The 72,089-nt window shown below is 33.2% G+C and overlaps 3 protein-coding genes and 2 long non-coding RNA genes across 22 annotated transcripts; 4 read left to right on the top strand and 1 right to left on the bottom strand.

Moving 5' to 3' along the window:
• The first annotated feature begins 4,687 nt into the window (after window positions 1–4,687).
• Window positions 4,688–5,101, top strand: LOC108201189 (zinc finger protein GAI-ASSOCIATED FACTOR 1-like). Its single transcript, XM_017369483.2, has one exon. The coding sequence runs from the start codon at window positions 4,688–4,690 to the stop codon at window positions 5,099–5,101; it is 414 nt and encodes a 137-aa protein (XP_017224972.2).
• Window positions 5,102–17,834: 12,733 nt separating this feature from the next.
• On the bottom strand, window positions 17,835–20,435 carry LOC108200891 (uncharacterized). The gene is made up of 4 exons (XR_010287328.1): window positions 20,154–20,435; window positions 19,345–19,535; window positions 18,722–18,851; window positions 17,835–18,244 (listed from the first exon to the last, which is right to left on the bottom strand). It is a non-coding gene; the product is annotated as an uncharacterized LOC108200891 (long non-coding RNA).
• Window positions 20,436–37,716: 17,281 nt separating this feature from the next.
• LOC108201190 (zinc finger protein GAI-ASSOCIATED FACTOR 1-like) lies at window positions 37,717–38,511 on the top strand. Its single transcript, XM_017369485.1, has 2 exons — window positions 37,717–37,855; window positions 38,114–38,511. Exons 1-2 carry the CDS (start codon window positions 37,717–37,719, stop codon window positions 38,509–38,511), a joined length of 537 nt encoding a protein of 178 aa, XP_017224974.1.
• Window positions 38,512–43,890: 5,379 nt separating this feature from the next.
• On the top strand, window positions 43,891–45,752 carry LOC108201934 (uncharacterized). Of its 4 annotated transcripts, none has more exons than XR_001802969.2 (5): window positions 43,891–44,241; window positions 44,338–44,378; window positions 44,538–44,631; window positions 44,740–44,931; window positions 45,538–45,752. It is a non-coding gene; the product is annotated as an uncharacterized LOC108201934 (long non-coding RNA). The 4 variants fall into 4 exon arrangements; XR_010287352.1 differs by having other exon boundaries at window positions 43,893–44,017; window positions 44,129–44,378; XR_001802968.2 differs by having other exon boundaries at window positions 43,891–44,378.
• A 9,111-nt stretch (window positions 45,753–54,863) lies between these two features.
• LOC135149216 (pyrophosphate-energized vacuolar membrane proton pump 1-like) lies at window positions 54,864–60,032 on the top strand. Of its 15 annotated transcripts, XR_010287481.1 has the most exons (4): window positions 54,869–55,242; window positions 55,945–56,041; window positions 56,149–56,261; window positions 56,489–58,957. XR_010287481.1 is itself a non-coding variant. In XM_064084227.1 (3 exons), the coding sequence occupies exons 1-3, from the start codon at window positions 55,788–55,790 to the stop codon at window positions 59,739–59,741; spliced, it is 576 nt and encodes a 191-aa protein (XP_063940297.1). In that variant the 5' UTR covers window positions 54,864–55,787; the 3' UTR covers window positions 59,742–60,032. The 15 variants fall into 15 exon arrangements, 8 of the variants coding, with proteins under 8 accessions (XP_063940297.1, XP_063940295.1, XP_063940296.1 ...); XM_064084227.1 differs by adding an exon at window positions 59,684–60,032 and having other exon boundaries at window positions 54,864–56,261; window positions 56,501–56,544; XM_064084225.1 differs by adding an exon at window positions 59,684–60,032 and having other exon boundaries at window positions 54,864–56,261; window positions 56,501–56,554.
• The last annotated feature ends 12,057 nt before the right edge of the window (window positions 60,033–72,089 follow it).

Here is a 72,089-nt window from a genome sequence, read left to right as displayed (position 1 = left end):
GCTTGTGCTTATAAAGAGCCCAAGTATTCTCTGTCTAACCGATTCGGGATGTTAAATTTATAACATCCGAAGCCAACAACTAGATACATAACGGACCCAACAACCCACCACGGGTTGGCCCAAAAGTGCTCGCAATGGTATACATTAGTTATTTGCTTGCTTATAAAGGGCCCAAATACTCTCCCAAATACTCTTTGTCTAACCGATGCGAGATGTTACAATCGTTTCTTGCATTCTTGGTTGATTTATATCTTCTAGTTATATTCTTGGATAAATGACTACTTGCTGCTTAATTGTGAAGTATGGAAGGAGCAAATAATAGAGAAATAGTTTAGAGTAGTGCATTTGACCCCTTCTACAAGTACTCCTTATTAACAAGTAGTATCACACTAGGTTGATTTAATTCTCAAAAAAAATTATCTATAATCATGTTGGAAACAAGGATGATAATTCGATGATTTCTACAGTGAAGAGGAATGAGTACAAACACTAACAAGTGAAGATGCTGCATTCTCGGAGGATACATACTCGAACATCTTGATAGGATTCATGATGGTCATTATGTTCCATAAAAGAAGTTGTTGCTTCAAGATCAAATGGAAAGGTGATTAAAGAACATGTAGCTGGTAAGCAAAATGCAAAGTGGTCCAAATATGACAAGAATAATATTTTGAAAGATGCTAAGGTGCAGAACATATTGTTTAATAGTCATGACTCTGTTCACACCAATGATGATCTCATTAGAAAATCTGCCAAACAAATGCGGGACAAGCTTCAGGATCACGGCAAAGGCCCCAAGCCAGTGAAGAAGAACATGAGATCTCTTCTTTTACAGGAGTAGGAGAATTTTGAAGCTAAATCTTGAGAGATTCTCACTAAGATTTATGACAGGTTTACAAAACTCGTTAATGATATGATCATGCATGTTATATATTGTGAAAATAAGGATTTGAAAATTAAATTCATGAGGGCTCCACCAGATATGCAAGGTGAAAAATCAACAGCATTAAGAGAAGCTAATTATCTTGATAAAATTTCATTAGAGGCTTTAAATGGGAAACTCTAATCTATGGTACTTGATCCTGAGAAAATGTAAAGTGTTAAGAAGTTGATATCTTAAAAATCGCACCCTAAATGGACTGTTATCAGATAAAAATAGGTATGTTGATCAACCGAGGTGCACATCGATCTGTTTGGTTATTTAAGGGTCATAATGGACTACCCATTGTTAAAATCGATCTCGCATAATTGATAACCTTCAGGAAGGAGTGGTCATTTAAACACTTGAAGGTGAATTAGAGTTGATGGTATATTGGAGCTAGTGACTGTGGTCATTTAATAATTTTTTGTTGCACCCTTGACCGAAATCTGAGAGTGAGTTGGACTTTTTGATAATTGGTTCAATTCCTTCGGAGATAATAAGTATAGAAAAACATTCATGTATCGGAGCATAAAATTGAATAAAATATAATTTAGTCATTTAAATTTTTTATAATATTTTTAAACATCTGACAACCTGCATATTATATTCTAAAACATAAACTTCGTAGAACAATTACTTTTATAAATCGTAGGACACTATTATCTACAATATAACTCATAAGCAGAACAATAATCTTAATACTTGTTGAAGTTGAAAGATATTAACGATTAATTAATAATTATGTTTAAAACTACTTATAAATAATAAATTATATATAAATGTGAATAATCAAATTTATTATTTATAATTAAACTAAAAAATTATGACTGATACTCGTATCCTCCAATATTTTTCTGTACTCCATAGAACTTGAACCTTCTTCAATTTATGTGGGTATAATGAAATATATGTAAAAACCCGAGTCTGAGAGCTGTCCGAGTGAAAACGGGGCCTTACTTTGATCTAAAGGGTCACAGGTTTGAATCTCACCAGCTCCCGGGCGTTCACCCAAGTTGAAGAGACAGAGGGGACCTCACCAGCTCCCGGGCGTTCACCCAAGTTGAAGAGACAGAGGAGTTCCTATATCCCCGTATCGCAGGGAAGTTACCTTCGCCTTTTGAAGAAAAACAAAGCACATGCCCATCATTATTTATAAATTACGAGAGACTAATATCAAGAATTTAACAAACACTACAATAAACTCGGGTTTTTACAACGGATTTTTAACGCTAGATTCGTCATAGATTCGTCATAAATAGTAGTTATTACGACAAAAAATTTCCGCCGCTTTTTTCCGTGTCTTAAGTTCAAAAATTGATCGCCTGTATAAATTTCGTCACAAATTGCGTCATAAGTTAATATACGGTGGGTCGTGGTCCACCTCAAAGTTGTGACGGAAAAAATGTCAACTTTAAGTGTGGGTCCCATCAAGCAAATTTTTTGTCTGAACGTACGACAAAAATCTTCCGTCGTAAAATAGTTATCTTGCGACATAAATAGCGTTGTACTTTAGGAGTGGGTCCTAGCTAGGAATTTTCTTTGTGGACTTATGACAGAAAATGTTTGTCATAAATGATTTTCCTTACGACGGAGGTAATGTCATAATTTAAGTGTGGGTCCCAACTCCCAAATAGCAATTTTCCATCTGGATTTATTACTAGAAAATGGTTATCATAAATGGTTTATGTTGCGACAAAAATAACGTCGTAATTTAATGGTGGGTACAAACTAGCGAATTTCTTCTGAACTTATGACAGAACAATTTCATCATAATAAGTAGTTTATTGCTACGGATTTCAGAGTTATTTTTCATTAATAATTCTGTCGTAGGTTCCGAAAGAAATTCGCTAGTTTGTACCACCCTTAAATTTGCTAGTTCAGAAAGAAATTTGTTGGTTTGTACCCACCATGTTATTTCCTAGTTTCCCGCCATGCAATTAAACTTCTTAAATTCCAAAATGTAAGCATATTCGTAAACACCCAACGATATATTCATACATTCATACCGGAAATGCCAAAATTTAAATATTTGTTACAAAATTTTGTCCATGTCTCTATGCCAGGCTACAAAAGCTTCACCGATTCTTACATTTAATATAAAAGTTTAACCCTTGATCACAAGACCATCTTTTTATCTAATATTACAAAAATAGTATTCATGCAACACTTTCACAATATCTGTTTGCTCGGTTCAAACACCTTTTTAAGTGAAGACGGTTTATCAAGTATTAAAAAAAAGGTTGTTGCAAACAAGGCAAACAATGGTAGTTATAGACCGCCATCACATGATATTGATGTTTGTGTGCACAACCAATCCAAAGAAATTGGAGGAACGTGACAATGTTAGCGAGAACATGATTATTATTTTTTTAAAAAAACACAACTTAAATTACGATTCGTTGTGCTTTAAATCGTTAATTACATGTAGAAATTTATTTTCATTTTTTCACTCATAAATTATAGTCTAATTTTTCAATTTTATATACTAATATTGGTATTGCATCGAGATGTTTACAATATCAAATTTATTTTATTCTATTCATTAGTATAATTTTTATAGGCCGCCATAAAATTATTTTATTCTACAAATATTAATATCGAATCATTAAAATAATTTTTATAAGCCCCCGCAACGCGCGGCTTCTCAACTAGTTTCTTAACAATAGTGTACCTCATACATATACAACAACCACACCAATCAAAATATACTAAATATATAAAATTCGGCATGTGTGATGGGCACACACTAGACAAACCCTTTGATAAATGTAGAAATCTGTGAATATTGACCATAACATTTTTTCAGATGAAAAATTGAAAAATATTTAATATTAATTTTAAGAATATCTTTTCCATAGCTTTAAGTAATTTATCTGATTAAAATACTAATAACTGTTTTATAAAAATTCATTTAAATTTTAGTTGAAAATTGATGAGAAATAATGAATACACGAGTGGACAAAAATGATCAAGAACAAACTAAAATCTGGCGCATTCAATAGATATCTTTTGATTAGTTTAAGATATCTTATGTAGGAGTTTCAAAATTAATAATAAGATATCTCAATTGATGATTTGAATGACTGATTTGATAATATCTAGGATTAATTTAATAGATTCGATATGTATAGAATTGTTTATATATAATGTCAAAAGTAATGGTAAAAGTTTATGTACCTAGACCTTTTATAATATAAAATACAATATCTCTCATTCATTACAATAATAGTAGCGGTTTGAGATTTTTTCTTAATGATATCTGGCCTAATGCATTTATGACTTATTGTATATATAATGACACCTTCATGCCATTACTCAGACACACAAAAACTCATTCATCCCAAACAATATCTTCACCTAAAACTCAAAAAATGTAGCATTCATCCTTCTCCTCCTCCATGAAAGACACACATCCTTTTCCCCCCACTTCCATTGATAAGACTAGGCCCAATTCCTCATCATCTCCCATGATTAATGCACCGCCCATAAACAATGAACACCTGATTATGACTTCTTTTGGGACTGCAGATGCTGCTTTTGAAATCCAAGTAAGATCTCTCATATATGTGTGTGTGGGTGTGCTAGTGAAATTCTATGTTTTTGGTTTTATCTTTGTGTCTTTAAGATACATCTGAATAAATCAGATGTCTTCTAGCTTGTGTGAAACCCTGATCTGGAGATTTAAAGGGAATGAATAAGATGTGGCATGGTTTTTGATTGTTTGATCTGTTTATTTGTTTTTAATTATGTGATATATGTATGTAAATGACAGATCCTGATGCTGAGGTTGGTGCGCTTTCTCCTGAATCTCTTACGGCCAAGAACCGTTTTGTATGTGAGCTGTGCGACAAGGGTTTTCCTCGGGAACAGAACTTGCAACTCCACAGGAGAGGGCACAATCTGCCCTTTAAGATTAAGAAAAAGGCAGATCAGGAGGTGCAGAAGAAGGTTTACATCTGCCCTCAAATCGGTTGTGTCCATCATGATCCATCAAAGGCTCTCGGAGATCTCACCGGAATCAAGAAGCAGTTTGCTAGAAAACACGGTGAGAAGATATTCAATTGCAGTAGGTGTCACAAGAGGTATGCTGTGCTGTCTGACCTGAAAGTTCACAGCAAGATTTGTGGCACAAGGAGTACAAGTGCGAGTGTGGATTTACCTTCTCTAGGTAATGATTAGGGGCCATTTAGATAAGTTTAAAATAATTGCTTGTTGCTTAGAAATAAAGAAGTGGAGTAGAATTAGAAACAAGTTAAGACTTATAAGTGATTAAAATGTTTGAGAAAGAAATACAAATTATGAAATTAAAGCTAGTATATTTCTCAACTTTTCATAAGTACTGTATTCTTAACTTTTTACCCAAATGGGTATGAATAATTGTTTCTAACTTATAAACTCCGAAGCCGGGCTCTTAACCTCGGCCAAACATCCCTTATATCACAATTTTTTCTTTAATTAATTTCACAAATATAATTCTTGATTACATGCTCATTGGTGTTAATTATAATTCTTTTTACATAAATAATTTAATTTGTTTTTGTCTTTTTTTTGACAGAATTTGTTTTTTGTCTTGTATGTGATCTATTAAACGGAAGTGTTTGTAAGTACGATTTTTGATTGCATGCCCATTGGTGTAAATCATAATCGGGGACTCTAACTCCTCTTAGACCGGTCTGCCAATTTCCAACTAAAATTAATTATGTAAACTAATAATTTTTATAAGAAAATTAGCCAACTAAAATTATTATGTAAACAAAATTGGTGAGTAAAAAGGGGAAGAGGGAAGATGTTATGTTAGTGGGGTAATTAATTATTATATACTCAAAATTGCAATCGGAAAATTGTTCAAAGTCCTTTATCCAAACACTCACATTATTATATTTAAAATTTTTTTGTTGATGATGAGGGATAATATTAGTAGTTAGATGAACATTTATTGTTAATCTATCTTTATTAATATTATGTAAATAAGAATTTTTTAATGTATATAGCTTATCGAATCGAGTTTGAGTTAAAGTTTAACTATTCGAACTCGAGTTGGAGTCGGACATCTAAAGATCTCGGATTGACTTGTTAAGCTAATCGAACAAAGTTGATCATTAAACTCGAGCCCGTTAATGAGCCGAGCCAAACCGAGTCGAGTCGAGTTTCTTAACGACCAGCTCCGTTCGTTTTGAGCTTCATGAACCCCTTAGCTATTAACATAAAGATGTTTCCCTTGTGACTACGGTTATTTTAGTTTATTGAATTAAACAAAACAAACTCTTTACATTTATATATTAGATATATATAGTCGAGATTTACCACTACTTGTATAAATTTAGTAGTGTTCACCAGAGTTTTTTTTCTACAAGAATTTTACTAGTTGATTCTATTAAGTGTTTATATTAAATAGAATTTCCTGAATGTGGCAATAAGAGATGGAAATAATGGTGAGCCGAAACAAATAACCACAGATTATGTTCTCATCATTGTTACTGGATTATTTTCTTTTAGCATTAATGTTGCATTTGACATATCACCAACTTATTAATTTTGATATTAGCTTAATCACAAATATGATGTTGCCTCGGTGAAAAAGTGTTTAAGACTGCAACATGCTTGTTTAAGTGTTGTCTTAGATTTTTAAAAGATAAAATTTTAATTTTTATTAGTTAAAATGAAAATTAGAATAAGTTTTAAATTTTCGTACTACTTAAATCAAATAAGAGTAATTGACACATTTGTTTCAATGTACAGATTGACCATTTTTTGACCAACAATTAAGAGCAATTCTTTTTTATTTTAAAAAACTGAAAATTGCATTTTAAATTGATTGCATGTATTTTATAATGATATATTTTTTTATAATATTGCACTACACCATATATTGGATTCAACAACACTTTTTTCAGTGTTACAAGCAAAAGTGTAGTCTTATATGCCTCAAAATTGATCTATGGCTACACTATTTTTTGTTGTTACCATTAATATGAATAAATGTTACTATATACATGATTTGATATCTATGATTACACTGAACGAGTGTAGCTGTTGCTCCATATAAAAAGTGTAACTAATTTAATGAAAAATGAGCGGGCACATAAATTTATCAAGGCGGGTCAATCAGCGGGTTATCAATAAAATTTTCACTTCGGGTTAATCAAAATTTTCATTCTCACTTGGAACTTTTAAGTATCATGTTTTGCCTTTTTAATTAAAAGTGTTGGTAATTTGCTTGCAAAAGTGTAGCCATTAACTCCAAACTGTTAAGTTGTATGTGTTGGCAAAAGAATAAAAGAGTGTAGTCAAAAATATATACAAGTCCACAGCAACACTCTACGTTCTTGGTGCGTAACTATCGAAAAAACAGTGTTAGCGTAAGTCTATAGTTACAAATAAATCGGTGTAGGAGCAGAGTCCAATGTGTTGGCATAGGTGGCCTGTAACTACACTTTTAGTGGTGTTGTCATAAAAAACAAAAAGTGTTACCTCAGACCCCTATGGTAGCCGCTATTTTGGTAACACCCCCAAATTTGGCACAAGTGTAGCCATAGCACTTTTTTTTGCTTTTGGTAACAGTTTTTTGGCTTTTGAACACAATTTTTCAGGTGTTGTTGAAGGTCATATATGGTGTAGTGTTCTTTCAATTATAATATATATAAAATTGAGTAAAATTTTGGTCAATTTGACAACAAAAAGTAAAAACCAGACAATTAAAAAAGGGCGGAGCGAACACCAATTTGATGCCCTTTACTTTATTTTTCTAAAATATGATTTGATAAATAAAATTATTCAGAAAACTATATGGATTTATGAAATTCTCGACCCCAAATATCGTAAATATTTTAATTTCCAGGGTACAAAAATATATTAAAAAAATTCAAATAATTTTTTGGTATAAATTTATAAATTTTCCAACTTTTTATAATATATAAAAGATCTTATTGCAATTCACACCCCTAAACTTCGGCCCAAAAATATTTTAAGTATGCAAACTTTATAATTGCACTTCGCCACCCACGGGTATTTTTTGCGCCTCAGTTTGCATCCCTTCCGTCTAATTTTCACGGTTCCCTTAAATATTAAGGACAGTTTAGACATTTAAAAAAATTAAAGAATTAACCCACTATTGGTGGGTTAATTAGATAGTTTAATAAATAAACCAAATTGAGCCGGCCCAAAACATAAACATCAACCACGCGCCCATTGAAAAAATCTTGATTCACAACTATTGCCACTTTACTAAAACAAATTCATTGTTCTAAACCCCAATCTTTTGCCACGAAACCCTAATCGCATACTACTAAAAGCTAATCGCGATTATCAATCATGCATGAGAAAAAGACTGAGGCAGATTTCTAATGCAGTGAAGGAAGGCAAAATTGAAGAGGGTGATGATGTAAACTTTTATGTCTACCAAATAAGAAAGAAATCCCCGACCATGAAGGTATAAATCTTCATTCCTTGCTTGAGTTTTTGAGTTCTGCATGTCAATTTCCCCTTTTGAGTAGCATGCATTTAAACTAGGGTTAAAAATAGATTTCTTGGCCCCATTTAGGGTTTAATAGAAAGTTGTGGTCCCAATATGTTTACATTTGTTCGAACATACCATGTTTTATTCCTTTAAAGTGCTGTACTGTGTTTTATTTGTGCTCCATTTTTTATTGCTAGTGGTCACTGTTGCTTGTCTCCCAGGCTTAGTTTAGAGTTTTTTATGGCTAATTGTTATCTATAAAACTGGGAAAATGTGTGATAAGAGAGCACATTTACTTCACTTCAAAGCTACATTATGGTGGGAAATTCAATGAAGAATGTAGTGCTTATGAGGGGGGATTCCTTATTTTGACATGTGTTTTTGTGAATGGTCTGACTTTACATAAATAAAACCAGTCAAACTTGCTTCAAATACACTTAAAAATACAAATGAATGTTACATCAAAAATCTCGTGCATCTTGACCCTTGCACAAGCAGTAAAGCAATATAGCTATCCATGTACAAATAAGCAAACCGAGTGATGTGATGCAACCACAATTGAGTTGAACTTTCTTCACCTCTTTTTTTCTTGTTTCGCCGGAAAAGGTGAGACCTTCGTTCAACCCTATCACCAAGCTATTACTGTTAGCTCGATTTAGCTGGGATTCAAGATGGTTGATCCTACATAACAGATCTGGGATGATGATTCTTGCACGCTCACATAATGGGGCATCAATCCACCTAAAGTACCTACAACGCTCACAAAAAAAAAACGGTGGCCGGGATTGGAATCTGTCCAAGCAGTTTTGGCAACGACGATGTTTCCACAAGCACACTACTCTCTCATCTTTTCTCCAGTTGGAAAAACAAAAAACAAATATATTAGGGCTAATGAACATGGCTTATATAGAGTAAAATGGGGAAAGAAGACCGTTAGAAGAGGATTTTCCCATTTTATCCCCGCCTAAACTAACGTTAAATATAAATATTTAACGGAGGTTGACCGAAAGGGTACAAATTGCCGCGCACAAAATACCTGTGGGTGGCGAACTGCAATTATCTAAAATTTGCAGTGTTTTTGGGCCGAAGTCGGGTTTGAATTGCAATAAGTTCTATATAAAAATAATATTTTAAGATCAAATTTACTACTTTTCCCATAATTATTTGAAAACTCATTTTAGTTACAAATTATTAATTAACAACCATTTACAAAAATTGAAATATTTTTAATAAATTTAAAAATATAAAACTACCCTGATTTGAATATATTTATAACTTTAATATGATAAATAATTGGTATCGATAATAACCAATATAATTTCTCGATTTAAATGGCAATTTTGAATTATCCAAAAATAAAAAAAAAAACTATGTTTCTCATACCAAATCCACCCATTAGTGAATTTAGGCCGTCAGGGATGAAAAAGAACAATGGTTGGAATGGCACTAAGTTTGTTATAGGGAATGCATCGGCCTTGTCAGTTTTGAGGGGAAATAATTCGTCATTCAATTTATCTTTTGAACAGACTACTTGTGCTGCCTTCAGAGGGTTACACCATATCAAGCCTAGTCTGGAAACAGACCACATATTAGACCCAGTTTTGAGGGGAAACAATTCGTCATTTAATTTATCTTTTGAACAGACTACTTGTGCTGCGTTCGGAGAGTTACACCATATCAAGCCTTGTCTGGAAACAGACCACATATTAGACCCAGTGGCGTTTTTGGGTGTGTATCATATATTAAAATACAGAGTATGAATTCGAAGAAGCTAGATGACAGAAGTAGAGTAGTGATTCATCCCCGGAAAGTGCCTGGAATTAGATTGTACGTTAGCAGAGATATTTATGCAGGTAGTTGAGTTAGAAGATGATGAGCTAGTTCTCATAGGGGTGGATGAACCTGTGAATTACACACAAGCACCGGTAGAACATAAATGGAGGGAAGCTATGAAAAGGGAAATGGAAGGAGTTATGAAAAATAAACCTGGGATCTAACAACACTAGCTACCACGTGGACAAAAACCAATTGATATGAAATGGATTATCAACTTGGTAAAAGGATATGTGCAGAGAATATTTTAAAAAAGGAGATACCTTAACCAAGGCTCTTGAAAATTCCAGGTTTGAAAAATTGTGAAAACACCTTGGTGTGAAGGACCTGCTTGCACAAGTTTATTAGGGGGAATTTGCTTGAATTAATCTAAACTTGAGCATGCTTTGTTTTTTTTTTGTCAGCCTCACGTAGTTGTCTACAGAATGAGTCTTTGGCTGGAGATTTAGTCTTTAAGTGCGAGGGAGATTGTAGGAGAGCAGTGGAATAAAGTAATTAGTGGATTAGTATTAGGAGAGTTGGTTTATTCTGTTCCTAGTTTTTAACTAATAGTCACTACAACAAACTGGGCTATTTACGACGGACAATATCCGTCGTTTTTCTCAAGTAGTAAGTTCGAAAAGCCGTCACAATTTTCCACGAGTGTCGTAAGTTTGATCAAGCATCTCAAGTATTAACAAGCGTCGTAAGTTGACCTGGTGGAGCCCACAATTCCAGCATATTTTTGGTTCCATCGATAGTTATCTCACGACTGAATCTATTTAAGAACATCTATCGTAAATTATAGAGAAATCTCAGACTTATGACATATATATGCATCGTAAGTTTAGATTTATATTTTAAAGCACTTGCTTTTTTCTATATTTCTGCCAGTTTATATCATTCGAGAATGGTCAAAAACCTGTCCATGAAAATATTCAATACCTAACAAACATTTTAACTATTATACCAATCCAAGCAAATAATCAATCCACAATACCATAGTTTTCATTAACCAAAACATCCCAAACACATAGTCATACACAAACAAAAGACTAAAACATCCCAACAAATTCAATTACATTCACACAACTTAACATCAACCCATAATAACCCAACCTCCCCTAGAGACAACAACACAAGGATGACTCATATCATGGACTTCGGAGTCCGTGCTTTCATTACCAATTCCGGCTTTATCAACGTCAGCTTCATCCCCAGTGTCGATAGCCTTGCCCTACAAAATATACATACAAAATAATTCAGTAAAAATTGAATAGAAACTCATTTCTATATTCTAGATAGAAACATGCACCATATGTTTTTTTTTTCTTTAATGTACGCCCCTGTCTATAATTCAGGTTATTTTTATTTTTCATGTATTTTGTCTATGCTTACAATTAGCCGACCTTACTTGTCTATTTGAGTACAGGTGGAATTAAATTTATAGGCAAGTTTGTGTCCACAACATTTATGAGAATGAGATTGCCCTGTTGCATTATTTCTCATATAGTAGTATATGAGTAACACGAGTCTTTTATTTTACTCTTCAACTGGTTATAGATAATATGCATCTGATATGTTTCAGAGCTTGTAATTAGAATTATTAAGGAAATAATAATTTGCACATAAAACAATATATCAGAGAATATATATATATATATATATATATATATATATCATAATTACTATTAATTCTAAATTTTATACATCATCAGCTCCAGGTTCATTTGTTTTGTACAGATTGTTGAGTACTTCTACTGCCACCTCGATAATTTCTTGTTGTGTTTCTCTCGCATCTCGATGGTCAGCAGGATGAGAAGTCTGCTCAGCTTCTACAGCTTCACGTGCTAAAACACGGACCTGCTCTGGTGTGAGAGAGAACTTGATGTAGGACGATTAGCTACACGTATAGAAGACGCAATGGATAGAAAGAAGAGCGTCCACGGACGGCGTGATCATGCTAAAGGCTTAGCATGAACCTGCCAAAACTTGCGTGATCATGCCAGATTGGCAAAACCATCAAGTAGCACAGGCGAGGGATGGAGGGCTTGGTTTCATGGTCATGCTCAAAGCAACATGATCATGCTTACTTTATTAATATTTGATTTTAATTAGGATTTTCCCACTTTATTATTATTTGACTTTAATTAGGACTTGTCTTTATTTCCTTGTAGGGTTTTTATATCCCTATAAAAACCATATTATGATGGATATGATGAATTATTATTGATATCTAAACCTAGAGAGTTTTCTCATCTTTCTGGTGGATTCTGGAATTATCAATTGAATTTGTGCTTGCGGATTCAATCTTGTTCTTTAGGATTAACGTTTGTTTTTCCTATGCTTCCGTACTGCGTCAGTTGGCATCAGAGCAGGCTATATCCTGTCTTTTGTTACTTGATTCGTTATGGGGGAACCTGTTACCAAGGAAGATCTTGCAGGGAGTACGACGGCTTTTACTGCCGCCCTGAAGACTTTGACGGACCGAGTGGATTTGTTAACAAATCAAGTGAATAATAACAATATTCAACGTGGAGGTGGAAGAGATGGACGTGTTAAAAGTACCTGAGGCCTTGATGATAGTTCTAGTTCGGATGAAGAAGTTGAGGACGAAGGTAATGCAGAAAACGAAAATTCGCGTAATAATAATGATTACAGGGTTAAGGCTGATATTCCATTATTCTATGGAACTATGGGGGTAGAGGAGTTTCTGGATTGGCAGATTGACGTGGATCGTTTCTTCGATGTTATGAGTGTGCCCGAGAATAAGCAAGTGAGGATGGTAGCTATTAGGCTAAAGAGTACTGCTGCAGTTTGGTGGGATAAGCTAGTCATGCAAAGGAAAAGGCAAAGGAAAGAACCAATTAAAACTTGGAGGCGGATGAAGCGATTAATGTTAGAGAGATTTCTGCCGGAGGATTATGAACAGATTCTGTATAAGATGTATATAGAATGTGCTCAAGGAAAAAGGACAGTGACAGAATATACAGCCGAGTTTTTGCGTTATTCTGAACGTAATGATGTGGGAGAGACTGAAAATCAAAAAGTTGCAAGGTACATTAGCGGGCTAAAGAACTCGATATAGGAGAAGATAGGTTTGCAGACTGTGTGGACTGTAGCGGAAGCTTCCAATCTAGCTTTGAAAGCTGAACTTATGGAGAAAACCCCTCGTGTCTTTTCAGGTAATAGAAGATTTTCACCTAGTATTGACAGCTTGAACGAAAAGGAAAAGGGTGCGGTGAACAAAAATGCTAACATGAAGAGTCAAGTACCTAACAATTCTGGTAATTAATAGTGCTCATCAAACTAAGATTCCATCGCAACAGTCGACTAATCCATATGTCAGGCCGTCAGGTGACAAGTGCTTTCGTTGTGGCGGACAAGGGCATAGATCTAATGTGTGTCCAAGTAGGAAAACCGTTGCACTTATGGAAGAGGCGGAATATGAGGCAGGATATGAAGATGACGATTATGAAGGAGTTGAATTTGCTGAGGAAGAATCATCTGAGAAGGTGAATATAGTGCTTCAGAGGGTGCTATTGTCCTCAAAAGAAGATAGTCAGCGCAAAAACCTATTCAAGACACACTGCTCAATCAACAATAAAGTGTGCAATCTAATTGTTGACAATGGGAGTACTGAAAATTTGGTGTCGCAAAAGTTAGTTGATCATTTGAAGTTGACTACAGAGATCCATGAAAAGCCTTATACTCTCGGATGGGTTAGCAAGAATTCTCAAGTTCAGGTGTCCTTAACATGCAAGGTTCCTATATCCATTGGAAAACACTACAAAGAAGAGGTACTATGTGATGTTCTTGATATGGATGTTTGTCATGTTTTATTTGGTGGCCCTTGGCTATTTGATAATAATGTGACTTACAAGGGACGTGATAATGTAATGTTATTTAAGTGGGGTGATCGTAAGATTGCTATGGCTCCTGTTCTGACTTTTAATAGTAGTCCAGTTCAGAAAAAGTCTAATTTTCTTGTTGTGGCCAAAGATGATAATGATCTTATTGAAGTTATTAAAGAAACAGGAATTTTCTTCCCTATAGCGATTAAAGGGTTGATGAATGCTACAAAAAAAGAGGCTATTCCGGAAGAAGTGCACAAGATTTTACAAAACTATAAAGAGCTAATTGCAGATGAGTTGCCTAATGGGTTGCCCCCTATGCGAGATGTCCAGCACCATATTGATCTAATTCCAGGATCTAGCTTACCGAATCTTCCACACTATCGCATGAGTCCTAAGGAAAATGAGATTTTGAGGGAGCAGATTGAAGATTTATTGAAGAAAGGTTTCATTCGTGAAAGCATGAGTCCTTGTGCTGTTCCTGTTCTTCTTGTTCCTAAAAAGGATAAGACATGGCGGATGTGTGTCGATAGTAGAGCTATCAACAAAATAACTATTAAGTATCGTTTTCCTATTCCTCGATTGGAAGACATGCTTGATGAGTTAGCAGGTTCAAAGTTTTTTACAAAGATTGATCTTCGTAGTGGATATCATCAGATTCGTATTCGTCCCGGAGATGAGTGGAAGACAGCTTTTAAGAGTAAGGATGGGTTATTTGAGTGGTTGGTGCTGCCATTTGGCATGTCTAATGCCCCTTCTACTTTCATGAGGCTGATGAATCAAGTACTTCGTCCTTTCATTGGTTCTTTTGTGGTGGTCTATTTCGATGATATTCTGATTTATAGTAAGAACAAAGAGGATCACTTGGCGCACTTGAAAGAGGTTTTAAAGGTTTTGCAAGAAAATCAGTTATATATTAATTTGAAGAAGTGTACGTTTTGCACCAATAAGTTACTGTTTTTGGGTTTCATTGTGGGCGAAGATGGTATTCAAGCTGATGAACAGAAAGTTAGAGCTATTTTAGACTGGCCTGCTCCTAAATCTGTTACTGAGGTACGAAGCTTTCATGGTTTGGCTACTTTCTATAGGCGATTTGTTAAAGATTTCAGTACTATTACTGCTCCTATAACTGAATGTTTGAAGAAAGGGAAATTTAAGTGGGGGCTTGAACAAGAGAGGAGTTTTGCCTTGATAAAAGAGAAACTTTGTAATGCACCTGTTCTGGCTCTGCCAGATTTTGACAAGATTTTTCAAGTGGAGTGTGATGCTAGTGCAGTGGGTGTAGGGGCTGTTCTCTCTCAAGAAAAGAGGCCAGTTGCATTCTTCAGTGAAAAATTGTCTGAGGCGCGTCAAAAATGGAGTACTTACGATCAAGAATTCTATGCAATATTTCGAGCTCTAAGGCAGTGGGAGCACTATTTGATTCAGAGGGAATTTATTTTGTTCACGGACCATCAAGCTTTGAAATTTCTTCACAGCCAGAAAATTATCAATAAGATGCATGCGCGGTGGGTAAGTTTTATACAGAAATTTCCTTTTATTATTCAACATAAATCTGGTACCCTCAATACGGTGGCAGATGCTGTGATTCGAAGGGTTTCTTTGTTGGTTACCTTGGAGCAGGAAATTTTGGGCTTTGAGTTGCTTAAAGAGTTGTATGCTGGTGATGCCGAGTTTAAGGACTTATGGGTCAAGTGTAGCACAAATCATCCTTTTGCAGATTTTCATATAAAAGATGGATACTTTTTTAAAGGAACTCAGTTATGTATACCTTGTTCTTCATTGAGGGAAAAGCTGATTCGAGATCTTCATGGTGGGGGGCTTAGTGGACATTTGGGCCGAGACAAAACCATTGCTAGTTTGGAGGAGAGGTATTATTGGCCGCACCTCAGGAAGGATTCAGGTGCAATTGTGAGGAGGTGTTATACTTGTCAGGTTTCCAAAGGACAGTCCCAAAACACCGGCCTTTATATGCCATTACCAGTTCCCGATGATGTATGGATGGATTTATCCATGGATTTTGTGCTTGGGCTACCTCGGACCCAACGAGGTGTGGATTTTGTATTCATGGTTGTTGATAGATTTTCCAAGATGACACACTCTATTGCATGTAAGAAGACTGCTGATGCATCCAATATTGCCAAACTATTTTTTAGAGAGATTGTACGTCTACATGGAGTGCCAAAGTCTATTACTTCCGACAGGGACACAAAATTCCTTAGTCACTTTTGGATCACTTTATGGAGGTTGTTCGGAACATCTCTAAACAGGAGTTCTACAGCTCATCCTCAAACTGATGGGCAGACTGAGGTAACTAATTGAACTTTGGGAAATATGATACGGAGTGTTTGTAGTGAGATGCCAAAACAGTGGGACTTAGCTTTACCTCAGGTGGAGTTTGCTTACAACAGTGCTATACATTCTGCAACAGGAAAGTCGCCTTTTTCTTTGGTTTATACTTCTGTTCCTAAACATGTTGTTGATTTAGTTCGGTTACCTAAAGCTTCTGGAGTTAGTGTTGCGGCCGAAAGTATGGCTCAAGAAGTAATTTCCGTGAAAGAAAGTGTCAAGGCTAAATTGGAAGCTGCAGGAAGGAAGAACAAAGCTGCTGTAGACAAACGAAGGAGATTCAAAGTCTTCAAAGAGGGGGATGAGGTCATGGTGTTCTTACGCAAGGAAAGGTTTCCGGTTGGTACATATAGCAAGTTGCAACCACGAAAATATGGTCCGTTTAAGGTGTCGAGGAAGATCAATGATAATTCTTATGTTGTGGCTCTTCCTGATTCCATGAACATCTCCAATACATTTAATGTGGTTCTATATCCGGATGAGAACTCGGGGTCGAGTTCTTCAGAGGTGGAGGAGACTGATATAGGACGATTAGCTGCACGTATAGAAGACGCAATGGATAGAAAGAAGAGCGTCTACGGACGGCGTGATCATGCTATAGGCTTAGCATGAACCTGCCAAAACTTGCGTGATCATGCCAGATTGGCAAAACCATCCAGTAGCACAGGCGAGGGATGGAGGGCTTGGTTTCATGGTCATGCTCAAAGCAACATGATCATGCTTACTTTATTAATATTTGATTTTAATTAGGATTTTCCTACTTTATTATTATTTGACTTTAATTAGGACTTGTCTTTATTTCCTTGTGGGGTTTTTATATCCCTATAAAAACCATATTATGATGGATATGATGAATTATTATTGATATCTAAACCTAGAGAGTTTTCTCATCTTTCTGGTGGATTCCAGAATTATCAATTGACACTACGCCATAAACGCTCATATGCAACGCTCAATAGTGTTGCCTTATACCCCAAATGCTGTTGCCTTAAGCCCGAAATCGAGATATGCAACACTTTCTGAGCGTTGCATACGCGAGCCTTGCCTTTGACCTATAAGGCAACACTTTTCGCTATCTAATGCAACACCAAAAATGTATTACATTACAGACATAATGCAACACCGCTTTTTTATAAAGGCAACATCTCCCGGTGTTGCCCCTACAGGTGGACACACATCAGAGGTAGGTCCCACTCCACCTGCCACGTCAACTGGGTCCCACCATACACGTCAACTGGGTCCACTTGCCACGTCATTGATGAGTCACTTTCCACGTCATAAGTGGGTCCCAGATGATCCAAATATTTAAAAAATAATTAGTAGGTCCCACATATCTTTTGCAACACCATATATTACAATATGCAACACTAGGTTATTTATATTTGCAACACTGATAGATTAAATATGAAACACTAAATAAATAAAAATTACAACACTGACAAAAGTAAAATACAACACTTTCCATAAAATTTTGGCAATATCTGTCTTGAACATTCATAAATCCATTCCTAACCAAGCAAGTAAACAACAAAATAACCTAGTCTCAGATCTCCATAAATCCCTTCTCAATGTTGTACGTTCACTGTAGATACTATATTGTAGATACTATATTTCACTACACCAGGTCCATGTGGGACAAAAATGACAGCTGAATTTGAGGATGCACTGATTTCCTTCATGGTATCAAAGTATCGAGTCACCAGCACCATATCCATAACATCCTTAGCAGAAGTCCCAGGAACATTATAAGAAAAGGCACCAGTTCCAAATATGTGAGTAGTAGTAGCCAAAGTAGCCATTCCACTTTTGAAGCAAAGTACTCTTTCTGCCTTGTCAAGCTTTGCCAGGATACTTCAAAGAAGAAAGAGTTAAAATGCACATCAATCACAAATGCCAAGTTCGGACAATGTTAGTATCTCATCTTGATTGTAGTTTGTAATTGAGAATCATCATCAATAGAAATCCACCTTCTTAAGAAGAACAATTCACAACTGAAATTTTTGGTTCTTAGTAGTAATATTTGAAAAAAAAAAAAAACAAGATGTAAATGTCTGGCTACGAAGATGGACCAGACGAAGAATATCACATTTCTACTTTTTAACTGAAGTTTGATATGTGACACGGCCTTTGCAGTTATATCATTAAACTAGAATAGACATATAGGCAGTGCCTAGTAATATATATCTTTAATTGTTTAGATCTCATTCCACCATATGTATATATTTCATTATTAAATTCTATTAGGCTATCTTATCGTGCAGACTGAGTTGGTTCAGATCGAAAACAACTGTTTGGGTAAAGGAGCTCACCAGCTTATTCTGGGATTACCTGAAAATGGAGCATTAGCAACGAAATCATTTTCCTTATAATGCTCAAACCCATTAATAGGCAGTGCATCTGTTGCAAGCTCATCACTGTTCCAAGTGACTACACACACTTCTGGTCTCTGAGTATTTCCCTGTGCAGAATAAGTTTAAATACTATAGATAGGCAACTTTATTCATGTCTATATACAGGGTTTTCTGGTGCATATTGCTACTATCTATAATTGTATAAACAATATATCAGAATATAGACAACATCATACAGGGTTTTCCATGAGAAATTCAAAATGATATAAGCTGAAGTTATAGAACCAGTCACTATCCACTATTAGTAGGAAACAGGAAGTCTATGCCTTGAACAGTTTTCTCTATTTCGAATCAAAGTTATTCATTTTTGAAATTTTAAAACATTAATATACTTTCTTCCGGTTTGGAATTTAGCACGTCAAAACCCGGTAGCACATAAGCCAACTCAATTCATGTACATTCTAGAAACAATAGAAATTACATTACACAAAAGCAGGGAGACATATAAGTTCTGCTATGTCATCAGATTTTCTAAATAATAAAGATGGATGTGTAGAAATATAGACCGACACTGTTTAATTATCAAGTCAGGGATCTTACGCCTTCATAGTTACTAGGAGCTTTCTGAAGCTTTGGATCTGAATCACTAATGTTCTCCAAATGCTTTAATACAGCCTCTCCATACTAGGAGCAGTTGGTTCTTCCAAACCATCCAGCAAGTCTGTCAAAACTTGGCTGCCGCCATCGAGTCCTGAAGCTCTAGCTGATGCAAGTTTATTTAATAGTTTAACCTGCAAGTAGTGCGGAAAGAAAAATATCATATAAATGGTGAAGTTTAAATGAAGTACACTCACATGCCTGCCAGAAATACAAGTATTTGGTATGAAAATATCATATTTGGTATGATTCATAAGCCATTAGAAAATAATCAGTTAACAATCCGATGTCACTCAGAATTTAAATAGAGGGACAAGATAAGCATATTTATTCCAAGTGATTCTTATGTCAAACAACAATAAAAGTATACCTTCTGGAAAACACCACAAAACCATACCAATTCATCATTCCTGTGCTCAGATATATGTCATAAAATCAAATTAACACAAAGGGATAAGAAACATATCCAAGCTTCAAATCATATATATCATTAATCCAGAACCATGATAGTTACACTACTTCAGAATCAGAAAACAAAGACCTAAGTCTATCACCTAGACATTTAATCAAACACTTTCAAAACACAACTTAGACATTCAACAAACACAAGTTCAAGAGCTGGTAAATTTGTTGACCGCCTTGGTGCCTTTAGAAACAGTGTGCTTGGCCAATTCACCGGGGAGCACAAGCCTCACAGCAAATACAAACTACACAAATTTAACCAAAATCTAGACAAGAAAGCCCCAATTTACCTCGATGAAATCTGTAACTCAAAGACCCAAATTTCAAGCTCCGGCTAAAACAACAACTCGAAGCCTAACCACCTGCATAATTTAAAAAAAGAGAAATTAATAGTGAAGAGATACAAAATCAGATAGTGAAGAAATAGAAGATCAAAAGAATAAAATATAAAATTAAAGTAGCAGGGTAGATGTGAGTTATTGTTGGCCATGAGATAGCAGAGCAAACCCTGGATGTAGATAGACAGAGTCGAGAGGAAGTTTTTTGATGTGTGTGTTTTTAATCGAATTGGGTGTTTAACTTTAGTTTTGGGGGGAATTTTGCCGCCCGTACAGTGATTTTCTTTTCACCTCGTAGTCTGGTACACTGTGTTTACATTCATTTTTTATTAAAAAAAATCAGCAATAATTTAAATTGTTTTCATGCAGATTATATACAGAAAATAGTTATATATATGTGTAATATAATTAATATATATATTATTTCATAATTTAATTAAACAACTAAACTAATTTATCTATATTTTTCTGAAATATATTATTATCATCAAAATATTTGTAATTACTTAAAATTATTACTCATATTAGTCATATTTACATAATATATTTAAACTCTATAACACATCATATATTAGTTACTACAACTAAAATAAATATTAAATCAGATTATAGATATAACTAATTATTTTTATTCATACATTAAGTATAGTAATTATAAATCCAAGGTTACTCTATTGTAAAGTTTTTTAGATAGCGATGGACGTCGCAACAGCCTCATCACTTGTTAATATTATGATATTTATTATACTAAATTTTCAAGGAAAAAATCAGAATACAAATATCAATATATATTACTTGAAGATATATTTAAATTTTATAATTATAAAAAAAATTAATTTTTAATGCAACACTACTGTTGCACGACATACACGTTGCAACACTAGTATAGCGGCGCAACACAACATACATGTCTAATGCAATACTATTTGAAGGAGTGTTGCATAAGATCACTAGAATAGAGCTAACGAAACACTAGGGTGGCAACACTTTATAAAAAACGTTGCATATGAGCACTTATGGTGTAGTGTGAATTTGTGCTTACGGATTCAATCTTGTTCTTTAGGATTAACGTTTGTTTTTCCTACGCTTCCGTACTGCGTCAGAACTGCTCAGGAGTGAGCGTCTCATCAACTACTCTCAAGAAGAAGTCAACAAGTCATCTTGTATGTGGGTCAATGCAGAGCTTCCTTCCCCTTTTCGGGGAGGTGGTGCACGTTCCGCCCCGTGATAAAACTTGATAACATGGGCAGTTTCATTCATATTGACGAGCATTTACTTGATAAAACTTATCTCCACTCCATCACCATTTTTTCTATATAATTGATCATGAACTTCTAGTGAAAAATACAATAGAGATGTGATCCATGAAAAACCTGAAAAGTCTTTCCACAAGAAAAATGCTACCTTAATACTCTATGAAGTAACTATAATAATTATGTCCACTCTTCTCTCATGTCTTCATATTCTAAAAGATTGTTTTTTAACTAAATTTAAATCCCTTATTCCACTCCTCTATTTAACCATTTTCTATTAAGATAGATGTGCATATTACTATTCTTATATCTTTTCTTTTTCTCCATCATTTAAATTGACAATTCATTTATTGACCCCTTTAGAAAAGTTGTCACCATGACTTGTATACCTGTTTTACTATACAAACTCTCACCCCACAAGTCCAGTGTTGAGCGTCTCCTTACAACTATGTCTAAATTATCATTACAATAGTCATCCTTGTCGAATGGAGGTACCTTGATTCCTAACTTGTGTGGAGACATGTCTTTCGATTTAAGTTCGGAACTAGATTTACAATTTTTAGTGATCTCAGATCTGTATGTTGATCCGTGTAGCCATGATACGAATTGTTAGGTCCAAATAGACATAGAGAGTCCTTGAATCCATCTTTACCAAATTATCCATTTTGTTCAATTTAACTCGATTTTCAGAATGTTCGTTTGAGTTCGTCTTCAATCGAAAAAAGTAGCAAGTTCGGGATAATTATCGTTCCATATATTAACCTCGAGGCTGCTATAAATCCAACTCGTAAGTTGGCTACAAGACTACAAGTTCACACTCACACAATACGCTCGTCTACTAATCGTTCATTCTAAGCTCTCTAAGTGTATATGTGAAGTGTGTGCACAGTTACAATTGTGTGTAGTTGCTTTCAAATAAAAACAAAAGCTCTATTTATAGGCTTCATTCCTTAACCATGGTTAAAAGGAGTTGGATCCAAGAATGCAGTTTGATCCCAGGCTATGAGTTGGTTCTATCACATTGATCACCATGGAGTTATAATTACTTAGACAAAATCTTGAGTAACAGAGTCGGTTCAAAGAGAGATGCATTGCAGTTGGCGCGAGGTTAACTAACTAGGGTTAGTTAAACTTGTGTTGGCGCCAAGTGAGGAGTTGGTTCCACCCTGTGTACTTGAGATTCTTTGCCTTAGTAATTATGCACCATTCATGAGTTGGCTCCTTACAGTGGAGTATTGTGAGCGCCGAATAATTGCAGTTGGCACGATAGTTACATACATACATACATACATATATATGCATATATAGATATACATATACATATACATATATATATATATATATATATAGAGTGGAGTTATGTGGGGGATTAAATCCTTTGGAGATTTGGAGACCTATCTTAGAGCCATTGGATGGAAACAAAATCCAACGGTTCACTACTTTAATCATTATTGGACATTTTTTACAAACAAAAAAGGAAAATAGATAATGGGTCTATGCAGTTCCATATCTCCGAGTTGAGAGGTTATCAAAATCCCGCAAACAATTCTCTGAAGCAAATCCGTCGTTACGGAGCAATCGCAGCACAAAATCCGGCTTCCACCTTTCTTCTTTAAAGCACTTTCTTTGTCCTTCACTTCACATTAACTTGTTCTGTGCGAACTAGTGCGGGACATATGACGACCGAGTCGAAATACAGTACCAAGCTTTTGGGTTCTCGTATATTACCTTGATTTTTTGTTCTGCATCCTTCTGTGTGATACCCATTGTTTACCAGTAGTTTTTTGAACTTTGTTATATGTACTGCATTTTGAATCTTGTTATATGTACTTTGTGCAGGACATGGTTGAATTCTGTACTCCTCAAAATACTCATGCTGTTGTAACTGCCGCATAATGCACTCTCAAAACCAACTACACAATGTCCCACGCCTTACTGTATGACATAAAACATAAAATAATTAATTTAAAATATAAAGCAGTTATTAATACTAACCGTCGGATCAATTCAAAATGGAGGGCCTGGATTTGGCCTCCAATTCTCCAAAAAATATAGGACTCCAAATAACTTTTGTCTATATATATATATATATATATATATATATATATATATATTTACCTTTAATTCCTTGAGGATGCGGATTAATCTCGGAGCAATAACTTCTACAATTTGACTTGATCAGATATCTTGTTGAATAAATACGATGAACCGCTTCGTACGTGTTGACGTTTAGTGCACTAGTCCGCTTCACAAATGACTAACACTAAAAGTGAACTTCGTATTGGCTTTAATGAATAACTTTGATTAGTCAGTTCCGAGTTAGGAATTTTGATTATAAATAATCATTGAGAAGACATTGAAACCCATTAGCATTGATACTGAATTTGTAGACTGCTTTGATCAGTAAATCACTTAAACTTTATTGGTCACTGAGGCCTAAACATTTTAATAAACTTCTTTCAGGGACTTAAAAGTGCTTCAGATTTCCTGACTGTCTGATCCCGGGTAACCTGATATTCATTGCGTAAATTCCTATACACTACTTATTCATTGTTCTGTCTTGATTATTCTGTTAGGCTCTCTCTATTACATATTACGTTACATTATACTTTACATATATTATCTTGAGTTTCGATGAATTCTATTGTTATTGTCCCTCAGACACCAAACCCTTTATAGACTTAATTCTAACTTCGATGTGTCTATTTGTTTTAGCATTATACTTGGCACTTCTGATCATGTCAATAGTTGTAAGGCTATCACAATGAACAGAAATTGCTGGTAGCGGTCGACTTACTACAGGTTTCCCTAACATAAGTCCATGTAATCAATCAGCCTTCATCCACATGACATTAATGCACAACTCACCCTCAAAAGCGAACCGAGTTATAAGAGTCTGTCTGATTGAATTCCAGGTTACTACTCCACCCACAAGGGTAAATCTAGTCACTCCATTGGAATTAGACCTCTTAGCCATCCAACTTGCATCATTATATCCCCAAGCACACCATAAAACATCCTGTAGTGCAAATCGAGATATATAGTATCTTTTGGATATCTAAGTACACTGTCCAAAGCATCGCAGAAAGATTTGTGTACACAGCTTCTATATCTTGCTAACTTAGACACAGAATACGAGATATCTAGTCTAATACCATTAGCTAGATACTTCAAACTCTCAATAATTTAAGAATATCATAACCGATACATATATAGGCACACTTGATTCATTTTTCATAAGAGCGACTTTAGGATCATATGTTGTACAAGCGAATCTACAATCCAAATAACTGTATTTTTCATGTATAGATTTCACTATATAATGAGATTGTGACAAGGTTATTTCTTCAGTTTCCTGAGTCAACTTAAGTCCACGAATCATATATACTAGCCTCACCCATATCCTTCATTTCAAAGTACCTTCCAGAAACTCTTTGTCTCGTTAATGATATCAATAAACTCTTTGTCTCGTTAATGATATCAATATTACTGTTATACAGTAGTATATCATCCACATACAAGCACATATATAACACTATGTTCATTTACTTTAACCTTATAATAGACACACTATTCATTATCATTAACTACAAAATCAAGTCAAAATAGGATTATCAAACTTTTTGTGCCAGTCTCTAGGAGCTTGCTTGAAGCTATAAATAGCCTTGTCTAAATTACATAATTTTATCTTGTTGTCAGATGCAACCAACCCCTCAAGGTGATCCATAAAAATATCTTCTTCAAGATCACCATGAAAAAAAGCTATAATTTTTCTAAATATTATTGGTTGTAAATTCCAACCTTTAAAAAAAACTTACAATCCTGGTCAAGAATCTACAATTACAAAATGCATACACTTTGAAAATATATAAAAAAAGTTGTTAATGAGATATACTTATAAAAAATTTCATTGGTTCTTTGTTAGCACTTATACCCAAATCTAAAAGTGAGTTGGAATTTTTAACAATGCTTTAATTCCTTTCAAGATAATAGGTAATATTTTATAAAGTGAAAGAATATATGTTTTATGTACTATAAAATAGATGTAAAAAAACCAACTTTTTATATTTGTTGAATGACCCACAACTTGCACAATGAAAGGTTACCACATGTTAATTAGGAGTACTTGGCTTTAACTATTTACCAAAGCACATGCTCATCATTAATTAAAAAGTGGGAGAGAGTAATATGCAAGATTTGACAAATATATAAAACCAGTTTCTCTCCTTTTCATAAGGGATTTTAATGAACAAATGAGTGGAATAATGTAAAAAAAAGATTTAAAAAGATCCATAGACAAGATACTTGTGAAATTCATGATTTATTCTTGTATAAAAATTTTACAGGTTGAAGAAGAAGTGGAAAACTACAAATAAGAAAAAATAAAAGAAATAAAGATTTTTCGAACTTTTAAGAAGCTTGTCTCGCCATTAACTTAAAGACAAATAATTCATGAAAAAAGAAACAAACACACAAATTTTGAAATAAATAGACTAAACTCATAGTGTCTATTCACATTATTAAAGTTATTTTGGCAAATGGTAACTTTATATTAAGTAATAATATTTTTCATTACAGACCTCATTCAGACCATCTAAATTCTATAATTGGTTGGAGTATTTTGCAAATTTGGTGAGAATATTATTTTTTATATTTCATAAAAAGAAAGTAATATTAAAGATTTCCTCCCTTTGGTAAAATTTGGTGTTGAATATTTACTAATTTGTTAAATATAATAGAAAATCAACGTTATTTCTTAAATTGCTTCAATTTTCTCCTTCAAAAATTTTAGATTTTTTCCTTTATCAAGACATCATAGGTCAAAAATGTCTTGTACGACTATAAGTAGCGAGCCACTCTACTTTCTAACCTCACAGTGGGGTTTGGTAGGGTTTCTTTCTCCCAGCTGCTTGAAATTTTCTTTTGATTTTGTAAGTAAATTTCTCCCTTCAACACTGATTTTTTTTTCATGTTCCTATACAAGTATATATAATGTACGGTAACTTGATTTGGATTGTTGATGCAGACTTGATTTGTTAGTTGATGCAGACTCATTAACAATTCAAACTTGATTTATATACACTGTGTTATTATTGGCAGCCATTGCAGTTATGGATTCTTTCAAGGGACAAGAAGATAGGAAAGGCATGGAAAACATGGAATCGACACCAGAGGAGAAACCAAAGCCCCAAAAGAATAAACCAATATGTCCACTTAAGAGTTCCCATATCTTTAGAAGAGGTTATGGAAGATATGCGCCTTATGACGGGAAGCGGTCCACCAAAACGAGTGTCTGATAAAAGACTCAAAAAAGTTAAGCAAACTTTGGAGGTAAGACATCTATTTTTATTTTCAATAAGAATGATACTGCAGTATTATTTAACTAAGATTTATGTGAAAAATGAATCTGTGATTCTTTGAGCATTTTAGTTTAGCCCGAAAATTTTCTTAAACATTTATCTATGCAGACCCTTTTTCCCGGGACACAGTTGCATACAATAAGACCAGATGATTATGATGTACCTAAAGGATCTTGAGGCAAAGGTGAGAGAGGATTGTGATACCACCTAATCAGTCTTCATGCCAAGGACTATGCGATGTAACTGTGAGCATCATATATATAAAAATATATCACCTTTGGTGTGGATTAATTGATGGATTCATAGTTTAGTTGGCTTCTTTATAATTTTCATTATGTATATCAATTTTTTTATGCCGTCCTGGTATTCAAAAGTTGATTTGTTCATAGGTTGATTGCCTAAAATGTTCTTTGTTTTGCTATGATTTAAAATATTCCTTGGTGAGATTAAGGTGATGAATTTGTTTTTTAATATTTACTTGTGGAATTGTCTGAGTAACAACAATGAAACCTACGTTGTCTGTGTTTAGTTTCTTGAAACTATTGGATTTGTCTATATTATCATTCTTTTAGAGGTTTATAAAAACACTTTTGTGTTTTTGAAAAAAATCATAAAAAGTTGTTATTAGGATTGTAAAATTATTTTTAAAATCCAAAAACCATCTGAGGCACTAATATGAAATCAAGCAAAATGTTGATATTTCTTTCAAAACATTTTTAAAAATAGAAGATTTTCCTAAACTTTAACTTGAAACGAGAACTATATCATTTTTTTCTTTCAATATTTGAAGACACAGTTGTAAGATATATATATATATATATATATATATATATATATATAATATTTTTCCAATTTGGTATATGGGAATAAAAGACCTTCGCAGCTATTATCATGGACAACACTAACTATCTGTAAATATTATAGGATGTACTCAATGGCAAATTTAAAAGATTTTATTTCATTTATCAAATGCGTGTGTATTCAACTAAGATTTTGAAAAATGTATGAGGAGGTATTAAATTAAGATTTTTAATTATGCTAGGTGGTATTCACCTAGGATTTTAAATTAAGCTTAAAAATATGATGGTATTCAATTGGGATTGTTTGTAATTCATCACAATCGGATGATATCAAATGGTGATGAATTTTTTTGGACTTCATATAATTTTGGATTTTGTACGATATTTAGTGTATTTTAAGTTTTTTTAAATGCCATCAAAATCTCATAATCTATATCAGTTCTATAATATTTTATCCAGTATCCGATTAAATTCAAAATCAGATAAAATCAATCAAAATTCATAGTTTAAAAATAATTCATCTCAAGACAATTAAGTCACTAATTTATCCAAAACTATAATAAATGAACAACAATTTAATTCATTTTCCGTATGTACCTTCACTACAAAAACAAATGGCCTCAGACAAAATCCATTGCACAACGATTTGAAAAAAGCCTTTGTCCCAATTCCAATATACAACATCTAAATATTTTTTTCTTAATATACAGTTGTCTAACAGCATAACACATGGTGGTTATAAGACTTATTGTTAACTATTGTCTATGTGGTACCGCAAGCTGAACATATTTAGCATAATAAAAAAGTGGTCTCCAATAAAAAAGTTGTCTCTATAGAACACTCTCTCATCCTATATATATATATATATATATATATATATATAGAGAGAGAGAGAGAGGGTAGCACTCCATAGTATACTCTCTTATATGGAGTTACGTAGCACACCATTATAAATATATACATAATATATATTCTATTATATTTTTTATGAAATATAATTACAAATTTTGATTATTAAACCGAAACGAAGTTATACAAATTTTTTATTCCAAAGATCATCTAAAATTATGCAATATCTCAACATGATTCTATAACAGAATAATAATCATCCAGAATTATTCTGTTGTAGAATCAATTTCAAAAATATACTTTTTTTAATCAAATTTTAAGTGTTAAATTACTTAAAATAGATTTATTTTATAGTATTCTGTATTAGAATCACGTTTTTTATGTATTCTACAACAGAACTTATAATAAAATTGATGATTTATAGTGGCGCACTATGTAACTCTACTCCCTCCCTGGAATGTTGGCATATATATATATATATATATATATATATATATATATATATATATATATATATATATATATATATATATATATATATATATATATATATATATATATATATATATATATATATATATATATATATATATATATATGATCTTACTCCAATACATCCTTATTCTACAAACTACAAACTATCACCAAATTTCTAAGAAAATATCACTAAATTCTCAAACAACCTCACTTTCTCCTTCTTCTCCAACCCAGCATCTGCCTCCACGTGGTCACCCATGCCAAGTCTCTTCTACTCTCTCCACCTCCATGCCGCCCGACCCTCCATAACCACCACCTCCATGTCGGCCTCCGTTATTTATATCACCACCAAACCCCCCTCCACCGCCCCTTCCATTCCACCCCCACCGAGCCTTCCATGTCCACCACCTCCATCTCCACCTTGACCTTCACTATCTCCACCACTGCAACCACCACTTGAATCGGGAACTAGAACAGATCTGGAGATTCTGAGCTGTTTCTGGAACAAATCTGGAGATTCTGGGCAGTTTCTGCAAGTTTTCACTAATTCCTGCAACACGGATCACTAAATCCTAAGGAGAATATCACTAAATTGTAGTGAGAATATTACTAAACTGAATTGGTTTTTAGTTTTTATCTTAAGGGTGGTTTCTATTTGATGATGAGCCTATATATATGTGTGTGTAGTTTTACTCGATTGGAAATATTTTAATTAGAAATTGAATAAGAATCATTGCTATTAAAGAATGGAGAAGGGTTATAGGGTCCGACAATGGACTCCGAGGTATGCCTTGTTGGGATCGAGATGGTGCCTAGTGGGGGCTCTTGATCTTGTATATTTGGAGTCTTTGTGGGGCTCTAGTGGGCTTAGGAAGGATTGAGTGGGATTAGGGTGGGCTTCAGATAGGTGAGGTCATTGGTGGTTTCTCTTGGTCTTCATTTAGTTTCTATTTAAGTATTTTTGAAAAATTATCACTTTATAAACTATCATATTCGAACACGTTAATTGGCTCTTATCTATTGTCCTTTTCTATTTTTCACAACCTTCTTGCATGTTAGAGTTAGTTTCTTGCATGTTAACGATGACATGGATCTAACTAGGGATGGTTATGGGTTCATCTCGGAGTGGAAGAGTGCCATATCCGTCCCCTAATTCTCGAATTGAAGTTGGTGGATTGGTACTACTAACTACGTTCCCGTCATTTAGAAAACTACTTGGAGTACTCGATACACAGAGTGAATGGGTCTAAAAGGCTCAATCTTCTTGATTGAGATTATTGTTTTTTGGGGATTTTTGAGTGTTCAAGGGCACATACAAATGACCCTTGAAGGGCCCTTTAAGCCTGTGACTATTCCTTTGGATGAAACATTTCGAGGGAATGATATTGACTTGCCAGATAATGATCCCAGAGTTGTGAGGATTGTTAATGGATTTCAGCCCGAGCAAATTTCCCTGTCTCTTTCTTCAACTTTTGATTCTGTTTGGGTTTCTTGGGTCACAGTACATAAGTTTACCAAAGTTCTTCGGGAGTGCCGAATCGTGGATGAAATGACGAGTGCTCGGTTTTCGACGAAATTCCACAAGGGTTACTACACATGGATCCCTTCTGCAATGCGAGATCAAGTTTTTATGGTTATTGGTTATGCAGTTTGATACACAGTTTACGACCATGTATCATAAATATATCGGTCTCCTGCCGGTTATAACTCCTGTGGTCCCGGTGAAAATCTGTCTTTCGCTTTATTGTCTTGCTTCTCGTTTCGATCTTGAATCTTCGTTTTTATTTCACATTTCATTCCCCTTTCTTTTTCTTTTTCCATCTCTCTGTTTCATCAAAACCCAAAATTTGTGACTCTCAATCATCAGTACTCGGGATCGGTGGTAAGAAATCGGCATGACAGTTTAGACAACAGTTAGTGTATTGGCGGTTATTGCTTTGGAAGCGTAGATAAAGGAGAATCGATGGATGGATTACACAAGCACAACTTATGTAAATTAAAAAAAGTGTATAATGGCGGTTGTTATCCGGTTTCATATCTCTCTTCAGATCCACCGGCTTCACTACGTCAACCATCATCGAAAATCGGGGACTATTTAGGTAAGTCCCGTGTGAATAAAGCCATGGGCTAAGTATGTTGGTCGCCGAAGGATTTGATAAGGTTTAGTGCGTACTAATGGATCATCACGGATGTTGGTTTGTCGAAGGATTTGATAAGGTTTAGTGCGTACTAATGGGGCATCATAGATGTTGTTCGTTGAAGGATTTGGTAAGGTTTCACGCGGTTTCTAAATGATTTTGGCCTGGTAACCGTATTCTTATGGTAGGGGTGTTCTGAATTCGTGTCGCCATAGTCTACAATGGTATTACATGGGGGTGGGGGAAGGCAAGAAAGAGACTCCGTTGGATTTGTGGCGGTTAGTGTATTGACAGTTGTTGCCAAACGTCCCAGTTTGATATCTCCGTTTCAGACCATTTTCATCCATCATCGACAAACAGGAACTGTGTAGGTAAGTCCCATGTGAAGAAGGCCATGGGCTAAGGTATATTAATATTATATCACACACTATATTATTTATTGTGCACTAAGTCAGGGGTCTTCACGGAAACAGCCTCTCTGCTTTAAGGGCAGGAGCAAGGCTGCGTACATCTTACCCTCCTCAGACCCTGTTCTAAGCGGGATATACTGAGTATGTTTGGTTTGGTTTAAACATACATTGTATATATATCTAAAAAGAGATAGCAATATAAAAATTCCTAATCTTTTATATTAATGCTTGACAACTTCGTTGTTAGTTCTATTTTCCTTGTTAATTAACTAAAAAATATAAAGTATGTAATTATTAATAAAAAAATTGAGATTTAGATTTTTTTTACTAATGATCAACTTTTGAATAATATCCTCTTAAGCTTACATATAATCATTTAGTATGTAAAATAGTTGTTGATGTATTATAACATGTTACATTTTGTGCAGCTCCTTCCTGAGTGTGCTCCACAATCGGTTTCTTATATCCTCGAACTGTTGGCCACACATCATCCTCTTGTTCTTATAGTTCTAATTTATAGTTGCATGGATTGGTTCTGGACCAATCCCGAAAGAGCTCTCTTACCAGATAAACAGAGGATCAGTTGCATGGATTGGTTCTGGACCATAATTCTTCATCAGCTTAGCCAATCATAATGAATGGCAAAATGAATATAGTGTTTTTGGCTTTGTTCTCCCAGAATACATGAAAGTCGTGGAGATCATCTCCCAATTGCCTACCAAGCCAGACTTGTGGAATAACATCAATGTTTCTGTCTTAAAAAAAACAGTTCCTATAAGGTTTCGGAGATTTAGTGAGGATCTAGCTGCACAATAATAGTACGCAAATGTACTGATATAGGTTTTAAGTTAAGGTACATATTTCGATCTACTTTGTGGAATTATTTCAAGTTTTAATTTTGAATGAAAGATGAATAAGAAATTGGCGGTTATGAAGACTTAATTATTAGGTCTCCTCAATGAATAATTATTAGTTTCCAATTGTATACTCTCATCAATGCAATAACTTTCATGTAATTCTTGGAACTAATTAAGATGTAAAATTATGGAAATTGGGTTATTGTGAAATAAAAATTAGGGTAATTAATACGCAACTATAGTAACTAATTGTGACCTTCGTAATTTAAATGAAGAAACGACCGTCAAGGTTTTGTATGGAGAAATGAGGGTCATCGTCAAGACGGGGTTGGTGTCATTGTAATCAGGACTAATTAATCGGTTCTTAGCAAGATGCGTACGTATCCCAACCTTATGTAGAGAATCAAGTCCGAAAAATATTGTTCTAAATAAATGTTTGCATGTATTTATAGAGGTTAGAGGCTCTTACACTTTGCATTGTTCTAAATAAATGTTTGTATGTATTTATACAGGGTAGAGGCTCTTACACTTTGCATTGCTTGTGCTTATACAGAGCCCAAATATTCTCTGTCTAACCGATTTCGGATGTTAAATTTATAACATCCCAAGCCAACAACTAGATACATAACGGACCCAACAACCCACCACAGGTTGACCCAAAAGTGCTCGCAAAGGTATACATTAGTTATTTGCTTGCTTATAAAGGGCCCAAATACTCTCTGTCTAACCGATGTGAGATGTTACAATCGTTTCTTGCATTCTTGGTTTATTTATATCTTCTAGTTATATTCTTGGATAAATGACTACTTGCTGCTTAATTGTGAAGTATGGAAGGAGCAAATAATAGAGAAATAGTCTAGAGTAGTTGCATTTGACCACTTCTACAAGTACTCCTTATTAACAAGTAGTATCACACTAGGTTGATTTAATTCTCAAAAAAAATTATCTATAATCATGTTGGAAACAAGGATAATAATTCGATGATTTCTACAGTGAAGAGGAATGAGTACAAACACTAACAAGTGAAGATGCTGCATTCTCGGAGGATACATACTCGACCATCTTGATAGGATTCATGATGGTCGTTATGTTCCATAAAAGAAGTTGTTGCTTCAAGATCAAATGGAAAGGTGATTAAAGAACATGTAGCTGGTAAGCAAAATGCAAAGTGGTCCAAATATGACAAGAATAATATTTTGAAAGATGCTAAGGTGCAGAACATATTGTTTATTAGTCATGACTCTGTTCACACCAATGATGATCTCATTAGAAAATCTGCCAAACAAATGCGGGACAAGCTTCAGGATCACAGCAAAGGCCCCAAGCCAGTGAAGAAGAACATGAGATCTCTTCTTTTACAGGAGTACAAGTATTTTGAAGCTAAATCTTGAGAGATTCTCACTAAGATTTATGACAGGTTTACAAAACTCGTTAATGATATGATCATGCATGTTATATATTATGAAAATAAGGATTTGAAAATTAAATTCATGAGGGCTCCACCAGATATATGCAAGGTGAAAAATCAACAGCATTAAGAGAAGCTAATTATCGTGATAAAATTTCATTAGAGGCTTTATATGGGAAACTCTAATCTATGGTACTTGATCCTGAGAAAATGTAAAGTGTTAAGAAGTTGATATCTTAAAAATCGCACCCTGAATGGACTGTTATGAGATGAAAATAGGTATGTTGATCAACCGAGGTGCACATCGATCTGTTTGGTTATTTAAGGGTCATAACCGACTACCTATTGTTAAAATCCATCTGGCATAATTGATTATAACCTTTAGGAAGGAGTGGTCATTTAAACACTTGAAGGTGAATTAGAGTTGATGGTAAATTGGAGCTAGTGACTGTGGTCATTTAATAATTTTTCGTTGCACCCTTGACCGGAATCTGAGAGTGAATTAGAGTTGATGGTAAATTGGAGCTAGTGACTGTGGTCATAACCGACTACCTATTGTTAAAATTGATCTGGCATAATTGATACTCCGTCCGTCCCTTTTTAGTTGTCACATTTCAATTTTTATTGGTCAAATTGACTAATTTTTTACCAAAGATTATAAGTCACTCTTTCATTACTTTAAAAAACTGAAAATTACATCTTAAAGTAGATGAAAAGTTATATCCGGTGACATATTTTTTTATTTTATCAATTGATAAAATATTAATAAATTTCAGTCAAACTTTGGTCAATTTGACCGGCACAAAATCAAATGTGAAAACTAAAAAGGGACAAATGAAGTAATATTCAGGAAGGAGTGGTCAGTTAAACACTTGAAGGTGAATTAGAGTTGATGGTAAATTGGAGTGACTGTGTTTGAAAGATTTTCCCCTTATAGGTATGATTTAGCTATTTAATAATTTTTCATTGCACCCTTGACCAGAATCTGAGAGAGAGTCCGACTTTTTGATAATTGGTTCAATTCCTTCTGAGATAATAATTATAGAAAAACATTCAAGTATAGGAGCATAAAATTGAATAAAATATAATTTAGTCATTTAAAATTTTTATAATATTTTTAAACATCAGACAACCTGCATATTATATTTTACAACATAAACATTGTAGAAAAATTACTTTTATAAATCGTAGGACACTAGCTATTATCTACAATATAACTCATAAGCAGAACAATAATCTTAATGCATGTTAAAGTTGAAATATATTAATGAATAATTGATAATTATGTTTAACACTACTTATAAATAATAAATTATATATAAATGTGAATAATCAAATTTATTATTTATAATTAAACTAAAAAAATTATGAATGATATTTCGATCCTCCAATATTTTTTTGTACTCCATAAAACTTGAACCTTCTTCAATTTATTTTATTTTGCATAATAAGGTGAAAAATATTTATGTGTGTATAATAAAATATATATAAAAAACCGAGTGTGAGAGCTGTCCCAGTGAAAACGGGGCCTTACTTTGATCTAAAGGGTCACAGGTTCGAATCTCACCAGGTCCCGGGCGTTCTCCCAAGTTGAAGAGACATAGGGGTTCTTATATCCCTGTATCGCAGGGAAGTTACCTTCGCCTTTTGAAGAAAAACAAAGCACATGCCCATCATTATTTATAAATTACGAGAGACTAATATCAAGAATTTAACAAACACTACAATAAACTCGGGTTCTTACAACGGATTTTTAACACTAGAGTCATCATAGATTCGTCATAAATAGTAGTTATTACGACAAAAAATTTCCGTCGCTTTTGCCCGCATCTTAAGTTCAAATATTGGTCGCCTGTATAAATTTCGTCACAAGTTAAGAATTGCGTCGTAAGTTAATATACGGTTGGCCGTGGTCCACCTCAAAGTTACGACGGAAAAAATGTCAACTTTAAGTGTGGGTCCCATCAAGCAAATTTTTTGTCTAAACGTACGACAAAAATCTTCCGTCATAAAATAGTTATCTTGCGACATAAATAGCCTTGTACTTTAGGAGTCGGTCCTGGCTAGGAATTTTCTTTGTGGACTTACGACAGAAAATGTTTGTCATAAATGGTTTTCCTTACGACGGAGGTAATGTCATAATTTAAGTGTGGGTCCCAACTCGCAACTAGCAATTTTCCTTCTGGATTTATTACAGAAAATGTTTATCGTAAAGGGTTTATGTTGCGACGAAAATAACGTCGGAATTTAAGGGTGGGTACAAACTAGCGAATTTCTTTCTGAACTTATGACAGAACAATTTCATCATAATAAGTAGTCTATTGCTACGGATTTCAGAGTTATTTTTGATTAATAATTCTGTCGTAGGTTCAGAAAAAATTCGCTAGTTTGTACCACCCTTAAATTGGCTAATTCAGAAAGAAATTCGCTAGTTTGTACCCACCATGTTGTTTCCTAGTTTCCCGCCATGCAATCAAACTTCTTAAACTCCAAAATGTAAGCATATTCGTAAACACGCAATGATATATTCATACAAGACCATCTTTTTATCTAATATTACAAAAATAGTATTTATGCAACACTTTCACAATATCTGTTTGCTCGGTTCAAACACCTTTTTAATTGAAGACTGTTTATCCGGTATTGAAAAAAGGTTGTTTCAAACAAGGCAAACAATGATAGTTATAGACCGCCATCTCATGATATTGATGTTTCTGTGCACAACCAATCCAAATAAATTGGAGGAACGTGACAATGTTAGTGAGAACTTAAATTACGATTCCTTGTGCTTTAAATCGTTAATTACATGTAGAAATTTATTTTCATTTTTTCACTCATAAATTATAATCTAATTTTTCAATTTTATATACTAATATTGGTATTGCATATAATATTAAATTTATTTTATTCTAATAGTATAATTTTTATAGGCCGCCATAATTTTATTTTATTCTACAAATATTAATATCGAATCATTAATATAATTTTTATAGGCCGCCGCAACGCGCGGCTTCTCAACTAGTTTCTTAACAATAGTGGACCCCCTACATGTACAACAACCACACCAATCAAAATATACTAAATATATAAAATTCGGCATGTGTGATGGGTACACACTAGACAAACCCTTTGATGAATGTAGAAATCTCTGAATATTGACTATAACATTTTTTCACATGAAAAATTGAAAAATATTTAATATTAATTTTGAGAATATCTTTTCCATAGCTTTAAGTAATTTATCTGATTAAGATACTAATAACTTTTTTTATAAAAATTCATTTAAATTTTAGTTGAAAATTGATGAGAAATAATAAATACACGAATGGACAAAAATGATCAAGAACAAACTAAAATTATCTGGCGCATTCAATAGATATCTTTTGATATGTTTAAGATATCTTATGTAGGAGTTTCAAAATTAATAGTAAGATATCTCAACTGATGATTTGAATGGTTGATTTGATAATATCTAGGATTAATTTAATAGATTCGATATGTATAAAATTGTTTATATATAATTTCAAAAGTAATGGTAAAAGTTTATGTACGTAGACCTTTTATAATATAAAATACAATATCTCTTATTCATTACAATAATAGTAGCGGTTTGAGATTTTTTTTTATGATATCTGGCCTAATGCATTTATGACTTATTGTATATATAATGACACCTTCATGCCATTAGTCAGACACACAAAACTCATTCAGCCCAAACAATATCTTCACCTAAAACTCAAAAAATGTAGCATTCATCCTTGTCCTCCATGAAAGACACACATCCTTTTCCCCCCCACTTCCATTGATAAGACTAGGCCCAATTCCTCATCATCTCCCATGATTAATGCACCGCCCATAAACAATGAACACCCGATTATGATGGTCGAAAATAGTAGTGACATAGCACCCCCGAGTACAAGGACCTATCGTTGTACTCACTGCAGCATGACCTTCTCGACTCATATGGCCATGGAAGGCCACCAAAACGCCCACAAAGCAGAGCGCGAAGCTGAAAAGCGGCAGGCTGAAACCGAGGATGACAATCCTCTTTCCATGAGTACTGCATCTTCAATGGTCAATCAATTTTCAAATCAAATTTCAAGTAATTCTGCAGATGCTGCTTTTGAAATCCAAGTAAGATCTCCCATATATGTGTGTGTGTGCGTGTGCTAGTGAAATTCTATGATTTTGGTTTTATCTTTGTGTCTTTAAGATACATCTGAATAAATCAGATGTCTTCTAGCTTGTGTGAAACCCTGATCTGGAGATTTAAAGGGAATGAATAAGATGTGGCATGGTTTTTGATTGTTTGATCTGTTTATTTGTTATTAATTGTGTGATATATGTATGTAAATGACAGATCCTGATGCTGAGGTTGTTGCGCTTTCTCCTGAATCTCTTACGGCCAAGAACCGTTTTGTATGTGAGCTGTGCGACAAGGGTTTTCCTCGGGAACAGAACTTGCAACTCCACAGGAGAGGGCACAATTTGCCCTGGAAGCTTAAGAAAAAGACAGATCAGGAGGTGCAGAAGGTTTACATCTGCCCTCAAATTGGTTGTGTCCATCATGATCCATCAAGGGCTCTCGGAGATCTCACCGGAATCAAGAAGCAGTTTGCTAGAAAACACAGTGAGAAGAAATTCAATTGCAGTAGATGTCACAAGAGGTATGCTGTGCTGTCTGACCTGAAAGTTCACAGCAAGACCTGTGGCACAAAGGAGTACAAGTGCGAGTGTGGATTTATCTTCTCTAGGTAATGATTAGGGGCCATTTAGATAAGTGTGATTAAAATGTTTGAGAAAGAAATATAAATTATGAAATTAAAGCTAGTATATTTCTCAACTTTTCATAAGTACGGTATTCTTAACTTTTTACCCAAATGGGTACGAATAATTGTTTCTAACTTATAAACTCCGAAGCCGGGCTCTTAACCAAGGCTAAACATCCCTCATATCACAAATTTTTCTTTAATTAATTTCACAAATATAATTCTTGATTACATGCTCATTGGTGTTAATCATAATCCTTTTTAAATAAATAATTTAATTTGTTTTTGTCTTTTTTTTTTTGACAGAATTTGTTTTTGTCTTGTATGTGATCTATTAAACAGAAGTGTTTGTATGTACGATTTTTGATTGCATGCCCATTGGTGTAAATCATAATCGGGGACTCTAACTCCTCTTAGACCCGTCGGCCAATTTCCAACTATAATTAATTATGTAAACTAATAATTTTTATAAGAAAATTAGCCAACTAAAATTATTATGTAAACAAAACTGCTGAGTAAAAAGGGAAAGAGGGAAGATGTTATGTTAGTGAGGTAACTAATTGTTATATACTCAAAATTGCAATCGGAAAATTGTTCAAACTCCTTTATCCAAATACTCACATTATTATATTTTAAATTTTTTTGTTGATGATGAGGGATAATATTAGTAGTTAGATGACCATTTATTGTCAATCTATATTTATTAATATTATGTAAATAAGAATTTTTTAATGTATATAGCTTATCGAATCGAGTTCGAGTTAAAGTTTAACTATTCGAACTCGAGTTGGATTCGGACATCTAAAGATCTCGGATCGACTTGTTAAGCTAATCGAACAAAGTTGATCATCAAACTCGAGCCCGTTAATGAGCCGAGTCGAGTCGAGTTTCTTAACGACCAGCTACATTCCTTTTGAGCTTCATGAACCCCTTAGCTATTAACCATAAAGATTTTTCCCTTGTGACTAGAGTTATTTTAGTTTATTTAATTAAACAAAACAAACTCTTTACATTTATATATATTATATATATATAGTCGAGATTTACCACTACTTGTATAAATTTAGTAGTGTTCATAGTTGACTCATTATTAGGGTTTGTTATAATATAATCCTAATTTTAAGTTGTTAGTCTAGTTTTTTTTTTCTACAAGAATTATACTAGTTGATTTTATTAAGTGTTTATATTAAATAGAATTTCCTGTGTGGTAATAAGAGATGGAAATAATGGTTGAAACAAATAACCACATATTATGTTCTCATCAATGTTACTGGATTATTTTCTTTTAGCATCAATGCTACATTTGACATATCACCAACTTATTAATTTTGATATTAGCTTAGTCACAAATATTATGTTGCCTCGGTGAAAAAGTGTTTAAGACTGCAACATGCTTGTTTAAGTGTTGTCTTAGATTTTTAAAAGATAAATTTTAATTTTTATTAGTTCAAATGAAAATTAGAATAAGTTTTAAATTTGCGTACTACTGAAATCAAATAAGAGTAATTGACACATTTGTTTCAATGTACAGATTGACCATTTTTTGACCAACAATTAAGAGCAATTCTTTTTTATTTTAAAAAACTGAAAATTGCATTTTAAATTGATTGCATGTATTTTATATGAATAAATGTTACTATATACATGATGTGATATCTATGATTACACTAAACCCAGTGTAGCAGTTGCTCCATATAAAAAGTTTAACTAATTTAATGAAAAATAGGCGGGCACATAAATTTATCAAGGCGGGTCAATTAGAGGGTTATCAAAATTTTCACTTCGGGTTAATCAAAATTTTTATTTCACTTGGAACTTTTAAATATCATGTTTTGCCTTTTGATTAAAAGTGTTGGTAATTTTCTTGCAAAAGTGTAGCCATTAACTCCAAACGTTAAGTTGTATGTGTTGGCAAAAGAATAAAAGAGTGTAGTCAAAAATATATACAAGTGTGCGTAACTAAGGAAAAAACAGTGTTAGCGTAAGTCTATAGCGTAAGTCTATAGCAATGTGTTGGCATAGGTGGTCTGTAACTACACTTTTAGTGGTGTTGTCATAAAAAACAAAAAGTGTTGCCTCAGACCCTTATGGTAGCGGCTATTTTTGTAACACCCCCAAATTTGGCAAAAATGTAGCCATAACACATTTTTTTGCTTTCGCTAATAGTTTTTTGGCTTTTGATCACAATTTTTCAGGTGTTGGTGAAGGTCATATATAGTGTAGTGTTCCTTCAATTATAATATATATAAAACTGAGTAAAACTTTGGTCAATTTGACAACAAAAAGTAAAAATCGGACAATTAAAAAAGGACGGAGCGAACACCAATTTGATACCCTTTACTTTATTTTTCTAAAATATGATTTGATAAATAAAATTATTCAAAAAATTATATGGATTTATGAAATTCTCGACCCCAAATATCGTAAATATTTTTATTTCCGGGGTACAAAAATATTTTTATAAATTTTCCAACTTTTTATAATATATAAAAGATCTTATTGCAATTCGCACCCCTAGACTTCGACCCAAAAATATTTTAAGTATGCAAACTTTACATGATTGCGCTTCGCCACCCACGGGTATTTTTTGCGCCTCAATTTGCATCCCTTCCGTCTAATTTTAATGATTCCCTTCAATATTAAGGTCAGTTTAGACATTTAAAAAAATTAAAGGATAAACCCACTATTGTGGATTAATTAGACAGTTTAATAAATAAACTAAATTGAGCCCGCCCAAAACATAAACATCAACAACGCACCCATTGAAAAAATCTTGATTCACAACTATTGCCACTTTACTAAAACAAATTCATTGTTCTAAACCCCAATCTTTTGCTACGAAACCCTAATCGCATACTACTAAAAGCTAATCGCCATTATCAATCATGAGAAAAAAACTAGGCAGATTTCTAATACAGTGAAGGAAGGCAAAATCGAAGAGGGCGATGATGTAAACGTTTATGGTCGACCAAATAAGAAAGAAATCCCCGACCATGAAGGTATAAATCTTCATTCCTTGCTTGAGTTTTTGAGTTCTGCATGTCAATTTCCCCTTTTGAGTAGCATGCATTTAAACTAGGGTTAAAAATAGATTTCTTGGCCCCATTTAGGGTTTAATAGAAAGTTGTGGTCCCAATATGTTTACATTTGTTCGAACATACCATGTTTTATTCCTTTAAAGTGTTGTGCTATGTTTTATTTGTGCTGTGTTTTATTTGTGCTAGTGGTCACTGTTGCTTGTTTCTCATGCTTAGTTTAGAGTTTTTTATGGCTAATTGTTATCTATAAAACTGGGAAAATGTGTGATATGCAGAGAGCTTTTACTTCACTTCAAAACTACATTATTGTGGGAAATTCAATGAAGAATGTAGTGCTTATGAGGGGGGATTGCTTCTTTTGACATGTGTTGTGTGAATGGTCTGACTTTACATAAATAAAACCAGTCAAACTTGCTTCAAATACACTTAAAAACACAAATAAATGTTACATCAAAAATCTCGTGCATCTTCACCCTTGCACAAGCAGTAAAGCAATATACACTACAAGAAACTGGTCTATCAGCGACCAAAAATATTAGCGACCGCAAATCTGTCGCTAATACTGAACAATAGCGACCGCTTTCAGCGACGGCAAATATCGTGGTCGCTAATACCCCACCAGCGACCGAAGGCCGTCGTTAATTCGTCGCCCTAAATTTTTTTGCCACAAAAAAATGGAGGGAAAACTGGCGCCAAGGCTATTAGCGACCACATCGTAGTTGCGACCGCAGTTAGTCGCTAACAGTGCCACATCATCATAGTATTAGCGACCGCACGTGGTTGCTAAAAGTAGTCGCTGCAAAATTTCCTTCCAAAAATTATATTAACACACCACATCTGCGACCAAAATTATTAGCGACCAAATGCCGTAGCTGAAAACTCCATGTCATCAGTTAGCTACGGAATTAGTCGCAGAAGGTGGTTGCAGATAACTTTTTTTATATTTTTCATTTTTTTGATATAGAGTGTTTTTTATTAGTTATATTGTGATTTAATTCTTTGAAATGATAAAAAATATTATTTTTATTTTAATATTACTAGAATATTAGTTAACTAATTTTTGAATTCACTTATTTTTAAATTGAAAATTAATTTATGTATATTATTTCATATCAGTTTTTATCATAAATTGAAATACTTACAATTGTTATATTATTTTCAATTTTATACTATAAATAGGAGACATATTAAATTTTATAATTATAAATATATTCTAAATTTTAAAAAATTATATTAGTATTATTTAAAAAAATCAACAAATATATTTGTCCATTCAAAAAGTATATAAGCATGTGGTACTTATTTTTACGGAGATTCAACTACCCATTCTTTTATTTTTTTATTTTTAATATGAATATTATTTTTATTTTATATTATCAGGATATGATTTTTTAATTTATCTATACTTTTTATTTTATAGAAATAAGATCTATAGAAATTAGATAATATAAAAATATTATAAATGTAGAAAAATTGTAAGAATATTTTTATTAATTTTTTTTAACAAATATAGTAGTCTGAATAAGGTGATTGCAGATGTAATTATTTATTTATTTTTTTGTTCTTTCGAATTATATTCTAAATAAATTCTTTATTATGATAAAATGATATTATTTTTATTTTGTATTTCTTGTTACCGAATTTGTGAATTACCTATTTTTAATAATTTTACATTAAAAATTACTCTATTCGTCCCCCAATTTCTTATCGAATGGGTTGAGCACAGAAGTTAACAAATGTGTATAAAGTAGTGGAAAACAGAAAGAAAAGTGGTTGAAGCTATGTGGCACAACCGTTGATTTTTAATGTATAAAAAGAACATAGTGGAGTAAAAGTTGTGTGAAAATAGAAGAAAAATGTAGTGTTGTGACCCATTAACTATTTTTGGTAAGTTTTGAAATGTAAAGAATTGGATGGGACAACCCAAAAAGGAAAGTGTAAGGAAATGATTGGGACGGAGGGAGTAATTTAGTATATTATTTGATATTAGTTCTATCAAAAATTAAATATTTTTAATAAAGATATTCTTATTAATTTAATTATTATTCATTTCATAAATACTTACAATTGCTATATTATTTTTATTTTATACTATAAATAGAAGATATGTAAAATTTCAGAATTGTAAATATATTCTAAATTTTAAAAAATAATATTAATATTTTTAATTTAATTTGGGAAATAATAATTTATTTTATTTATTTAAAATATTTTTATATAAAAAGTCAATTTAATATAAAATCATGTATTTATTTAAAATAAAAATTATATTTTTTTAATAACATAAAACTGAAAAACATAAACTTTTCCCACGTCCTACGACAAAGGCTAATCGGGAGCAACACCACGACAAAATGGAGGGATTCTGTATCTATCCCACGTACTGCTACTGCTGTGTTCAAGGGGTCAAAGTTTAATCAGAGGTTTCAAGGTATGTATTTAATCGGAGGTTTCAAGGTATGTATATCCACAAAACCTTAATCCCACCTACTATTGTTTTGTTTGTGACTGCGTGCATCGTACGGATTTTAGTTGTAGTTGCGTGATTGTTTAATTGTTTGATGTTAGGATTCTGTGCTCTCTATGTTTGGGGGTTTCTGAAACTTTAATTTGCCAGGGGAGAATGGAACTTTCATATCTCTTATACTTAAGTGTAATTTAAATATAGGAAAGATTTTGGAGTAAGTCTTCAGTATTTGTACTTCAACAACGGATAAGTTTTCAGTTTGACAACAATAATTTTCTAATTTTTAGTTCCACTAATGTTTTGGCTTCAGATCTTTACGTGCTTGGGCATCTGCATTGTCAAGATACAGAGGTTTGTGCTATGGAAGTTATGGGGGATTGTACTACTTCTATAATTGGGTTGCTCATCTATGACACATTATGTTATACATTTTGCATTGGTCCTGACATGTTTCCTTGTGAAGCAATATAAGTTGCAAGTGGAGGATTAAATTTTTGTAAAATTATGTAGGAACATGGGGGATGATGTCAAGGAGGTTTAGCACTTGTTCAGACCATTCTTAGCTTTTCCGTTGGTTTACGAATCAAATGTATTTAAGCCTCAGGTTTTCTCTCAGATTTATTCCCTTTTTGTAATTTTTACATGTTTCTGCAATAAGCGCCAGCAATGAAATCTGACAATTATTTAGAGACCATTTACACTGGCCTTATAGGTTGTTAAAAGAGAGATATGTGCAGTAGTCACTAAAGGAACATTAACCGAGGGGGAAATGCAGTTGGCAAATCCTGATGCTTCTTACATAATGGCTGTTGCTGAATGCTGCCGATCTCTCTCAAGCGAAGAACGTCGAATATACGGTGTTTGTGTGGTTAATGTTGCTACAAGAAAAATCCTACTTGGACAGGTTTGTAAAATATAAATGAATTTTAGTTTTACTGGCTATCATCTGAAACTTTTATATTTTAATTGTGAACTCTGGCATCTGGGAATTCTGTACTTTGTGCAGGTGTGTACTGTCTATGTAGTTTCTATGCTTGTTAATTTTCTCTGTGATCTATTAATGCAAATGAAAAAAGGAAATAAGAAAAAACAGAGTCTATGCATTGTGTGAGTCGCTTAATCTCTGATTATGCTCTAATTTAAGACACTTGTCTTTGTGAATTATTTATAGATGGGAATCCTGACCTGGGATGAAATAGATACACAATCATTATATGTTCACCCTTTACTGAATAGTAAAATATCCGTCTTTTTAATATATATATATATATATATATATATATATGTGTGTGTGTGTTTTGTGTTCTTTTTTACTTAAAAGTTTAGTAGTTTATGAGTTTTAATATATATATATTCTTTTTGACATTAAACAATATTGCCATGTCCTTGCAGGGTGATAAGGTATATTTAATGTCTAGTAAATATATTTTTTACTTATATTCTTGGATGGCGGAGTTAGTTTGTTATACTTGTCATACTGAAACTTGCTTTGATATTATGTTAATTTCAGGGATCACGGCTTGATGAGTATGAAGATCGAGATGATGAGTTCGACGGATTTTAGGGTAGTAACATCGTATTTATGTTTTGTTTCTAGTGATACATGATCATATGATTGTCTGGCGGATATAAGTTTTTACATTGGTACGTTGATTTTATATGGCGGATCTCAGTGTAATATATCATCATATTTAAAATTTTATGTATTACATTCGGATTTGGTCATACCTGATAATATGATTTTCTAGCACATATAACTTTTTACAGTATTATGTTGATTATATAGTTATTCGTTTTGACTATACAGAGTGAGCAAAATATTTATATCGTTGTGTGTAAAAGCAGATGTTGTTTGTATTATGTTCGGACATATAGGTAAAAAGCAGGTTTAGTATCGGTATTTATATAAAACAAAAAAATATTAAAATTCTAAAAATTAATTATCAGCAACCGATATCCGTCATAAGAATTAAATTAATCGATAAAAGCAATAGCTACAATATGTGGTAATAGTGGTCACAAATTTAGCGACGGAGTGATCAGAAGCTAAATTTAGTAGCTGAAATTTGCAACGGCCAGCGGTCGCAAATGTTGGTCGCAAAAACCAGCGACAGCAGTCCGTCGCTAAAGTTGGTCGCAAACAATAGCGATGCCGATCGGTCGCTGCTGTGGTCGCGGACACGTGGATTGGTTAAAAATAGTGCTGACTCAGAATAGCGACCAGGTCGGTCGCTGAAGACCGTCGCTATCAAGTCGGTCGCCGAAAGTTGTCGCAAAAGTGCACATTAGCGACCAGTTTTTCTGCGACTATTTTCTGCGACCGCAGTTGGTCGCTGATAATTATTAGCTACCGAGTGCGGTCGCTGATATGCGGTCGCTGAAAGACCTTTTTCTTGTAGTGATAGCTATCCATGTATAAATAAGCAAACCGAGTGATGTGCTGCAACCACAACTGAGTTAAACTTTCTTCACCTCTTTTTTTCTTGTTTCGCCGGAAAAGGTGAGATCTTCGTTCAACCCTATCACCAAGCCATTACTGTTAGCTCGATTTAGCTGGGATTCTTGCACGCTCACACAATGGAGCATCAATCCACCTAAAGTACCTACAACGCTCGCAAAAAAAAACCGTGGCCGGGATCAGAATCTGTCCAAGCAGTTTTGGCAACGACGATGTTTCCACAAGCACACTACTCCCTCATCTTTTCACCAGTTGGAAAAGCAAAAAACAAATAAATTAGGGCTAATGAACATGGCTTATATAGAGTAAAATGGGAAAAGAAGACCGTTAGAAGTGGATTTTCCCATTTTATCCCGGCCTAAACTAACGTTAAACATAAATATTTAAAGGAGGTTGACCGAAAGGGTACAAATTGCCGCGCAATAAATACCTGTGGGTGGCGAAGTGCAAATATCTAAAATTTGCATACTAAAGTGTTTTTGGGCCGAAGTCGGGGTTGAATTGCAATAAGCTCTATATAAAATTAATATTTTAAGATCAAATTTACTACTTTTCCAATAATTATTTGAAAACTCATTTTAGTTACAAATTATTAATTAACAACCATTTACAAAATTTTTAATATTTTTAATAAATTTAAAAATATAAAACTACCCTGATTTGTATATATTTTGTAACTTTAATATGATAAATAATTGGTATCCATAATAACCAATATAATTTCTTGATTTAAATGGCAATTTTGAATTATCCAAAAATAAAAAAAAAAACAATGTTTCTCATACCAAATCCACCCATTAGTGAATTTAGGCCGTCAGGGATGAAAAAGAACAATAGTTGAAATGGCACTAAGTTTGTTATAGGGAATGCATCGGCCTTGTCAGTTTTGAGGGGAAACAATTCGTCATTCAATTTATCTTTTGAACAGACTACTTGTGCTGCGTTGGGAGAGTTACACCATATCAAGCCTGGTCTGGAAACAGACCACATATTAGACCCAGTGGCATTTTTGGGTGTGTATCATATATTAAAATACAGAGTATGAATTCGAAGAAGCTAGATGACAGAAGTAGAGTAGTGATTCATCCCCGGAAAGTGCCTGGAATTAGATTGTTTGACCTAGAGGTAAAAGGTGTACGTTAGCAGAGATATTTATGCAGGAAGTTGAGTTAGAAGATGATGAGCTAGTTCTCATAGGGGTGGATGAACCTGTGAATTACACACAAGCACCGATAGAACATAAATGGAGGGAAGCTATGAAAAGGGAAATGGAAGGAGTTACGAAAAATAAAACCTGGGATCTAAAAACACTAGCTACTTGCACAAGTTTAATTAGGGGGAATTTGCTTGTTTTAATCTAAACTTGAGCATGCTTTGTTTTTTTTTTTGTCAGCCTCACGTAGTTGTCTACAGAATGAGTAGCTAGAGATTTAGTCTTCAAGTGCGAGTGAGATTGTAGGAGAGCAGTTGAATAAAGTAATTAGTGGATTTGTATTGGGAGAGTTGGTTTATTCTGTTCCTAGTTTTTAACTAATAGCCACTACAACAAACTCGGCTATTTTTGGTTTGATCAAGCATCGCAAGTATTAACAAGCGTGGTAAGTTGACCTGGTGGGGCCCACAATTCCAGCATATTTTTGGTTACATTCTTGCGACAGAACATTCCATCGATAGTTATCTCTCCACTGAATCTATTTAAGAACATCCGTCGTAAATTATAGAGAAATCTCGAACTTATGACATATATATGCATGGTAAGTTTAGATTTATATTTTAAAGCACTTGTTCTTTACTATATTTCGCCACTTTATAACATTCGAGAATGGTCAAAAATCTATCGATGAAAATATTCAAAACCTATCAAACATTTTAACTATTATACCAATCCAAGCAGATAATGAATCCACAATACCATAGTTTTCATTAACCAAAACATCCCAAACACATAGTCATACACAAAAAAAAGACTAAAACATCCAAAAACATCCCCCTAAATTCAATTACATTCACACAACTTAATATCAAACCTTAATAACCGGACCTCCCCTAGAGACAACAACATAGAGATGACTCATATCACGGTCTTCGGAGTCCGTGCTTTCGTTACCACTTCCAGCTTTATCAACGTCAGCTTCATCCCCAGTGTCGATAGCCTTGCCCTACAATATACATACAAAATAATTCAGTAAAAATTGAATAGAAACTCATTTCTATATTCTAGATAGAAACATGCACCATATGTTTTTTTCTTTAATGTACGCCCCTGTCTATAATTCAGGGTATGTTTATTTTTCATGTATTTTGTCTATTCTTGCAATTAGCCAACAGTACTTGTCTATTTGAGTATAGGTGGAATTATAGTTTATAGGCAAGTTTGTGTCCACAACATCTATGAGAATGAGATTGCCCTGTTGCATCATTTCTCATATAGTAGTATATGGCTAACACAAGCTTTTTATTTTACTCTTCAACTGGTTATAGATAATATGCATCTGATATGTTTAGCTTGTAAGTAGAATTATTAAGGAAATAATAATTTGCACATAAAACAATATATGAGAGAATATATATATAGGCTCATGATCAAATAGAAACCACTTTTAAAATAAAAACTAGAAACCAATACAAGTTAGTGATATTCGCAGTACAATATAGTGATATTCTCTTCAGGATTTAGTGATCTGTGTTGCAAAAATTAGTGAAAACTTGCAGAAACAGCCCAGAATCTCCATATATGTTCCAAAAACTGCTCAAATCTTTAGATCTGTTCACGTTTTCGATTCAGATGGTGGTGACGGTGGTGGAGATGGTGGAGGTGAAGGTGGAGATGGAGGAAGGATGATTGTAGCGAAGGTGTGGGTGGCTTGAAGTAGGAGGTTGGAGCGTCGCCGGAATAGTGGCGGCTCCGCCGCGTTTTGAAGTTGAGCCGAGGTGGAGAAAGAAGTATGAACGGGGCTAAAGAAGGTTGAAGCAGCGACTAAGATGGGGTTGGTGAAGATGGAGGTGGAGATTGTGTTGTTAGAGATATAATGGAGGTGGAGATGGAGGGGGCGGGCGGCATAGAGGTGGTGGTGGTTATGGAGGAGGTGAGACGGAGGTGGTGGCAGTGGCGGATGTGGAGGTGGGGTTGGTGAAGATGGAGGTGGAGATGGGGTTGTTTAAGAATTTAGTGGTATTTACTTTAGGATTTAGTGATATTTCCAGCTTGGTTTTTAGTTTCTAGACTAAAGAGGTTTCTATTGGAGTAAAACTATATATATATATATATATATAGAGTTAAGTTCTATGGAGTACACAAAAACATTGGAGTATTGGAGTACAAGTCTTAATTTTTTAGTTTAATCATAAATAATATATTTGATTATACAAATTTATATACAATCTATCATTTATAAGTTGTATTGCACATAATTGTCTATCAATTTTTAATATCCTTCAACTTTAACAAGTATTAACATTAATGTTCTGCTTATTAGTTATATTGCAGAACATAGAGTCCTGTAATTTATAAAAGTCATTATTCTACCTTTTGATTACAATGTTTATGTTGTGTAGAACATAATGTGCAGGTTATTAAATGTTTACGAATATTATTGAACAAAAAAATTGAAATTTAGATGAATAAATTACATTTTATCCAACTTTGTACTCCAATACTCCAATATATTGTGTACTCCATTGAACTTTACTCTATATATATATATATATATATATATATATATATATATATATAGGGTAGCACTCCATAGCATACCCTAAGAGTTACGTAGCACACCATTATAAATATATACATAATATATATTCTATTATATTTTTTATGAAATATAATTGCAAATTTTGATTACTAAACCGAAAACGAAGTTATATAATTTTTTATTCCAAACATCATTTAAAATTATGCAATATCTCAACATGATTCTATAACAGAATAATAATCATCCACAATTATTCTGTTGTAGAATCAGTTTCGAAAATATACTTTTTAATCAAATTTTAAGTGTTAAATTACTTAAAATAGATTTATTTTATAGTATTCTATATTGGAATCACGTTTTATATGTATTATATAACAGAATTCATAATAAAATTGATGATTTATAGCGGCGCACTATGTAACTCCATATAAGGAGTCTCTCTCTGGATTGTTGGCCTATATATATATATATATATATATATATATATATATATATATATAGGGGAGGGTTCTGGTACAAACTTACAAACTTACAAACTTTTTTTGTTCAACACATATATAACTTGAGTTCAACATTTTTTAAGATATTTTGTTGAACATCGATTAAAATTGTGTTGGAGAAGTACATAAACTAATTTTTTAATATAAAAACTAAGTTAAACCTATTATATAACCAATATTTATATTTCTAGACCCTACCCAAACCCCAGAGGTATAGTTTAAGCATCTCTATAAATGTATTCAACACAATGATAACTAATGTTCTACACCCAATGTTGAACCCCAGTTACAAATGTGTTGAATGCACGATTTATTTATGCGTTATTTTTATAATTGTGACGTTTTTCAATAATTTTAAATATAAATACTTTCTATAACTAAGGATTAACAGGTTGGGAGAATAAAAAAAATTCAAAAAAAAAGTTTGTAAGTTTGTAAGTTAAAAAAGTTTTTATTTGATCCTATCCCTATATATATATATATATATATATATATATATATATATATATATATAGGGATAGGATCAAATAAAAACTTTTTTAAGTTACAAAAACTTACAAACTTTTTCTTTGAATTTTTTTTATTCTCCCAAATCCTTAGTTATAGAAAGTATCCATGTTGGAAATTTTTGGAAACACATCATAATTTTTAAAAATAACACATAAATAAATCGTGAATTCAACACATTTGTAACTGAGGTTCAACATCAGGTGTAGAACACTAATTATCATTATGTTGAATATATCTATAAATATGCTTAAACTATACCTCTGGGGTTTGGGTAGGATTTAGAAACATAAATATTAGTTATATAATACGTTTAACTTAGTTCTTACATTGAAAAATTAGTTTATGTACTTCTCTAACACAATTTTAATCAATGTTCAACAAAAAAATGTTAAAAAATGGGCTATAGTTTAATTAGAATTTTATAATATATTACGAAAATATATTAAAAAAATTCAAATTATTTTTTGTTATAAATTATAAATTTTCCAACTTTTTATAATATATAAAAGATCTTATTGCAATTGGCTCCCCTAGACTTCGACCCAAAAATATTTTAAGTATGCAAACTTTAGATGATTGCACTTCGCCACCCACGAGTATTTTTTGCGCCTCAATTTGCATCCCTTCCGTCTAATTTTAACGGTTCCCTCAAATTTTAAGGACAGTTTAGACATTTAAAAAAAATTAAAGAATTAACCCACTATTCGTGGGTTAATTAGAAAGTTTAATAAATAAACTAAATTGAGCCCACCCAAAACATAAACATCAACAACGAGCCCATTGAAAAAATCTCGATTCACAACTATTGCCACTTTACTAAAACAAATTCATTGTTCTAAACCCCAATCTTTTGCCACGAAACCCTAATCGCATACTACTAAAAGCTAATCGCGATTATCAATCATGAGAAAAAGACTGAGGCAGATTTCTAATGCAGTGAAGGAAGGCAAAATCGAAGAGGGCCGGGCGATGATGTAAACGTTTATGGTCTACCAAATAAGAAAGAAATCCCCAACCATGAAGGTATAAATCTTCATTCCTTGCTTGAGTTTTTGAGTTCTGCATGTCAATTTCCCCTTTTGAGTAGCATGCATTTAAACTAGGGTTAAAAATAGATTTCTTGGCCCCATTTAGGGTTTAATAGAAAGTTGTGGTCCCAATATGTTTACATTTGTTCGAACATACCATATTTTATTCCTTTAAAGTGTTGTGCTGTGTTTTATTTGTGCTCCATTTTTTATTGCTAGTGGTCACTGTTGCTTGTCTCTCATGCTTAGTTTAGAGTTTTTTATGGCTAATTGTTATATCTATAAAACTGGAAAAATGTGTGATATGCAGAGAGCTTTTACTCCACTTCAAAACTACATTATGGTGGGAAATTCAATGAAGAATGTAGTGCTTATGAGGGGGGATTGCTTATTTTGACATGTGTTCTGTGAATGGTCTGACTTTACATAAATAAAATCAGTCAAACTTGCTTCAAATACACTTAAAAACACAAATGAATGTTACATCAAAAATCTCCTGCATCTTCACCCTTGCACAAGCAGTAAAGCAATATAGCTATCCATGTACAAATAAGCAAACCGAGTGATTTGCTGCAACCACAATTGAGTTGAACTTTCTTCACCTCTTTGTTTCTTTGTTTCGCCGGAAAAGGTGAGACCTTCGTTCAACCCTATCACCAAGCCATTACTGTTAGCTCGATTTAGCTGGGATTCAAGATGGTTGATCCCACATGACAGACCTGGGATGATGATTCTTGCACGCTCACATAATGGAGCATCAATCTACCTAAAGTACCTACAACGCTCACAAAGAAAAACGGTGGCCAGGATTGGAATCTGTCCAAGCAGTTTTAGCAACGACGATGTTTCCACAAGCACACTACTCCCTCATCTTTTCTCCGGTTGGAGAAGCAAAAAACAAATAAATTAGAGCTAATGAACATGGCTTATATAGAGTAAAATGGGGAAAGAAGACCGTTAGAAGTGGATTTTCCCATTTTATCCCGCCCTAAACTAACGTTAAACATAAATATTTAACGGAGGTTGACAGAAAGGGTACAAATTTTCGCGCACAAAATACCTGTGGGTGGCGAAGTGCAATTATCTAAAATTTGCATACTAAAGTGTTTTTTGGCCGAAGTCGGGTTTGAATTGCAATAAGCTCTATATAAAAATAATATTTTAAGATCAAATTTACTACTTTTCCAATAATTATTTGAAAATTCATTTTAGTTACAAATTATTAATTAACAACCATTTACAAAATTTTTAATATTTTTAATAAATTTAAAAATATAAAACTACCCTGATTTGGATATATTTATAACTTTAATATGATAAATAATTGGTATCCATAATAACCAATATAATCTCTTGATTTAAATGGCAATTTTGAATTATCCACAAATTAAAAAAAAAACAATGTTTCTCATACCAAATCCACCCATTAGTGAATTTAGGCGGTCAGGGATGAAAAAGAACAATGGTTGAAATGGCACTAAGTTTGTTATAGGGAATGCATCGGCCTTGTCAGTTTTGAGGGGAAACAATTCGTCATTCAATTTATCTTTTGAACAGACTACTTGTGCTGCGTTCGGAGAGTTACACCATATCAAGCCTAGTCTGGAAACAGACCACATATTAGATTCAGTGGCGTTTTTGGGTGTGTATCATATATTAAAATACAGAGTATGAATTCGAAGAAGCTAGATGACAGAAGTAGTTGAGTAGTGATTCATCCCGGGAAAGTGCCTGGAATTAGATTGTTTGACCTAGAGGTAAAAGGTGTACGTTAGCAGAGATATTTATGCAGGAAGTTGAGTTAGAAGATGATGAGCTAGTTCTCATAGGGGTGGATGAACCTGTGAATTACACACAGGCACCGATAGAACATAAATGGAGGGAAGCTATGAAAGGGAAATGGAAGGAGTTATGAAAAATAAAACCTGGGATCTAACAACACTAGCTACCACGTGGACAAAAACCAATTGATATGAAATGGATTATCAACTTGGTAAAAGGATATGTGCAGAGAATATTTAAAAAAGGAGACACCTTAACCAAGGCTCTTGAAAATTCCAGGTTAATTAAGAAATTGTGAAAACACCTTGGTGTGAAGGACCTACTTGCACAAGTTTATTAAGGGGAATTTGCTTGTTTTAATCTAAACTTGAGCATGCTTTGTTTTTTTGTCAGCCTAACGTAGTTGTCTACAGAATGAGTCTTTGGCTGGAGATTTAGTCTTCAAGTGCGAGTGAGATTGTAGGAGAGCAGTAGAATAAAGTAATTAGTGGATTTGTATTGGGAGAGTTGGTTTATTCTGTTCCTAGTTTTTAACTAATAGCCACTGCAACAAACTGGGCTATTTACGATGGAAATTAAGCCTAATATCTGTCGTAAGTTTCCAATTTACGACCACTACACCATATTTGGTCTATCCTAACATTACAAACTGATGTTGCCACTTAAAATGTTGCCTTAGATGCTTAAAATTTGATTGAAGCGGGTGTATGCCAACATTGCATTTAGGGTGTTGCCATTAATAAGATAAATGTTGCCATAATTAGAACAAACCATCAATGCCAACATATTGTGCGATGTTACCTTAGAGATGTGCTAAAATTAATAGGTGGGAAATGACCCGCCGTTTTAACTCTGAATTTTTTAAAAATACATTAAGCAACCGCCCTTTCCATCACTCACACAGATAAAACATAACAATTAAATTAAAACTAAAACCAATTTCCTCTCTCGGCTAACTCTCGCTCTCTCTTGCATCTCTCACTATCTCTCTCGCATCTCTCACACTTCACATCTCTCATTCATCTCTCCCATCTCATTCTTTCATTCCTTTCATCTCTCTCATCTCTCTCATCTCACTCTTTCATCTCCCGAAGCTTTTTTCGGAGCTTATCTCGCTGCTTATACAAGGAAAAGGTCTGAAGATTATATACAAGAAGCTTATGTAGGAGTTTCAGTTCTTGTCTCTGAGCTCCGTAACTTTCTTCTCGTAGCTTGAATTTGGTCTGACTATAACATTATAAGGTATTTCTTTAAATTCATCTTGTTAATTTGGGGGTTTTAAAACCCTAACTGTTAATTCTTAATTTGGGGGTTCTAATATAAATAGTGTTAGATCATTCGATGTTATGTACACCATTCTGTTTGATTAAATGGGTATTTCTTGTTTTCATTATAAAAAAAACAAGAAATACATATGGTTTGCACACCATCTGTTTGATTAAATGCCCATGAGTAGGTTTTATTCAAGATTTTCCGTACAAATATATCATGTGTTCGTGTGTTGCTAATGGTGCTATTAATTCGAATAGTGAGTAACTTTCTCAATGTATAGTTTTGTGGGAAGTTAAATGTTAAGATTATATGCTAGAAATCGATAAAGAGGGGCTAGGGTTGCTAACTAATTAACTCATCCTATGATTATTTAGAACTACGTTATAAGTTCGTATTTTGTTGGTGTAGGTATAAGCAACTTGTTTTCCTTTAGTTCATTTGTCACATGTCCAAGACACTTAATATTTTGTTCCTGTTCTTGTTTTTTTATAAAGATGTTATGTAAGCTGTTATAAATGATTGATGTTGCTGATTCCTGCCAAACTAGAGCAGCTACTAATGTTTTTTTTGATCTTGCGTTGGGATATAAGTCTATTATCATTCCTATCTTTGCCATTGCAATTGGCATTTTCATCAGTTTTAGTTTTGCTGCTATGTATGGTATTGTGGTAGCTGCACTTGGATTGCTCAGCACTATTGCTACAGGGTTAGCCATGATGCATATGATCCCATTAGTGACGATGCTGGTGGCATTCCGACTATTGGAAAGGTATGTATATATATTTTTCTGTTATCAAGTAGTTTGTATAGTTCTTATCCAAATTGGTGGGGACGTACTAGTTCTCAACAATGACAATGAAAGTGTTGGCAAGGTAGCTCTTAAGATGGTTGAAGAACTGCGTAGACAATTTTACGTAGTCCCTGGTGCTTTTGTAATGCTTACATCCCCCATTAGTGTCCTTGCTGGAGCACTTGTGTCTGGTGTACAGGTAATGCCATTAGATGATCCTTAGATTCCTTTAGTCAGTTCCAGGCATAATTAAGATTTTCTGAGCTAATTAGTTTATTTAATTTAGGAAACATGTGCCTCATATTCTGGCCATCTTTCTCTGTTTTGTGACTAGCTTTTACCATTATGCATATTATTAATATTTGAGGAGCATATAGGCCTATAGTCATGAAAACAATATAGTATACTTCTAATATATCTCTCTAGTATCTTGTGCAGATTGCTACCTCCAACACTAGTGGTGCATGGGATAATGCCAAGAAGTACGTTGAGGTTAAACATTAACCTAAGTTTATTATGATTCCAGAAATAATAACACTTATATAGTTGCAATAAAGTTGTTTTGATTGAGTTGGAAAATAAAGTTGTTTACTGAATTTTTCTTTGATGTTAGTAGTAGATATTAGTCTTTATAATGAGTCAAATACTTATTAAGTAACGATAGGTACAATCCTGAGAGAATGGTGTTACCAAGTTAACTTTATAGTTTGGTCAATTATTTCTGCAGGTACATCCTTTGGTACTTCACTTTCTGAATTTTTATTGGAATAGACTTCAAATTTGGATAAAATGTTGCCTAAAACCCAATGGCAACATAAATTGCAGTTTTAGCAACTGATTTTGGGTGTTGGGATAGACCATATATGGTGTAGTGGACGGACGATATCTGTCGTTTTTGCTCAAGTAGTAAGTTCGAAAAGCCGTCACAATTTTCCACGAGTGTTGTAAGTTTGATCAAGAATCGCAAGTATTAACAAGCGTCGTAAGTTGACCAGGTGGGGCCCATAATTCCAGCATATTTTTGGTTCCATTCTTGCGACAGAAAGTTTCGTCGATAGTTATCTTACGACTGAATCTATTTAAGAACATCCGTCATAAATTATAGAGAAATCTCAAACTTATGACATATATATGCATCGTAAGTTTAGATTTATATTTTAAAGCACTTGTTGTTTTCTATATTTCTGCCATTTTATACCATTCGAGAATGGTCAAAAATCTGTCCATGAAAATATTCAATACCTAACAAACATGGAGAATGGTCAAAAATCTGTCCATGAATATATTCAATACCTAACAAACCTTTTAACTATTATACCAATCCAAGCAAATAATCAATCCACAATACCATAGTTTTCATCAACCAAAACATCCCAAACACATAGTCATACACAAAAAAAAGACCAAAACATCCAAAAACATCCCCCCAAATTCAATTACATTCACACAACTTAATATCAAACCTTAATAACCGGACCTCCCCTAGAGACAACAACATAGAGATGACTCATATCACGGTCTTCGGAGTCCGTGCTTTCATTTCCACTTCCGGCTTTATTAACATCAGCTTCATCCCTAGTGTCGATAGCCTTGCCCTACCATATACATACAAAATTATTCAGTAAAAATTGAATAGAAACTCATTTCTATATTCTAGAAAGAAACATGCACCATATGTTTTTTATCCTTTAATGTACGCCCCTCTCTATAATTCAGGGTATGTTTATTTTTCATGTATTTTGTCTATGCTTACAATTAGCCAACCTTACTTGACTATTCGAGGACAGGTGGAATTATAGTTTATAGGCAAGTTTGTGTCCACAACATTTATGAGAATGAGATTGCCCTGTTGCATCATTTCTCATATAGTAGTATATGGCTAACAAAAGCTTTTTATTTTACACTTCAACTGGTTATAGATAATATGCATCTGATATGTTTCAGAGCTTGTAATTAGAATTATTAAGGAAATAATAATTTGCACATAAAACAATATATGAGAGAATATATATATATATATATATATATATATATATATATAGTACTACTAAAAACCCAGCTGCAATATCACTAAATCTTTTAACAATCCCGCCTCCATCTTCTCCGCCTAAGCCTCCACTGCCGGCAACACCATTTCCGACGCTCCCTCCACATTTGTCGCCCACTGTCACCCCGTTCACGTCTACCGTCCCTCCATTCCTCCTCCTCCACCGTCTCTACCACCAACGTCCACACACCTCCACCTCTTCCACCACCTTCATCTCGACCTCTGTCATCATCACCTCCACCTCGACACTTCCACCACCAACACTTTCACCTCCGCGCGCTATCTCAGGCCCTACCTCCGCCATAACTCCATCTCGACCTCCACCTCGACCATCTCAACCCCCACCTCCGCATCCTCCATGCCCTCGCCCCCTCCATCTCCACCACCTTCTTCTCCACCACCGCCATCACCACCAGAATCAACAAACAAAATCAGATCTCGAGGTTTGCATCAAGTTCTGGAGATTTTTACGAATATCACTAATTTCTACAACGGATATCACTAATTTCAAAAGCGAATACCACTAAAATGTGGAGCTGATATCACTAAATGTTATATCACAATATCATCGTTTTTTGTAAGCATATCAGGAGCAGGTGGCAGAGGTTGTGGTGATGATGGTGAAATCGAAAACAATGATATGGGTGGCGGTGTTCGTAGGAGCGTGTGGGCATAGATGTGGTAGTAGAGGTGGAAGGAGAAGAGGGAGATGAAGTGGGGTTGATGAAAGAGAAAAGGTGGAAGGAGGAGAAAGAACGGGGCAGATCTGGGTGGGGGGTTATTGCTGGGTTATAATTAAGTGTAAGTGAGTGCCTTTAGTAATTTAAGGAGTTTCAATAGTGGTTTTTAGTTTTTATGTTAAGATTAGTTTCTATTTGATCATGAGCCTATATATATATATATATATATATATATATATATATATATAGAATGAGTCCTAAACCAAATTAGCCTAAAAACTAAAAACCAGTTTCTGGACAGTTTTTTATCACTATTTTTAACTACAGAAATCACTAATTTGTACATAACATATCACTAATTTATATATAGCATCTCTCGCGAATATAAATATATACACACACATATATGCAACGTATATGACCATCATCTTCACCCAAATCGTAATAATGGACCTCTTACCACCATTAACAAATGTTTCTATGAATTGCCACCATTGTTTATCATCACCAATAGTCACATACACTTTCCATCCTAACTTATAAAACTAACGACTACTTACCATTATCATACAACTTCTCTTGCGGCTTCCTACCACCAAGAACTTTCCTACGGATGAAATTAATCATCTATAATCGATTATCAATAATTTGGATAAGTAGATTTTCTCAATTTTGATAATAAAAATTGCTGTTTACATACTGTATAAAAACAGTGATTAGTGGAGTATAAATTAGTGATACCCGTAGTTATAAATAGTGGTAGGGAAACTTGTTTCTAGTTTTTATTTTAAGGGTGGTTTCTATTTGATCATGAGCCTATATAGAATATATCATAATTACTATTATTTCTAAATTTTATACATTATCAGCTCAAGGTTCATTTGTTTTGTACAGATTTTTTACTTCTACTGCCACCTGGATAATTGCTTGTTGTGTTTCTCTCGCAACTTGATGGTCAGCAGGAAGAGAAGTCTGCTCAGCTTCTACAGCTTCACGTGCTAAAACACGGACTTGCTCTGGTGTGAGAGAGATCTGCTCAGGAGTGGCTCGGGCCTGAGTGAGCGTCTCATCAACTACTCTCAATAAGAAGTCAACAAGTCATCTTGTATGCGGGTCAATGCATATATGCATGAATAATATTCATATCGTAAGACATCTATATATGCATGAATAATATTCATATCAATTTCAATATGCATATAAACAAAAATACATACAAACACAAATAAAACACATGTAAATATTAAATGATTCATATTAATGCACATATAATTAAACTATAGAAGAATAAAAAAAGATTTATCATATACTTACGTTGATTCAAATGATAATGGCCGTTGTTATGTCATATTTTGTGTGAAATCACAAGGAGAAGTATGGTCTTTTGAAAGAGAAGTGGGAAATTAGAATGGGGCAATAGTATTTATTCAGACCAACTTACGACAGAAAAGGACTCATTCCGTCGTAAGTTCATTTAAATATATCATTCGATGGACAAGTTAAAAGTGGCCGGTGACATTAAATTCGGTAGGTGAATTTACGACGAGAAGAACTCATTCCGTCGTAAATTACAGCATTAAAACGGAACATTGAAATAAATTAATACGACGGAAAATAATTTTCCATCATAAGTTTCGGCGCTCAACGAATCAGTCGTAAGTTATCCGTCGTAAATACCCGTGTTTGTTGTAGTGAGTTGTCGTCTGTTTCCATGTATTTGAAATGTTTCATTCGTAATAAAATTTATAAGTCATTCGCTCATTCTGTTTTCTCCAATTTTTTTCTAAAACACATTTGCATATTACAGTAGTTTTGATTTATAATTTACCAATAACATTTTTACAAGTAACCCCATCTTCCACAATCTCCCTCCATGTAACCTTATTCCAAACTCATGACCGGTCAACTATTCTTAATTAAGCTAGACCTTTTAGACAATAGTACTTCATGTTAACATGTAGAATTTCATTTATATTCATGAGCATTTCCTTGAAAAATCTTATTTCCACTCCATCCCCGTCATATTTTCTATATAAATGACAAAGAATTTGTGACGAGAAATATTGTAGAGATGCCATCCATCTATCTAATTGAAAAACTTTTTCTCAAGAAAAATGCTAACTTAGTAATCAGTTATGTAACCGTAAGATTTATGTCCACTCATCCATCATGTCTTTATGTTCTAAAAGATGGTTTTTGCACTAGATTTAAATTCTTTGTTCCACTCCTCCATCATGACCAATTTCTATTAAGATAGATGTGTATGTTACTGCTCTTATATCCTTTCTTTTTCTCAATCATTTAAACCCGCAATTCATTTGTGGACTCCTTTAGTAAAGTTATTTGTCAAGTATGGACCAAATTTTAAATCCTTAAAATTGCTCTTTTTGATAGCGAAAATGATGTCTGTGATTTATAACTTGATCATCATTTAAATGCCTTATCTATACTCCTTTAGTAATTGGAAATTAATAAAAGTTATGGACTAGAACTCAAACCCAATATGCTTTATTGTCTTATCTTTAATGGTCTTTTTATTTTTATTTTTATGTCTTTGACATGTGACTTACTGCAATTCTTATCCTAAATATGTCGTACTATTTACTATTTTTCTATTATTATCCTAAATATGTCTTACTATTTACTATTTTCCTATTATGAGTATGAGTGAGTTTGTTGTACCATTCATCGTTAGTTTCCTAGCTGATACTGATTTGTACGTGATTTAGAATTTTAAACTTCAAAATTTAAATCATTTATTGTACCCTTTGAATCAATTTTTAATGTATGAACCTTAAATATAGTATCCGTTAATATTGTATGGTAAATGATTAATGTAGTTCTTCATGTATACTATGAACATTTCTTGTTGTATAATATATGGGTCATGCCGTTAGCAATATTTTAGTTAGTATTTGTGATATAATGTAACTAAAAAATGATGAATAAAAGCGAACAACTCCTTTCCAATATTATTTTTCCTCACCCTATTTGAGTGTCACTCCCTACATTCCTAATAGGACTGAGCATATGGGCACATCTAAAGGTGAGAAAATAAATTCTAGTTAAACTTAATTTGAAACAAAAATAAGTTATTAGATATTTTTAAAAATATCAAATAAAAAATATACATATATATTGAATCTTATTACATATAGATACGATTTCCAAATCATTGTGATATTTTCTGAACTCATTTATAACATACATGTAAAATGAGTATATAATTTTTTCCGGGCCTTTTTTTAAATTAGAAGCCCATTGGGCTTCTTGCACACATCATCTACGCCCTCAATTAACCTACATAAGAAGGGGTACTACTATGTGATACAACTAGCCATATATAACATCTCTCTAATCATTGAGCTTTTTTTTTTGTTTTCCCTACCTTGTAGATCTAAGTAATTCGAGTCTCATGTAAGTGTTCTCAAATCTCTTCTTATTGTGCAATGATATTATTTATGAGTGTATGAATGTATTTTATTGTTGTTTGAATTAAGAAATGAATATATTATTAGGCACTAACACTTAACTTGAATTATACAACTATTTACCGCAGTTATGGATTTGACAAAAGGAAATGAAAACGGGAACAAAAATTGTGAATACAAAAGGAAAAAGAAGTCAAAATCTCCACCTATATGTCCTACCTTAACTGTACCTCTATCCTTGCAAGAGATCAAGAAAGATTGGTACGTTATGTCAGGACAGGCTACAAGGTCTTCTAATAAAAGGCCCAAAACTATTGAACAGAATTTGAAAGTATGACCCAAAACTGACCTTATTGTAGTAATTGATTGTGTTGTTGTTGATTATTTGTTTTCTTATTTACTCTCTTGAAAGTCTTAAATTTGATTTATACTTTAGAAAGATTTTGAATAAAATCAAATTAGAGAATTTAGATTTTAATATTTTGTATTAATTTAAGTTTATATACTTATCACACCTCTTAATTCATTTATTTTTATGAGATATATAGGCTTGTATATAATTATAAATTAATTTATTTACAAATTTATATGATAAGTGTTGAATGAAATTGATATGATACAAAAAAGTTAAGTCATCAATATAATTTTTATTTATTTTCTAAAATTGACCAGTTTTGTCATCAATATAATTTTTATTTATTTTCTAAAATTGACCAGTTATTTCTTAATAGTGTCCAAAATATTTATAATACCATTATTTCTTATAGTTCAAAACCAAGTCATTTGAACAATACTATTTATCATCTTCTCAGTGAAATAAAGATAGATTTGTACAATTATTTACATTCATTTTAATATTATTAACTAATGTTTGGTTCAATATTTGTTTCTTAATTGAAATTACAATAAATAATTTATTAAAATTGAACGACATATATTCTCTTTGATGGTGAAAAACTAATTTATCATCAAAATTGTTAATGGTTCTTATTAATGGTGCTAAATAATTTTAAGATATTGTGTATGAAATACTATGTTCATTTCACTACTTATTTCTATGTGATATACATAAATGTTTATATGAATTTTAATTAAGATTCATATTTAAGTTTTAGTTTTGAATAATATATATATATTTGTGTTTGCAGAAACTTTTTCCGGGCACAATGCTACACACAATAAGGCTGGAGGATTATGAGGTTAAGAAGTGAGGGAATGGTGATATATTTATATTGTGTCTGATGGTGAAACTAGTTTTTTTGTTCTTATGTTAAAGATTATTATTAACTTTTCTTTATATATGGTGGTTTGCTACATTTTTCTCTTTTTATTTGAGGAATTGCATGTTTAAAAGTTGATAAAACCTATCTCTTAGGCATAAAATTTGATTGTCAAAGGGATCTATGGGGTAGTAAAACTTTTCCTGCTAGTCCATGAGGCTTTTCTTATATCAACTCTAAGTTAAGTCAAGTGTTTAATATCTGAAAATTATTTGTTGTGAATAGTTCTCTTACAGACGGAAATTTTAGAAAAGTTTATATCAACACTAATAGCACATGATTATTTTGTGGATAAAAAATATGGCATGATTTTTGATCACCTGCTTTTTTTTTATCGTGTGCATACTTGTACTGCCTACTTTGATTTCGGGTTAAATGACGTTTTGGTCACTCAACTGACCGGAAACTTGCAATTGGGTCATCCAACTGAAAAAGCTGTCAGTCACATCATTATAGTCTTAAAAATTTTCATCCAGGTCACTGGCCGTTACACTCCGTTAAAAATTACGGAAAGCTGACTAAACGTCGTGACTTGGCTTATATAAATACACCTTGGCATGTACAGTCAGCTGAAGTGGCATTTTGGTCACTCAACTAACTACAAACTTGCAATCAGGTCATCAAACTCAAAAAACTTTCATTTAGGTCACTTATCATAATATCCGTTAAAAATTGAAAAACGAAAGAATTAAAAGGTATCATGCAGCACCTTTTTTCTCTCTTGAAAATTTCGAAACTTATTAACAAATGAAACAAATACACACACATAAAATCAATGGTTTCACCCGCAAAAACTTAATCTTTGTTTATCTCTTATCATTTTATATATCTTAAGGCCATTTTGGAAATGACAATAGATTTATAAGTATGAAGTTTTTCCAAAATGGCCTCAAGATATATACAACGATACGAGATAAACAAAGATTAAGTGTTTCTGGGTGAAGCTATTGATTTTATGTGTGTGTATTTGTTTCATTTGTTTATAAGTTTCGAAATTTTCAAAAGAGAAAAAAGGTGTTGCATGATAGCTTTTAATTCTTTCTTTTTTCAATTTTTAACGGATATTATGATAAGTGACCTAAATGAAAGTTTTTTTGAGTTTGATGACCCGATTGTGGGAGAGTATTGGATTAGTAATGAGTAGTTTTTGTTGATCTAGGAAGTAGTAATTAGTAGTATCCTGTTCTGTTTCTACCACCTGTGGGTGTGTATTTCTATTTATTCAGCATGTAATCGTCAATGTTAAGCAATGTTGTAGTATATTTTCTTTCTCCAGTTTTCATACATATATAAACAGTTTATACATTTATATCTCTACATGGTATAAGCAAAACAATCATAGAAATTTTCAAGGCGCGGATGAAAGAGAAATTTTAAATGCGTGATCTAGGTTTGTTGTCTTACTACTTGTGAATTGATGTTAAATAATGCTTAAGTTTTGTAGAACTCAAGAAAACGGTATATACTAAAAGGATTCTTTAAAAGGCAGGCTTGGGAGATTGCAATCCAACGTGGTACCTAATGGATCTCAAAGAATGGATTACTAAGGACCGATAAGGCAAAATGATAGATATAAAACAATTCAAAAATATGATTGGATGGTTGTTATATCTTTATCATAAATGACTAGACATTGCTTTTTCAGTTGGTATTATAAGCAGGTTCATGAAGAAGCCAGTCACGATGCATTTAAATGCAGTAAAACGGATACTAAGGTATGTTAATGGTACGTTGAGTTTTGGCCTCATATACACAAAATACAGCGGAAATAACATCTTAACATGATACTTAGATTGTGACTTAATTAGTGGGGAATGTTGATGATAGACTAAGGTACAGGGGATATGGCTCTCTACTTGAATAAAATTTTCATAACGTGCGTGTCACAGAAGTAAATATATGTAGCCTTGTTATCATTCGAGGCTGAATTTATGGAAGAAACAACGGCTGTGTGTCAAGCGATTTGGTTGAAGAATTTATTAACTCAGGTAACTGGTAAGTGCACTGGTCGAGTGGTGTTGTTCACGACAACAAGTCATCCATGGATTTGGCTATAAACCTTGTGTTTCATGGACATAGTAAACATATTGACATTCATTATGTTTTGTTATATAATGTGTTGAAAAAGGAGCTAGACATCATTGTGAAACATATAAGTACTGATGATAAACATGCAGACATCCTAACCAAGGCTCTTGCAACTTCCAGGTTTGAGAAATTGTGAAAACTCCTTGGTGTGAACTGTGAAGGACCTACCTACACAAGTTCATATTGGGAAGAATCTGTTGGTTTTAATCTAACCTTGAGCATGCTTTATTTGTTTTTGTTTGTCAGTCTCGCGCGTGTAGCTGTCTGCAGACCGATTCTTTGGTTAGAGATTAAATTTTAAGTGCTGGCGAGATTGTAGGTGAGTAGTGGATTTGTATTCTGAGAGTTGTTTTATTCTGTTACTAGTTTTTAGCTCATAATTGCAGTCTGTTTAATGTTTCCACTGTAATAAAATTAAATCTTTTGGTGAATCTATTTTCTTGTAGTTTTAATATCTAGACACATTTACATATTACAGTAGTTTTGGTTTATAATTTATAAACAATATTTTCAAAAGTAACTCCATCTCCCACAATCTTTTTCCACATAACCTTATTCCAAGCTCATGACTTGTCAACTATCCCTAATTAAGCGAGACTATTTTAGACAATAACATGTCATGTTAACATGGGGAGTTTCATTTATATTGATGAGCATTTACTTGATAAAACTTATTTCCACTCCATCCCCATCATTTTTTCTATATAACTGATCATGAACTTCTAGTGAAAAATACCATAGAGATGTGATCCATGGAAAAACCTGAAAAGCCTTTCCTCAAGAAAAATGCTACCTTAATACTCTATTATGTAACTATAAGAATTATGTCCACTCTTCTATCGTGTCTTTATATTTTAAAAGATTGTTTTTGAACTAAATGTAAATCTTTTATTCCACTCCTCTATTTAACCATTTTCTATGTGTATATTACTATTCTTATATCCTTTCTTTTTCTCCATCATTTAAATTGACAATTCATTTATGGACCCCTTTAGCAAAGTTATTTACGGAGTATTGTGACGCACCCATACCCATATCTCATGGATCGAGGCCGCCACACCATGACTTGCATACCTGTCTTAATATAAAAACTCTCACCCCACAAGTCTAGTGTTGAGCGTCTCCTTACAACTATGTCTAAATTATCATTACAATAGTCATCCTTGTTGAATGGAGGTACCTTGATTCCTAACTTGTGTGGAGACATGCTTTTCGGTTTAAGTGCGGAATTAGATTTACAATTATTATTGATATCAGATTTGTATGTTTTTCAGTTTATCCATGATACCAATTGTTAGGTCGAAATAGACATAGAGGGTCCTTGAATACATCTTTACCAAATTATCCGTTTCGTTCAATTTAACTCGATTTGCAGAATGTTCGTTCTAGTTCGTCTTCAATCGAAAAAAATAGCAAGTTCGGGGTAATTATCGTTCGATATATTAACCTCGAGGGTGCTATAAACCCAACTCGTAAGTTGCCTACAAGACTACAAGTTCACACTCACACAATACGCTCATCTACTAATCGTTCATTCTAAGCTCTCTAAGTGTATATGTGAAGTGTGTGCACAATTACAATTGTGTGCATTTGTTTTCAAATGAAAACACAAGCTCTATTTATAGGCTTCATTCCTTAACCATGATTAAAAGGAGTTGGATGCAAGAATGCAGTTGGATCCTAAGCTATGAGTTGGTTCTATCACATTGATCACCATGGAGTTTTAATTACTTAGACAAAATCTCGAGTAACAGAGTTGGTTCAAAGAGAGATGCATTGCAGTTGGCGCCACGTTAACTAACTAGGGTTAGTTAAACTTGAGTTGGCGCCAGGTGAGGAGTTGGTTCCACCCTGTGTACTTGAGAGATTCTTTGCCTTAGTAATTCTGCATTATTCATGAGTTGGCTCCTCACAGTGGAGTATTGTGAGCGCCAACTGCCTTCTCCATAGCTATTCCACTAAATAATTGCAGTTGGCGCCATAGTTACACAATGTAAGACAGTGAGGCACCAGGAGATAATATATAACTCCCTTTAGTTTGGAATTTATCATTCAGTATATATATATATATATATATATATATATATATATATATATATATATATACCTTTAATTCTTTGAGGATGCGGATTAATCTTGGAGCAATAACTTCTACAATTTGACTTGATCAGATATTGAATAAATATGATGAACTGCTTCGTACATGTTAACGTCTAGTGCACTAGTCTGGTTCACAAATGACTAACACTAAAAGTGAACTTCGTATTGGTTTTAATGAATAACTTTGATTAGTTAGTTCCGGGTAAGGAATGCTTCGAATGTTGATTATAAATAATCACTGAGAAGACACTGAAACCCACTAGCATTGATACTGAATCTGGACTTGTAAGTGCTTCAGATTTCTTGACTGACGGATCATGTGTAACCTGATATTCATTGTGTAAATTCTTATACACTACTTATTCATTGTTTTTTAGTCTTGATTATTCTGTTGAGCTACCTCAATTACATATTACGTTACATTATGCTTTACATATATTAACTTGAGTTTCGATGAATTCTATATATTGTTATTGTCCCTCAAACACCAAACCCTTTATATACTTAATTCTAACTTCGATGTGTCTCTTTGTTTTAGCATTATAATTGGCACTTTTGATATTGTCAATAGTTGTAAGGCTATCACAATAAACAGAAATTGCTGGTAGCGGTCGACTTACTACAGGTTTCCCTAACATAAGTCCATGTAACCAATCAGCTTTCGTCCACATGACATTAATGCACACAACTCAGCCTCAAAAGTGAACCGAGTTATAATAGTCTTTCTGGTTGAATTCCAGGTTACTACTCCACCCACAAGGGTAAATCTAGTCACTCCATTGGCATTAGACCTGTTAGCCATCCAGCTTGCTTCATTTTATCCCCAAGCACACCATAAAACATCCTGTTGTGCAAACCGAGATATATAGTATCTTTTGGATATCTAAGTACATTGTCGAGAGCATCGCAATAAGTTTTGTGTAGACAACTTGTATATCTTGCTAACTTACACACAAAATATGAAATATCTAGTCTAGTACCATTAGCTAGATACTGCAAACTCTCAATAAATTAAAAATATTATAACCGATACATAGGCACGCTTGATTCATTTTTCATATAAGCGACATTAGGATCATATGTGGTACAAGCGATTCTACAATCTGAATAACTGTATTTTTCATGTATAGATTTCATTATATAATGAGATTGTGACAAGGTTATTCCCTCAGTTGACTGAGTCAACTTAAGTCCACAAATCACACTAGCCTCACCCATATCCTTCATTTCAAAATACCTTTTCCAGAAACTCTTTGTCTCGTTAATGATATCAATATTACTTTTAGACAGTAGTATATTATCCACATACAAGCACATAACACTATGTTCATTTACTTTGACCTTATAGTAGACACACTAGTCATTATCATTAACTACAAAATCAAGTCAAAATAGGTTTATCAAAGTTTTTGTGCCCGTCTCTAGGAGCTTGTTTGAAGCTATAGATAGCCTTGTCTAAATTACATAATTTTCTCTTGTTTTCAGATGCAACCAACCCCTCAGGGTGATACATAAAAATCTTTTCTTCAAGATCACCGTGAAAAAATGCTATCTTTACATCCATTTGATGGACGATAAGTGTTATTAATCAAAAATGAGAGGGTGAGCTTCATGTTTTTGAATGCTCTCATTAGTCGAAGCTCGAATGGTCCTGATGCCTAAGTATCTTTACTAGTGTAAAGATTTAAGTCAAAAATTCTAGTTGTGTGCGGGTTGAGCCCTTATATAGTAGTTTCTCAAGTCTTTGAGATAGACTAGGTTTAGATTTTGGAGTTTGAGATATAATAGAAGTATGTTTTTATCATTACCTATAGTTGTTCTTGATTATGTAGAAATCTTGGTGGTTATCTTTTGGGATTTGGAAGCCATATACAACTCTTAGTGATAAGATTCTAGATCCTCTTTAACTAGACTACAAATTGAAGATACCGGTCATGATGAGATTGCTTCTTGGTCCTTATTTTATAATTTTTCTAAATATTATTTGTTGTAAATTCAAACCTTTAATAAAAACTTATACCCTCATCGAGAATCTACGATTAAAACATGCATACACTTTGAAAATATATATAAAAAAAAAGTTGATAATGAGATATACTTATAAAAAATTTCATTGGTTCTTTGTTAGCACTTATACCCAAATCTAAAAGTGAGTTATAATTTTTAATAAAGATTCAATTCCTTTCAAGATAATAGGTAATATTTTATAAAGTGAAAGAATATATGTGTTACGCACTATAAAATAGATGTAAAAAAAACCAACTTTTTCATATTTGTTGAATGACCCAAAACTTGCACAATGAAAGGTTACCACATGTTAATTAGGAGTACTTAGCTCCAACTATTGACCAAAGAACATGCCCATCATTAATTAAAAAGTGGGAGAGAGTAATATCCAAGATTTGACAAATACACAAAGCCATGTTTCTCTCCTTTTCATAAAGGATTTCAAAGAACAAATGAAGTGGAATAATGAAAAAAAAAGATTTTAAAAGATCCATTCATGATTTATTCTTGTATAAAAATTTTACAGGTTGAAGAAGAAGTGGAAAACTAAAAATAAGAAAAAATGAAAGAAATAAAGATTTTTCGAATTTTTAAGAAGCTTGTCTCGCCATTAACTTAAATTCAATTAATTCATGAAAGAAGAAACAAACACATAAATTTTGAAATAAATAGACTAAACTCATAGTGTCTATTCACATTATTAAAGTTATTTTGGCAAATGGTAACTCTATGTTAAGTAATAATATTTTTCATCACAGACCTCATTGAGACCATCTAAATTCTATAATTGGTTGGAGTATTTGGCAAATTTGTTGAGAATATTATATTTTATATTTCATAAATAGAAAGTAATATTAAAGATTTCCTCCCTTTGGTAAAATTCGGTATTGAATATTCACTAATTTGTTAAATATAATAGAATATAAACATTATTTCTTAAATTGCTTCAATTTTCTCCTTCAAGAATTTTAGATTTTTTCCTTTATTAAGACATCATAGGTCAAAAATGTCTGGTACAGCAATGTATCCACACTATAAGTAGCGAGCCACTCTACTTTCTAACCTCACAGTGGGGTTTGGTTAGGTTTGTTTCTCCCAGCGGCTGCTTGAAATTTTCTTTTGATTTTGTAAGTAAATTTCTCCCTTCTACACTGATTATATATGTTTTTTCATGTTCTTATACAAGTAGATATAATGTACGGTAACTTCATTTGGATTGTTGATGCAGCCTCGATTTGTTAGTTGAAGCAGAGTCATTAACAATTCAAACTTGATTTATATACACTGTGTCGTTATTATTGGCAGCCATTGCAGTTATGGATTCTTTGAAGGCACAAGAAGATAGGAAAGGCAAGGAAAACATTGAATCGACACCCGAGGAGAAACCAAAGCCCCAAAAGAATAAACCAATATGTCCCAACTTAAGAGTTCCCATGTCTTTAGAAGAGGTTATGGAGGATATGCGCCTTATGACGCGAAGCCGTCCAAAACGAGTGACTGATAAAAGACCCAAAAAAGTTAAGCAAACTTTGGAGGTAAGACATCTATTTTTATTTTTATGGAGGATATCCGGGTATTCAAAAGTTGATTTGTTCATAGTTTGATTGCCTAAAATGTTCTTTGTTTTGCTATGATTTAAAATATTCCTTAGTGAGATTAAGGTGATGAATTTGTTTTTAAATATTTACTTGTGGAATTGTGTGAGTAACAACTATGCAAACCTACGTTTTCGGTGTTTAGTTTCTTGAGACTAATGGATTTGTCAAATCTTTAATACACAAATATAACGGTCCATATTATCATTCTTTTGGAGGTTTATAAAAACACTTATGTGTTTTTGAGAAAAATTCATAAAAAGTTGTTATTTGGATTATAAAATTATTTTTAAAATCCAAAAACCATCCAAGGCACTAATATGAAATCAAGCGAAATGTTGATCTTTCTTTCAAAACAATTTTAAAAATAGAAGAGTTTCCAAGCTTTTAACTATATCATTTTTTCATATCATTTTTTCCTCTCAATGAGTTGGGCTCTCCTTGGAAACCCATTTTCTTTAGTCCTTGGAGTCCCCTCTCAACACCGTCTAAACATTCGCTCATAAACTACCGTGCATATCACAAATGCTAATCAATCAAGAAGAGTTATATTTTTATAAACACATTTTATTCTCTTTTATCTTCTTTGCACTATCAACACAATTATTTAAAATATCTAACATATGGTATTAGAGCCTCAAGATCAAGAATGCCTATATCTTATTTCTGCAAAATTATATAATAATGGCATTTTCTAGTTCAAATCAGCAACAAGTTATTCCCATATTTAATGATGAAAATTACAAGTTCTCGAGCATTAAATGACAGTTGTTCTCCAAGCAACCCCAAACCTATGGAA

This window comes from Daucus carota, chromosome 9 (assembly GCF_001625215.2).
Source record: "Daucus carota subsp. sativus chromosome 9, DH1 v3.0, whole genome shotgun sequence".
NCBI classification, from domain to species: domain Eukaryota; kingdom Viridiplantae; phylum Streptophyta; class Magnoliopsida; order Apiales; family Apiaceae; genus Daucus; species Daucus carota.
Note: the sequence above shows the minus strand (reverse complement) of the source record. Positions and strands in the feature narration are given on the sequence as shown.

Excerpts from the sequence above, each read along its gene's own strand:
- LOC108201189 (XM_017369483.2), top strand. The coding sequence starts at position 4,688 with ATGACAGATCCTGATGCTGAGGTTGGTGCGCTTTCTCCTGAATCTCTT.
- LOC108201190 (XM_017369485.1), top strand. The coding sequence starts at position 37,717 with ATGGCCATGGAAGGCCACCAAAACGCCCACAAAGCAGAGCGCGAAGCT. Across the intron at positions 37,856-38,113 it reads ATTTTCAAATCAAATTTCAA|ATCCTGATGCTGAGGTTGTT; the intron begins GTAATTCTGCAG and ends TGTAAATGACAG.
- LOC135149216 (XM_064084222.1), top strand. The coding sequence starts at position 55,788 with ATGATTGATGTTGCTGATTCCTGCCAAACTAGAGCAGCTACTAATGTT. Across the intron at positions 56,262-56,488 it reads CACTTGTGTCTGGTGTACAG|TATCTTGTGCAGATTGCTAC; the intron begins GTAATGCCATTA and ends ATATCTCTCTAG. Across the intron at positions 56,555-56,789 it reads ATGCCAAGAAGTACGTTGAG|GTACATCCTTTGGTACTTCA; the intron begins GTTAAACATTAA and ends TTATTTCTGCAG.